General features: G+C 33.8%; 6 protein-coding genes, 1 long non-coding RNA gene and 1 pseudogene across 11 annotated transcripts in view; 7 read left to right on the top strand and 1 right to left on the bottom strand.

The window, feature by feature from the left end:
- LOC112797745 (uncharacterized) overlaps positions 1–435 on the top strand; it is a 2,849-nt gene extending 2,414 nt beyond the window's left edge. Inside the window, exon 1 of the mRNA XM_025840825.3 lies at positions 1–435. This exon is cut by the window's left edge and continues 2,414 nt beyond it. Within this exon, the coding sequence (XP_025696610.1) occupies positions 1–382 (382 nt within the window). The 3' untranslated portion in view covers positions 383–435.
- Positions 436–12,009: 11,574 nt separating this feature from the next.
- Positions 12,010–15,253, top strand: LOC112795363 (receptor-like protein 6). Of its 3 annotated transcripts, none has more exons than XM_072236174.1 (2): positions 12,046–13,185; positions 13,349–13,698. In XM_072236174.1, the coding sequence occupies exons 1-2, from the start codon at positions 12,150–12,152 to the stop codon at positions 13,387–13,389; spliced, it is 1,077 nt and encodes a 358-aa protein (XP_072092275.1). In that variant the 5' UTR covers positions 12,046–12,149; the 3' UTR covers positions 13,390–13,698. The 3 variants fall into 3 exon arrangements, with proteins under 3 accessions (XP_029153486.2, XP_072092275.1, XP_072092274.1); XM_072236173.1 differs by having other exon boundaries at positions 12,047–13,485; positions 13,563–13,721; XM_029297653.2 differs by having other exon boundaries at positions 12,010–15,253.
- Positions 15,254–27,668: 12,415 nt separating this feature from the next.
- On the top strand, positions 27,669–32,838 carry LOC112797742 (receptor-like protein 6). Of its 3 annotated transcripts, none has more exons than XM_072236172.1 (2): positions 27,669–32,188; positions 32,265–32,838. In XM_072236172.1, the coding sequence occupies exons 1-2, from the start codon at positions 29,980–29,982 to the stop codon at positions 32,360–32,362; spliced, it is 2,307 nt and encodes a 768-aa protein (XP_072092273.1). In that variant the 5' UTR covers positions 27,669–29,979; the 3' UTR covers positions 32,363–32,838. The 3 variants fall into 3 exon arrangements, with proteins under 3 accessions (XP_072092273.1, XP_025696606.1, XP_072092272.1); XM_072236171.1 differs by having other exon boundaries at positions 28,051–28,399; positions 30,212–32,838; XM_025840821.3 differs by having other exon boundaries at positions 27,680–32,838.
- An 818-nt stretch (positions 32,839–33,656) lies between these two features.
- Positions 33,657–34,413, bottom strand: LOC140184361 (uncharacterized; annotated as a pseudogene).
- A 3,740-nt stretch (positions 34,414–38,153) lies between these two features.
- LOC112797740 (receptor-like protein 6) lies at positions 38,154–41,148 on the top strand. Its single transcript, XM_072236170.1, has 2 exons — positions 38,154–38,460; positions 38,524–41,148. Exons 1-2 carry the CDS (start codon positions 38,292–38,294, stop codon positions 40,989–40,991), a joined length of 2,637 nt encoding a protein of 878 aa, XP_072092271.1. The 5' UTR covers positions 38,154–38,291; the 3' UTR covers positions 40,992–41,148.
- Positions 41,149–52,599: 11,451 nt separating this feature from the next.
- On the top strand, positions 52,600–55,580 carry LOC140184501 (receptor-like protein 40). The gene has a single exon (XM_072236169.1). It carries the CDS (start codon positions 52,697–52,699, stop codon positions 54,647–54,649), a length of 1,953 nt encoding a protein of 650 aa, XP_072092270.1. The 5' UTR covers positions 52,600–52,696; the 3' UTR covers positions 54,650–55,580.
- Positions 54,659–55,411, top strand: LOC112795360 (uncharacterized). Its single transcript, XM_029297651.2, has one exon. The coding sequence runs from the start codon at positions 54,659–54,661 to the stop codon at positions 55,409–55,411; it is 753 nt and encodes a 250-aa protein (XP_029153484.2).
- Positions 55,581–57,298: 1,718 nt separating the features above from the next.
- LOC140184360 (uncharacterized) lies at positions 57,299–58,471 on the top strand. The gene is made up of 2 exons (XR_011880818.1): positions 57,299–57,619; positions 57,928–58,471. It is a non-coding gene; the product is annotated as an uncharacterized lncRNA (long non-coding RNA).
- Positions 58,472–72,089: the final 13,618 nt, after the last annotated feature.

Below are 72,089 nucleotides of genomic sequence, written 5' to 3'. Positions count from 1 at the left end.
AGTGCTTGACCTTTCTCTCAATAGTTTGTCAGGGAATATTCCTCAACAACTCACAGGGCTAACCTTCTTGGATTTCTTCAATGTGTCTTTCAACAATCTCTCAGGTCCAATACCAGAAAATGGCCAACTTTCTACCTTTGATAACAATTCATTTGAGGGAAATAAAGATTTGTGCGGGATTCAATTGTTGAAGAAATGTGAAGATCATCCTAAGCCTCCATTGCAAAAACCTGATGGTGATCAAGATTCTGAGTCAGGATCTTTCTTTGAATTTTGTTGGATGGTAATTCTAATTGGATATGTGGGTGGCCTTGTTGCTGGGTTAGCACTGGGAAATGCTTTTTCTGTAGATGTTTATAGGTTGCTGAAAAAGATCTTTTAAGTCACAAGTCTAGATGTTGGTCTTTTCATGTGTGTAATCTTAGATTATTTTTATTTTTGTGTTTGCATTTAAAGTTATTGTGTTTCTCTTAGGTAAGAGTTAGCTATATGTAAAGCCAAATAAAAGTAGACATGATAAAAACAAAAATATAGTGTGTTATATATTTATTTTGCTTTTTCTATTTTTGGAATAACAAAAGCCATACTGCATCCAATAATCAATTTCCTTTTGCATACTCTCTCTTATGCTTATGCAGTAGTTATGCTTATGCTTATTCAAGACAGGATGTTAAAATGTAAAAAGAAGCAATTGTTTTTCTTTCAAAAAAACAAGTATTCATTGATATGAAAAAGATTACAAGTAGATCAATTGGGCCAACACTAACAGTACTAAATAAATGAGATTTTTTAACAAAACTAATATTACAACCAATATCCATATTCTAAATAAGAGAAGGGAAAAAAAACTAATATAGAAATACAAAAAACTAAAATCTTTTCATTAAAGAAGTTACTAACAAAAACAGGAATTTTCTTCTGTTTTTCTTTCTCTTCTTTTTCAATATTTAAAGTCAACAACACCATAGAAGGAAGGAGAAGCAATAATGATCAATCTCTCTCTTTTTCACAGTAAGAGCACTAATTTTTCTCATAGGAATCGAATGGAGAGTAAAAAATAAAATTACAACAGCACCTGTAAATAGGGACAATAACCTCTATCAAAGGGAACACTGCGAGCACAGAACAACCCATTAAGGGAACAAAACCATAGCCTTGAAAAAAAGAGAGCAATTACCAATGAATAAGAAAGGTTAACATATCCATCTATACAGTATTCATAAACATGTTTTTTGGGTGAAGTATGTGAAGTTTAGCATAGTATGGAAAGGAATCTGTAGAATTCTGCTTCTTTTGATTGTAAAAGAAGTTTGCATCAGATGACTTTAAGAATGCCCAATTAACTACAGTTAGATATGTTGAAGTAACTGGTATATTGATTTCCTGCAATTAATCCGTTCTATATATGTTGATGGTTCACATATGAGTACAAATAGGATCTTATTAACTGTAAATTATTGCATAGTCATATACTCTTGTCAACAATGCTTTTAAATTTCTTTTAGCAATTATGATTAACATCTGTTGTAAAATTTGAAGCTATTGAGATATGGAAACATGCATAGAACAAAATTGATATGTCCCGTCATATTTTACATTATTGTCGATACAACTACATCTCTGTTCAAAGAAATGAGTAGAGGTCGCTTTCTTGCAGTTCTGAGGCGTATTTGTTTGGATCATAGAAGAACAAAATGCTGTCACTGCCATCACAGAAGATCCCACCCAATTCATCATCACTGGCTATGTTTTGTTGTTGATCCTTTGTGACTTCCTCATCAAGTTCATCTCCACATGCATTGTTTGAGTTCTTTTCAACAGCACAGAAGCCACTAGTCTTCCTGCAATAATTATTAAAAGAAAACCGTATAATGTGTTATATTGAGAATTTAATTCATATAGGTCGCGTTTGGATACTCAAACACAAATACAAGATAGCTATATGTATATATTTTTTCCCTTTTGAATAAAATAGACTTGAAGTTAAGAGTTAGACTTTAGTCTACATTAGGAAAAACCTTAGCCTTGTTTTCAGAATGGTGCATCATATTGATTGATTCATAAATAAATGATCGTTCAACGAAATGGTAAAAATGATTGCAAAGAGAGTTTAGTTTTCACTAATTATTATCAACGATCTTTGTTCGCTTTATAGGTCATTGCAAGCTAGAAAAATGGTATTCATAATAAAAGCATCTCTTGAGTTGTATGTTTTTTTATTGGAACGTTGATATATGATTCAAAAACTGCTCAATTCTTGTGATCTTGAACAAGTATTAATGTTATTTTTATTGCTAAAATTAAAGTAATACTTTTTTAATATTACAAAAATTAATTTAAAAATTAAAGGTAAAAGGTGTCATAAAAAATATAAAGAAGTGTGATATTAAGTTATTAACTTTCTCCCTTTAGTTATTAGTAACATTTATAACTACCGCAGCTACTATAATAAGCCATCTTAGACTTCACTTAATATCTATACCATTAAATTATAAGATATACAAATATTATTTTCCTTGTTAGCAATAGTATTTAATTATTTATGCTTTGGGTTTTGGCAACAGTTACTTTTCCTCTTATGTATACTTGAAAAAGTTACTTTTATAAGAACAAAAAATTGCACCAAAAAGTAGTGACAAAAATATAGTGAGAGAACTACACTACATATATATTAAATAGAAAGCAGAGAAAAGAGAGAGTGATGCTTGTGGAGGATAACTAAAGAATGGCTATTCTTCGGCATAAGATAAAGTTTGAAATAAGGGTTAATAATCAAATTCGTCCTTAAAAGATTATTCATTTTTCAAATTGATTCTTAAAGAATTTTTTTAGTCATATTAGTCTTTAAAAAATAAAACATAAGTCAAATTAATCATTCCGTTAGTTAGATGATGACGTGTCACGTTAAGTACCGCGTGGCATGATGACATGGTAGGTTAATGCAACATGTCACAAGATAATTAGTTGACGTGTCATGTCAGTAATATCCGGCATGCCACCTGTCATTTAATATGTCATAAATTTATTTATAATCAAATTAGTCCTTAAAAATACAAATGTAAGTCATTTTCATACTTAAAATTTTAAAATTGATCAAATTCATGCTTATATAATTTTTTATAATATTAAATTTTTAATATTTCTTAATCCTACCCATTTTAATATTATTTTTTACACCTTAATAAAAAAAATTTCAAATAAAATAATAAAAATAATTAAATTGTTACAAAATTATTTTCTCATATGTATTTTTAGATTTTTTATTTTCAAATTCTATTTTTTTAGTGAAATTGTTTTATATAAATAATTTTATCAAACTATTATTAATTATATACTAAAATTTTTAATATTTTAGATCTCACTAAATAAATATAGAAGTTATTTTAAGGTTTAAGTACGATTTTGGTCCTTAAGGTAGGGGTTGAAAATTTTTTTCGTCCCCAACCTTTTTTTGCTTACAAAATCATCTTTAAGGTTTAATTTAGTTTTAAAATCATTCTTTTTACCAAAATTTTTAATTTTTATTACCAAATTACTCCTAATTAAAAAAAATAAAAAATAAAAAAAATGGGTTAAAGGGCTGGAGAATAGGGGAAGAGAACCACGCTAGGGTGTTTCAGGGAAGAAGTGTAAAATTCGCGAAATTAATAAATAATTAGCTAATAAAGTAAAAAAAATTAAAATATGAATTTCGACACTAATTTTAAAAAATTTAACTCAAAATTAAGTCAAACAGACCGAACCAAACCTATAATGAACCCAAGACCCAACCCAACATTGATTTAATGAAGGGCACATCTCCTCTTCCTCCCATACATTTAACACACATGCTGGGCAAGGGGGGAGGGGGGAAGAACACCACCGTCACTTCCAAATTTCAATTCCTTATAACTTTTGATCCGGAACTCCAATTGACAAATCATTTGCGGACACGCAATCACAGCGTCGAGCTCTACAAAGTCCAATACTCAATTAGGTAAGAGAGTCACTTTTTAGTTTTGATTTCTTCCTTCCCTAATTTCGAAAATCCTACAAATTGAGTGTTGAGATTTTGTTGATTTTGATGTTTATGATCAAACTAACTTAGTGGGTGTGCCGGGTTTTGGCTCAATTCTTCTGTTGGTAAGGTGAGGAACGTTTAATCCTTGTTAAGTTATCTAATTAGTGAACTCTATGATAATTTTAGTGTTATTTTGTGAAACTAGTTTGAATTGTGTATTTTGGAAACAAATTGGTGGGGTTGGAGACTTGGTATGGTGTGACTGTGGAAGCTTGGGTGTTGTGGAATGGTGACAAATTATGACGATCCGGGTTTTACAAGAAATCGGTCAAGGTATGATTTTAGTTTCTTGTATATAATATATAATGTCTTGTAAAAGCATAGGCTAGACAACCTAAGATAAGTTGAATTATGAGATTAAATGAATATGATAAACGAGGCATGATTGTGGTTAATTGATGATGAGTATGTCTGTGTTTTCTCTCTGGTTATAAGGATGACAGGACACCTGATGAGTTTGGAAAACTCTAATTTAATTTGATGATGAACAAACATTATTAAAATAATAAATTACAAAATTATTAATTTAATCTTACTTCATATTTGCTTAATTAATAATTTTGTTGTGCAGATTTTACTTTGGGCCAAAAAAAAAACAAAGATGTTGCTAGCCCAAAATTAAAAATCAGCATTACTATATGAGGCTGAATTATTAAATGGGCCAGAATAAACATTATTGTTGCAAGCCCAAACAAATGCTTTCTTGTGAGCTCTATGTTTGATCCGAAATCAATTGTATCAGGAAAGCAAATGTTAATCAATTGGGTCAGATTAAGCTTTATTGCAACAAGGCCCAAATTCAATTTTGATGAATGTTTCCATGCATGATCCGAATCCAAAGTCCATCAGGAAAGCAAAGGTTAACATTTGTTGCTTGCCTCCAACGGATTCCATTTCTCACTTTGGATGGAATTCAAATTTAATTTAATGCATTGGAAACATAAGCAAGTGAGAGAAGATTGATTTGACTAAAGGCATCATTGCTACATGCCAACTAAGGGAAGTAAAAGCAAGCTATTTTCAATTAATTAGTTCAATCACTTTGAAATAGCTTTACTTCAGATTCTTTCTTCTCTCTCTCATCTCTTTCTCTCTTCGGTTATTGCACAGAAAATATTGGCAGCCATGGAAGCAAAAGTGAGCTACCGAAAAGGAGAGAAAGCAAGCCTAAAGACCATCAAAATGATGGCAAGAAAACACACCAAAATAAAAATGAGCTGTGGCTGAGATATTCACCAAATGTGGTTAGATTTGGTGAGATTATCTTGGGCCTTTCATGCTCAAAAATGAAAGAAGAAGATTCGGCCAGCTAGAGGAGATTCTTGAAGCATGGCTTGTCTTTGATTCTGCTCAATCACCACAGGGAGTAGCTAGAGTGGCGAAGTGATGGTTGAAGGCAGAAGATTGAAGCAGATGAAGTCATTATCATCATGAGGCATCAAGGGCCAGAAATCCATCTTGGAGTGGAAGCCAAGGATGGAGAGCCCGGATTGATGAAGGGTGATGATCAAGAAAAGACTAGAGGTAATTGCATGTTGGTTAATGCATGGTTATCTCTTCTCTCTCTGTGTGGCCGAACCGGTTCTGTGTTTGTTGAAGGAGGAAGAAGTTGGTTCGGTTTTGGCTTCAAGTGTGGAGGATTTTCTCTTCTTTAAAAAGGGAGAACAACCACTGTTTGAAGCAAGGAGAAAATTTGAGAGTGCAAGGCACAGAGTTCTCAGAGCTACCTGAGCTAACAGATTTTTCTTCTCCTTCAATGTATTATGTTTTGTAATTTTTCTGTTTAATTTTGTCATGTCTTGAGTCTCATGGAAAAAGGCAAACAAGTGAGGTTTGTATGAAAAAGCCATAGAGCGGAAAAAGGCAGAGAGTGCAAAATTAAAAGAAAAAAGCCATAGATGTCTTAGAGTTCCTTTGTTCATCTATGTTGTGTATCATGATTCTGTGGGAATCCCCTTGTAAGTTGGGTTAGCACTTTACAAGTTGTAATCAGATTGATTATAGTGAAATTCCATCATGTTTGTGATGGAGACTGGATGTAGGTTGCACTGCACTTAGCAGCCGAACCAGGATATATCTGGGTGCAATCTTCTTCTCTTTCTACTCCATTTCTGTTTTCTACTACACAGGAGCAAAAACCAGAATTATCTCGCGCCAAGTGACGAGACAAAACAAAAAGTCTCGTGGCAAGGGACGAGACAAAACAAAGTTGCTCGTGCCCAGTGACGAGCAAAAATAGAAAAATCTTCTCTGAAGGTCAGCAAATGTTAGCACCAGAAAAAGGGGGCTAAGATTCAACCCCCTTCTCTTAGCCACTGAAACCATCAACACCTATTCCCTCTAATGGTGACAGGGCACGTACTCCCTCTAATGATATTAATGCGCAACAAAGAAACTGTGCCCGACTTAGCTATCAGACATATCGGGTTGGCTGTATAATCAACAAATGAGCTCATTAGCTATGTGGTAGACATACATCATATGCATATGCTTGTTTTGTGTGATTGTACATTATTTGGGCTTGCTTACGTGATTATTATGCTTAATTTCTAAATTTGCTACCTGCTGTATCTGTATTTTACTTGTATTTGCTTTGTCTATACTGCTTGTTTGTGTAACTTAGAGGCCCCTTGTCTAGCAGAGGAGTGACGAGGGCAGTTCCACCAGGGTTTTGGAGGGCTGGACGAAGCAGGAATTGAAGGGTTAAGTTAGAATTAAAGTTATCATTCGAGATACAAAAAGGATAAGTTAGAAGTGAGTTAGGACTTTAAGATCCTTAGACAACCTACCATACTTATGGATTAAAACTATAATTTTAAGATTTAAATTTGAGTGTTGGAGTTATAGGATTGCCTTTGGCTTTTCCAGGACCTTATATCTTATGTATGCGGCACCATTACCATGCTGAGAACCTCCGGTTCTCATTCCATACAAATATTGTGGTTTTCAGATGCAAGACGTGAGGCACCTCGCTGAGGCATTCTGGGAGCTTCTGAAAGCGAAGATCTTTTGTGTTTTGGGGCTCTATTTTAGTTTTGATGTATATATAGATACTCTTATATCTCCACTATATATATATATATATATATATATATATATATATATATATATATATATATATATATATATATATATATATATATATATCCTTCTTAGAGGTTGATTTGAAGAAACAAGTTCTGTAAACTGTCTTTTAGGCCTTTTGGGTTTATCTTGTATATATATGTGTGTGTTGCTTTGCTCTTTTGTCGTCTGGTTTACGTTTAACTATTATTATTATTATTATTATTATTATTATTATTATTATTATTATTATTATTATTATTATTATTATTATTATTATTATTATTATTATTATTATTATTATTATTATTATTATTTTAGACGTCGTAATACCTCGCTACTTTTGTTTTATAACATAAGCATAAGACTATGTGTGGTAGGGTGTTACAAGAAGAGGGGGAAGTGAAGGTGGGGAAGGGAATCCGCCACCGCGGCTCGTTGTTGTTCGGTCCCTGGATTTCGCCGATGTTCCTCGTCATTCGGTCCTCGCCACTGTTCCTTGACGTCGACGCCAGCAGATTCGCGAGGGTGGACGTCGTGCGCCGTTCGCCGTTTCTGCTTCTCTTCCTCGCTCAGTCGCCGGTCGTCACTGCTCCTCGCCGGCCACTCGCTGCTGTAGTTGTTCTTCTGCTTCTGCTTCTATTATGTTGTTGATTTCTGATTATGATTCTTTTATATTTTTTCTTCTAGTTGCTTTTGCTTCTGGTTGATTACATTGTTTCATTGTTGTTGTTGTTGTTGTTGTTGTTGTTCTGTTTCTACTTCCGGTTGATTACATCGTTTCATTGTTTCATTATACAGATTTGTTGATTCATTATCCATTTTTTTTAATGTTTATTACATTATTTGATTGTTGTTGCTTCTGATTCTGCTTCTACTTCTGGTTCTGGTTCTGGTTCTACTTGATTTTGGGAAAGAAGGAGAAGGGGTATTTTGGTTCGAAGGATGATTTTAAAATTACCTTACGAACGATTTTGTAAGTAAAAAAAGGTTGGGAACGAAAAAAAATTTTAACCCCTACCTTAGAGACCAAAATCGTAGTTAACCATTGTTTTAATCTTTTAGATCTCACTAAATAAATATAGTAGCTATTTAAAAAAATATATATTAAAATATTAAAATTCAACAAGTGATCCTACAAATCAGTTTTTCAATTATTGAGTTCTACCATATAAATTATACAATAATAAAAATTATATATTTTTAAAAATCTAAAAGATTTAAATTTTAAAATAACTAGTATATTATTTAGGGAGATTCAAAATATTAAATTTTTAAATATATAATCAACAATAATTTGATAAACTCATTTAAATAAAAAATTTTCACTATAAAAAATTACAATTTGGAAATTTAAAATTTTAAAATACAAATGACAAACTAACTTTATAATTTAATTATTTTTATTATTTTATGTAAAGAGAATTTTGTTTATTAAGGTCTACAAAATAATATTAAAATTAGCAGTATAAAAAATATTTGAAATTTAATATTATAAAAAATAAAAGAAATTTATATAAGAACTAATTTGATTAATTTTTAAATTTTAATGATGAAAATGATTTATGCGTGATCTTTCGATGACTATTTTGATTATAAATAATTTTTTTACATGTCAAGTGACACGTGGCATACTAGGTGTCACTGATTTAACATATCAACCAATCATCTTGTGACATATGGTATTAATCTACCAGCTCATCATGTCACATGACACTTTAACGTGATACTTCATCATACAGAAAGATCAATTTAACTTACGTTTTATTTTTTAAGGATTAATATGATTAAAAAAATTATTTAAGGGTTAGTTTAAAAAATAAATGATCTTTTATGAACGAATTTGATTATTAACCTTTGAAAGACTAATATGCACAACATAAAACTCTTGCACCACTATCCAATTGCAATGCATGTTCCAAAAAGTAAGAGAATGAAACTCAAAACACATCAGTTAGCAAAAAGAGCCGTACAATAAAAGGAATTTAAAAGAAAAAGAAAAATATATAAATAAACCTCAAACCAACCCATCCATCTATGTATGTCTGTTAAATTAGCAGATCAAACTGAACAACATAAGTTTTGGTGCTTGAGTTCTAATTGAAATTTCATAAACGAATTTTAATTTAATTTATTTCTAGTCACTTGCTAACTCTACCAATTAATTGTTTATAGTTGTACACTAAATATTTTAATAATATACTTTAAGTCTACACTTTAAACATTAATAATTAACTGATGATAAATAATAATAAATGTTGTTCACCTTCTAACATTCAACCATAAAAATATACAATTTTTTTTTCAATAGTATATATTAAAATATGGCTAATTTTAGCATTAACTTTTCCAGTCATATGTATTTGATACAAAAATAAAATAAAATAAAATAAAATAAAATAAAACAAGTAGTTCTAAAAAATTTTGCTATACTTAGAAGTCCTAAAGGAATAAAAAGTATCAAATGAGTTTTTAGACATATATTCAAATACGTAACAACAACAAAAAATAACTCATTTTTACATTGATTGGGTGAATGATTATTTAAAATAACGAATGTAATTAAACTATTATATAAAAATTAAACTCATTTTGTAATGGACTTGTATTAAATCCCCAAAAAATTATAACAGTGGACTTTATCTGCCTGATTAAAAACTTTTAATAGTATGAAATTGATAAATCGTGTTTAATTAGTATTGTAATTTTTCTTGGACCAATAAATTTATTATTTCAAATTCTTAAAGAATTTATTTGATATTTTTTTAAAATAACGTATAATTGTATAAATCTACTTCAAATTTTGTTAAAGACCTATTTTTTCTATTATTTAAAAAAAGTTATTTTCTTCTGATAATATTAAAATTAAAGCACCAAAAAAATCTGAACTCTCTTCTCATATAAAAAAAGTATATATCAAAATATGGCTAATTTTAGCATTAACTTTTCCAGTCACATGTATTTGATAAAAAAAAAAGTAATAAAACAAGTAGTTCTGAAAAATTTTGCTATACTCAAAAGTCCTAAAGGAATAAAAAGTATCAAATGATTTTTTAGACATATATTCAAATATGTAACGACAGCAAAAAGTAACTCATTTTTACATTGATTGCGTGAATGATCATTTAAAATAACGAATGTAATTAAGGCTTGGTAATATACAAAAGCGTGAATAGATTATTTGCTTCTTTGCAACGGTGTACTGTGGGTTATATGGAAGGAGCGCAACTGCAGAATTTTTTGCAAGAAGGAAAGATCCTTTCAGGCATGTATAAACGACATTCAATTCCTGACTAAGCAATGGTGTAACTATAGGCACAGTAATTATGGTTGAAACTACTTGTTTCTGATTTTTAGTTGGTGTAGGTTTGTTTCTCAGGGACTCGTTGTTCGTGTTGTTTTTTTTTGTTCTGTTGGCGGTCCTAGACTTCTTAGTGCCTTCAAGGTTTTTGACATTCATGTAATAGTCTAGATGATTAGCTTATGTCTTTGTTGTTTTATATTTGGTTCTTATTTTGTTTAGTTTAAGCTTCGTTTTTTCTTGTTGTCTGAAGTTTGCTCTCACTTTTCTCTTTGGGATTTGAGTGAGTTCTAAAACTATCAAAAAAAGAAAAATTTAACTATTACATAAAAATTAAACTCATTTTGTAATGAACACGTATCAAATCCCCAAAAAATTATAACAGTAAACTTTATCTGCCGGATTGAAAACTTTTAATAGTATGAAATTGATAAATCGTGTTTAGCATTGTAATTTTTCTTGGACCTATAAATTTATTATTTCAATTCTTAAAGAATTTATTTGGTATTTTTTTTTAAAATAACGTATAACTGTACAAGTCTACTTCAAAATTTGTTAAATACCTATTTTTTCTATTATTTAAAAAAACTTATCTTCTTATGATAATATTGAAATTAAAGCACCAAAAAAAATCTGAACTCTCTTCTTATATAAGCCAAAGTAAGTTTACTTGATGGAGTCAATGATATGAAACAAATTAAAGAGAGAAGACTAAGTATAACTATAGAATGCAAGTTAGCAAACTAAAATATTAGAGACAAAGATGTCAAAACCTTGAGTGTGACAGAGAGAGTTAAGTAATTAAGTTTGTGGAGGATAACCAAGCACAGAGGTTTGTAGATGCAGCAGTTACATTCAATAGCACCATTTTAGAAGCTAAGTATGGAAAAATTACATGAATATCTCAGACTTCCTACATGTGCTTTGAACTTTGAAAGGGTCTGCAGAAGCCGCCACAATCAATAGTTTTCTTGTCTTCCCCTAAATGAACGGCAATTCAATATCACACTCTCATGAGTAAGATTTATCATCACTATTAGAATTAGGAATAATACATACATGTTACTTATGCAACTGCTTTACTTAGAAAACTAAAAACAAGGAAGTTTGTGGTGGTAATGAAAGATAAAAGATAACGAGAAAATTAAGCATGAAAGACATCAATGCAAGTTGTTAGTAATGACAAAAATATACTATCAAGGAAATTCACTGTGAAGTAGTAACAAGAGACAAAATAGTTCAGTTTGTGGAATTTATGTAATGAAGCAGAGAGGCTACTCTGCATAACAAAGTGCACAGAAATCAATATATGCTCGGTTGAAGTTGCAATTTGCAAATACTTATTTTGCGTAGTCAGTGTTCTCGAGTTTTAGACTATAGAAACAGCTGGTGCTAGAAGAACCATGCCCCTATGGGGAATTGCCTCTAATAAAAGGATACTCAAAGTATGAAAAAATGTTAGGATAGTTAAAACGACATGATTGGCCATATTATAAAAATTATTCAAAACCAGTATGTGGTTCGAAAAGTCCGCAGAACCAGCCATAATAAGGATCACTATCTTTCTTTTTTCTTCCGTGAAATGAGAGGCAATATCACACTCGGAATAATACAAATGCATGTAACGTTACTTGCTGCATGTCCATTAGATAGTATCACCATCGCTGCTTCACTATAAAAGCCGATTGAAGTGTTCCAAATATTTCATCCATTGAACCTACTGTGATGCAAATCAGAATAATGGGGTTGTTGTGTTCTCATGCTTTGTCCATACAGTTTCTTCTCCTTTTCGCATCCTCCCTGTTCACAAACTGTTTAACCATGAATCATTCAACTGCTACTCATCATCATGAGTGCCATCAACATGAAAGCAATGCCTTGCTCAGCTTTAAAAAAACCTTCATCATAAGTAAGTCTGCTTCTTACAATCCTTTGAGTTATCCTAAAACTCTTTCTTGGGTTCCTGCCACAGATTGCTGCTCCTGGGATGGCATTGAATGCAATGAGCTCACAGGTCATGTGATCGGCATTGATCTTGGAAGCAGCCAACTTTATGGTTCCATGGATGCCAATAGCACCCTTTTCTCACTTGTGCATCTTCAAAGCCTTGATCTTTCTGACAATCACTTCAATCACTCACAAATTCCAGTCAGGATAGGAGAGCTTTCACAGCTAAGACATCTGAATCTTTCTCATGGCAATGAAAACACATTCTCTGGTGAAGTTCCACCTCAAGTTTCACAATTGTCCAACTTGTTGTCCCTTGATCTTCGCAGCTATACTCTTGACCCGCTTCCATATGATCTAATCAACAATTTGCAACTCAAGGCATCCACTCTCACAAGCTTAACCCAAAATACAACTAGACTTGAACACGTTCTTCTTAACTTTGTGACCATTTCATCATCTTTACCTCATACTCTCACAAACCTTACATCTTTGCAAATGCTTTCTCTTTTTAGTTGTGACCTGCATGGTGAATTTCCAGTTGGTATATTCCATCTTCCAAACTTAACAGTCTTGGATTTGGGAAAAAATCAAAATCTTAGGGGTATGTTGCCCAATTTTTTCTCAAGCTCATTTGTCATCATAAACCTCCCAGGCACAAGCTTTTATGGTACACTTCCAACATCTATTGAAAACCTCACTTCTTTGCATTGGTTTTCGATTTCAAGTTGCAGTTTTTATGGGGTCATTCCTTCTTCGCTTGGCAACCTCACCCAACTTGCCCTCTTAAATCTTATCAATAATGGCTTTGAAGGTGAAATCCCTCACTCTCTTTTTAGACTCGAGAATCTTGAACACTTGTTTCTGTCGATTAATTTCTTTGAAGGGCATCTAGCACTTGACATGTTTTTGAAGCTAGCAAGGCTTAAGAATCTTGAGTTATCTCACAACAAATTGTCTTTGTTCTCACAAAATAGGGCTGTCAATGAGACAATCCTTCCTCCAATTCAGTGGTTAGGATTGAGTGGGTGCAATTTAAATGGAGAAATTCCAACTTGGATAATGAATCTAACCACTTTAAATCACTTGGATCTTCTTAACAATAATCTTCAAGGTGAAATTCCATATTTCCTCTTCATGTTAGAGAATCTTACACTTCTTGATCTAGCTGGTAATGTGTTGGAAGGACAGATCGAGCTTGAAATGCTTTCAAAGCTCAAAAAGCTTACTGTACTTGGTTTAGGCGGAGGCAACAAATTGTCTTTTCTTGAAGGGAAGAACACTTCCATTGTAACATTTCCTTCTCAAATTCAATTTTTGGATTTAAGTTCACTTAGTTCATTTTCCCAATTTCATACAACACTTGCAAGAGTTGACTGATCTTTTCATATCACACAATAGGATAAAGACAATACCGAGTTGGATGTGGAATAAAACAACTCTTCAGAGTTTGGTTATTTCCAACAACCTATTGATAGGAAAAATACCCGCCTTGATATGTAATCTACAATCACTTGGGTCTCTTGATTTATCTTCCAACAATTTAGTTGGCATGATTCCATCATGTTTAGGAAGCTTTAGCCGATCTCTTCACATTTTGAGGCTTGCAGGAAACAAATTGATAGGTAATATTCCTCAAAATTATGCGAAAGAAAATGCACTTCAGTGGATTGATTTTAGCTCAAACAAGTTGTGTGGTCAATTACCAAGATCATTTGTCAATTGCAGAATGCTAGAGGTTCTTGACGTAAGTCATAACCATTTCAATGATTCATTTCCTTTCTGGTTAGGATCTCTCCCTAATTTAAAGCTTATTTTTTTACGTGATAATAAATTTCACGGAGCTATAAAGTGTCCATTAAAATGCACATTTCCTCAGCTTCGTATCATTGATGTTTCTCAAAATGATTTTTCTGGAGAATTGTCATCAGAAATAATCAAGACTTTCAAATCGATGACACTTTCCAACACAAGCCACGAAGTACATTTCAAGGACGATTTTTATCAATGGCAACAATCTTTGGTTGATCTTAGTATGTTTGTATTTCCAATGACTAACAAAGGGAGGGTCATGGATTATCTTGAGAGCCAATACTTTCATTTCTTGGTAGCCATTGATCTTTCATGTAACAAAATTTATGGTAAGATTCCCGATATTATGGGAAGTCTGAATAGGCTTGTCTTGCTTAATTTGTCCAATAACATGTTTACTGGCAGCATCCCATCTTCCTTGGGAAAGCTTTCAAATCTTGAAGCGTTGGACCTTTCTGCCAATAGCCTGTCAGGGGAAATCCCCCAACAACTCACAGAGTTAACATTTTTGGAATTCTTCAATGAGTCTTTCAACAATCTCTCAGGTCCAATACCAGAAAATGGGCAACTTTCCACTTTTCAAGATAATTCATTTGAGGGAAACAAAGGTTTATGCGGGTTTCAATTGCTGAACAAATGTGAAGATCGTTCTAAGCTTCCACTACCACCAACACTTGATGGTGATAAAGACTCTGAGTCAGGATCTTTCTTTGAATTTAATTGGATGGTAATTCTAATTGGATATGCGGGTGGCCTTGTTGCGGGGTTAGCACTGGGAAATGCTCTTGCTGGAGATGTTTATAGGTTGCTGAAGAGGATCTTTTAAGTCACAAGTCTAGATGTTGGTTTTTTAATGTGTGTAATCTTAGACTATTTTCATTTTTGTGTTTGCATTTGAAGTTATTGTGTTCCTTATATGTAAGAGTCTGCTATGTGTATACCCAAATAAAAGTAGGCAAGTGAAAAAGACAAATGTAGTCTGTTATATATCTATTTTGTTTTGCTATTTTTTATATAAGAAAAGTTGTACATTGTGTTCTTTTCTTAAATAATCCATTTCCCTTTGCATACTCTCTCTCATGCTTATGCCAAAACAGGAAAACTTGTAAAAGGTAAAGAGAAGCAATTTTTTTTTCTAAAAAAAAACAAGTATTCGCTGATATGAATAAAAGCTTAAGTAGGATCAATTTAAATGCTAAATGTGAGAGAAGAAAAAAGTATATTATTACAGAAATACAGATGGATGGAGAATAGTTGGATGGAGAAGTGTTTGAGAGTTTAGTAGTACTTGAGTCTCAAGTTTAGGGTGTTGGGAGTATTGGTGTGAAGGCTTCAACCATGTAATGTAATTACTTAAATCAAAGTTGGTGACAGCATGAATTCCTCTGTACTCAATTGCTGCTATGCCATAGGCTCGTGCTGCTTCCTCTTGTGTGCCTACATTAGTTAACAACATGTTACTTCCATTTTTCCTCTTGTGTTTCATCCATATTATTTCCATCTTAATTATTCAAGATGTACTCTCTTTTAGTTCTCTATTTCAACGTTTAATTCCTCTCAAACAAGTTTTCAAATTGTCTAATTAGAATAATCAGCTAATTATTACTTGCTTAGTTCATTAATTCTCGTGGGAACAATATCCACTCACCGTAATATTACTTGATATGATCCAGTACACTTGCCCGGTTTCCATGAGCTTTGGTTTTCGCTTATCAGCTCCAAGGTAAGGATATTTGTTTCCAAGAACTCTTCCATTCTGATGATGCCTGCAGAACATTGACAAAGCATTAGTGATTCATATCCAACCCCAAAATGCACATTTGTGCTGTGTTCATAAAGACTACCACTACTCTTTGTGCAATAAAACTTTATTGAAAGAAAATCATATAATGTGTTCTTTGCTTTTGTGCATTCCTGCTATTTATGTTTTGTATTGAGAATTATTTCATATAGGTTGCTTTTGGATACTCAATCCGAAATACAAGATAGCTATATATAATTAATTTCCACTATTAATAAATACAAAACGTATGAGTTTTTTCTTTTTTTGGAAAATAAAAATTATGTGTATTAATAGGACTAGAAGTGAGTCAAGCCAGCTCATGAGCCAGCTCGAACTCGACTTATTAATAGCTCGATAAGCTGAACTCGTGAGTGAATAAACTCAGCTCATTAGCTAGTGAGCTGACTCGATTATATATATAATATATATAATAGTAATATATAATTTTACATATTTATTAATGTTCTTAATTTTTAAAATTTTATAGTCATTTTTTATATATGATTTTAATGTAGGACAAAAATAAAAAATTTATAATTGATAGATAGACAATATATTAAATTTAATTTTTTTAATATTTTTTAATATATATAAATTATAATTTATTGATATAAAATTATAGATTATGTTCCTATTATTTGAGCTAACTCGTGAACTTTCGTTGAGCCAAGCTTGAGCTACGAAATAAGTTCGATTGTTAATTAACCGAGTTATGAGCCAAGCTTAATCTTCGTGAGCAGCTTGGCTCACTTCCAGCCCTATGTGTATATCTCTATATTCACAACAAAAGGAATTTAATTTCTATATTTCTGTATTTGTCTTAAAGATAATATTCAGGTGCAACAATAGTGTTCCTTTTCTCACTTTCGAGCAAAATAGAGTTGAAGTTAAGTATTAGACTTTAGTCTACAGAAAAAGTAAAAAAAAAAAAAAAAGGTTGCTAAGGGAGTTTCTTTTCAAAATGATACAGTATGTTGGTTGATTCTTTTCTGCTTTGTTCTTTCATTCGGTGTTTGGTGCAAGCTACAAAAAATGGTGGTCATAGTAGAAGCATCCCTTGAGTTGTATGCTTCAATAATTTCTGCTTTTCACTTTCCCTCTCTCTTATATATTCTTGGATTTCTTCGATGTGTCTTTCAATAATTTCTTATGTCCAATACCTGAAAATAGACAATTTTCCACATTTGAAAATAATCCATTTGAGAGAAACAAAGATTTGTGCGGGATTTAACCGGTGAAGAAATGTGAAGATTGTTCAAAGCTTCCGCTACCAACACCTGATGATAATCAAGACTTTGAATTTAACTGCAGAGTAATTCTAATTGCAGGGATAGCCTCGGGAAATACTTTTACTCCAGATGTTGTTAGGTTGCTAAAACAGATCATTCAAGTCACAACTCAAGATTTTGGTCTTTTCATATGTATAATCTTAGATTATTTTTTCTTTATGTGTGTGCTTTTGAAATTATTATATTTGCCTTTTGTAAGTATGTTGTATGTAAAATTAAAGATAAACTAGAATGAGATCCGCGCGGACGGGAAATTAATTATAGTATATAATAAATATTGAAAATGACTATGTTTTGTAGAATTAAATTAAATATGTATAAATTAAAGTTAAATTTGAAAGGTGTTTTATTTAAAATAATTTGTAGTACAAAAGATTTGGATGTTCGAGTTGTACAAAGTGACATTTTTATTTGGTAGTTTGATTTTTGCATTTGTTTTAGTTGATGGATTTAGTCTTCTTATGTGGCGCTCGTCCTCCTTTTTCTTTATTGGTTATTGTTAGAATTGTTACTTTCTTCTTTCTGTTGAGGTTCTTGCGAAGACATGTTCTTTATGAATTGTTGAGTTGTATGTACTTTCTATTATGTTGTTTGTTCTATCTTTGCATGTATGTTTTTCTTCCAAAGATGTATCTTGAATTTGTATGGTTTTCTTTTTTTTTAATCTCTTGATGTAGTTTTTCAATGGCATCTATAATAAAAATATGTATATTTTTTTTGAATAAGTTATTTTTAATAAGAATAATTGAAATAGTATAAAATAAAATTACATGTTAGTATTTTTTTGACCCACTCTGTCAGACAATGTCTCAAGTGATGCAAATTCAAAATAGTCTTGAAAAATGTTTAAAATTGGATCTTTAATTTCTTTTGATGGTTTCAGTGGCTAAGAGAAGGGGGGTTGAATCTTAGCCCCATTTTTTTCTTGATTACACTTTCTGGTCTTTGAGGAGACATTTCTATTTTTGTCTCGTCCCTAGCCATGAGACTTTTTATTTTTGTCTTGTCACTTGTCACGAGATATTTTTTACTTTAGCTCCTGTGCAGCAGAAACAGAAATAGAGTAGTAGAGAGAGAAGATTACACCCAGATATATCCTGGTTCAGCTGCTAAGTGCAATGCAGCCTACATCCAGTCTCCATCACAACAATGATGGAATTTCACTATAATCATCCAGATTACAAACTGTAAAGTGCTAACCTAACTTACAAGGGGATTCCCACAGAATCATGAAACACAACCTAGATGAACAAAGGAACTCTAAGACATCTATGCCTTTTTCTTTTAATTTTGCACTCTCTGTCTTTTTTCGCTCTATGGCTTTTTCATACAAACATCACTGTTTGTCTTTTTCCATGAGACTCAAGACATGACAAAATTAAACAGAAAAATTACAAAACAAAATACATTGAAGAAGAAGAAAATCTGTAAGCTTAGGTAGCTATGAGACTTCTGTGCCTTGCACTCTCAAACTTTCTCCTTGAATCAAACCGTGACTGTTCACCCCTTTTATAGAGAAGAGAAGCCTTCACAGTTGAAACAAAAACCAAGCTTAACTTCTTTTCCTTCACACATAACCGGTTCGGCCAGAGAGAGAGAGAGAGAGAGAGAGAGAGAGAGAGAGAGAGAGAGAGAGAGAGAGAGAGAGAGAGAGAGAGAGAGAGAGAGAGAGAGAGAGAGAGAAGAGGCAGCTCATGCAAATACCTCTAGTTCTTCCTTGGTCATCACCCTTCATCAATCTGAGTGCTCCATCCTTGGCTTGCTCTCCAAGATGGATTTCTGACCCTTGATGCTTCATGATGATGATGACTTCATCTACTCCAATCTCTGCCTCTTCCATCACTTCGCCACTCTAGCTACTTCCTGTGGTGGTTGAGCAGAATCAAAGACAAGCCATGCTCCAGGGATCTCCTCCTTACTGGCTGAATCTCCTTCTTTCTTTTTGAGTATGAAGAGCTCGAGATTACCTCACTAAATCTTACCATTTTTGGTAAAAATCTCAGCCACAGCATACATTTATTTTGTTATGTTTTCTTGCCATCATCATGATGGTCTTGAGACGTGTTCTTCCTTCACTTCGGTAGCTCACTTTTGCTTCCATGGTTTCCTGGACAATGACCGAAAGAGAAGAAAGAGATGAGAGAGAAGAAGCAAATGGAAGAGTAGCAATTAAGTGAAGTTAAACAAATTAAGTGGAGAAAGTTGCTTTTACTTCCCTTGCTTGAGTATCGTGCAGCACAAAGCAAATCAATCATGTCACTGATACTCTCCCTCTCACACACTTATGTTTCCAATGCATGTATTAATTCTTCTAAATAAAATTTTGAGTTCCATCACATGCTTAGAGAAGAGATCCGTTGAAGACATCAGGCAAATGATAACATTTGCTTTCCTGATGGATTTTGGATCAAGCGTTGGATCTTAGCATAGATCTTGGGCTTGTAACAATAACAAAATCAATATGGCCCATTATTACAACTAGGTTCAGACACAAATTAATTTGGACATTCAAGTTTGAGCAAATAGTGAAACACTTGGACTCATTAATTTTGTTTCGGCCCAAAATCAATTCAGCCATGCTCATCAATGTATTCTTGCATTAAATCAAGGCTGAGTATAATTGGGCTTGTACCAGAATTTTATTTTCAACCCAATTAGAATTTGCATCACAAAATTATTAATTAACATATGTTAAATAAAATTAAATTAATAATTTTGTAATTAAATATTTTAATAATGTTTGTTCATCATTAAAATTAAATTACAGTTTTCTAAACTCATCATCTTTCACAACAATTGTGAGTAAAAAGTTTGCTTTCATTATACCTTTAATTGGCCTATACAAATCATTTGTATCTTCTATTTTTAAATTTTTTATAGTATAGACTTTTTTTTTCCTGCAGTGTTAGTAAATCATAGTTCATAATTAGTTAAAAAAGAATAATGAATAGCATATTAAAAGAAGTATAATTTTAACGATATTAAAATATAATTATATATAAAGTACTATAAAATAATATAAAAAGTATAAAAAACAAAAATAATTAAAGTATTTTTTTGTAAATTCAATTTAAAAATATAATAAATGTTTGTTTTGCACCTTTTCATCTAATATAATCATTTCTAAGTAAAGAGACTAATTGTCTTTTTGAACCACGCGAACTTTGATAAACTAATTATCTTTTTGTTTGGTGATATTGTCCAAAGAATGATGCTCCATTGAGTAAGTTTGAGATGTTGTATAGTTCGAAAATAATTTTTTTGTGCTAAATTTGATGTCATTTGAAGGAATAGTGATAAGAGACTTATATAAGTAGTTCAAATAGTATGAAATTTGAATATTTATAACGTAAAATTTATTATGATTAATAATATTATTATTACATCTGTAATATGAATGTTTATTATATTTAATGAGTTATTTATAGAAATTAATAAATTAATTATTGGAGTTATAAATTTATTGTATTGTTTATAACGAAGAGATATAATAAATATATGGATATGGATTCAATGTCTTTGTAGGTTACAAATTTGATTACAAATTTTTGTATATATATATATATATATATATATATATATATATATATATATATTGCTGATTTGAAAATAATAGTTGATTTGGCAAAAATTGAGTGGTTAATTCTAATATTTTGCCAAGTAAGCGATGTTGCTGACATGGTATTAGTAGAAAGAAAAAGATGTTTTAAAAGTAATATGAGTAAACTTATGTATCTACTTTTATATATTAAGAATAGATATAGTATGTTGCTTTCTCTATTATTGAAATAAGAAAATAATATAATGTGTTCTCTGTATTATTATTGTATACTTGTTTCTCTTTAAATTTTGTTTTATTATATGCATTAGTAGATTAGGTTCTGAATAGATAACTACCTTTTAGCATAGTTCTACTTTTAATGGTGGGTAGTCTTTTTATTTTCTTGGAAAAGTTGTTGAGATCTCCTTTTTAGATAAGTGTGAAATATCTTAGAACTTAGTTACTTATTTTTTCTTTTGGTGACTGAAATAAATTAAACAAAGAAAAATAAAACAAACAAAATAAGAAACTGCTTAAATAGATGGACAGTCCCGTTTAAGACTATTCTTAAACTTCTTCCAAGGTGAAAGAAGCTCCACATGCAAAAGTTGTAACTTCATCGCCATCTTTGCTATAGTATCTGCCACCGTGTTTGCATCTCTCATAATCAAACGAAAGTCAGCACACCAATTCCAATGCATGATATCTCTTATTTTGAGCACTAATGGATCAATAAACCCAAAACCATCTTGAGTAACAAGATTAAATGCTTCCACACAATCCGTCTCACAAATAACATCTCGTTGACCCACATCCCAAGCTAAGAGATATCCTCTCCAAATAGCAAATAATTCTCCTTGAAGAATACTATTACTCTTAATCATTCCCAAACACCCCATTTGTCAGCTCTCATTACAATCTCTAATAACACAAGCAAAACCAACACTATCACCTGAATCAAAATAACTAGCATCACAGTTAATCTTAAAAGTACCAATGGATGGGGATGCCAAAAACCATTTAGAGTATAGGGAAGGGACATACGTTGTAATTCAAAAATATTCCTAAGCTCCTTTTTCTGAAGTTAATGCTAGACAAATCACTTTTTCTGGAAGCCAAGTTTCATGGGAATTAAAGATGTCATTATTCCTTGCTCGCTATATCCACCAAAGTTACGAAAAGAACTTGAATGGATGCTCTCTGCTATGATACAAGAACCAGTTCTTCAAATTCAAAGGATGACAAGAAATATCCAACCTATGCCAGACAAGCTGAGCTTTTGGACAATCCCGAATACAATGTAAAACCGATTCCTGGCTAGAAAGACATCTTGGACACCTATTCGATGATGACATCCCTCTTCTAAAGCGAAAACTTGCAGTAGGAAGAGTCTTCTTAAGACACAACCAAGCCAAAAACTTATGCTTTTCTGGAATCGCTGACGCCACAGCCAAAGCCAATTTTTCCGCTCTTCCCAACCAAACAACTGCTTACACAACCACAAGTAACCATTGGGTGAGTCATAGACTTTGGCAGCAGACCCACTCCAATACCAACCAACTTCTGGACCTGCTTGTTCATCTAGATTGTAAGAGAGAATATTACCTTTCAGATTTTGAGATAAAGGAAAATAAAGAGTATCCAAATGCCACCTACCAACCGACCAAATATCCTGTATCCGAAGATTCGAATCACAAATGTGAACATAATCCATCTCATTAGATAACCGTCCTTCTCTCCTCCAGCTAGAAAACTAAAAATTCTGGTTCAAATCTCCAATACACCAAGCAAACCCATCCTTCAACACTTCCCAAGCCTTTCAAAGACACTTCCAAATGGGAGAGTCCTTGTTCTTAGGATAACTAAAACAGTCATATAGAGATGATCGGTATTTGGCATCCAACAATTGGACCCATAGCTTGTTTGGCTGCTGGAAAAAAGTCCAAACTAGCTTCCCAAGAAGAGCAATATTTACACAATAAGGATCTCTAATCCCCAAACCTCCATATTTTTTTGGAGTAACCAATACTTTCCAATTAACAAGATTCAATCCTCTTCCATCAACTTGTCCTTTCCAAAGAAAATTCCTCATCATAGACTCCAATTTACTAATGATTCCTTTGGGAAAAATAGAGACCTGCATCTGGTACGTGAGAATAGCGGCGGCAACAGAATTAACCAAGCAGAGTCTACCAGCCCGATTGAGTAAACTCCCTTTTCAGCTTGCTAGCCTACTCCGAATCTTATCCAGGACACCATTAAAAGCTGAACGAGTCACCCTAGAATTGCTAAGGGTAACTCCAAGATACTTGCCCAAGTCCTGGACAAATCTGATAGAGGATACCCCAGTGAAAACCTCTTTCCTTGTTGCAGAGACATTCTTGGAGCAAAGCGCTTTACACTTCTCCATATTAATCTTCATCCCAGATGCTTTGTAAAAAGTCTCTAAAACCAACATCACATTTTGCACTTGTCTCTTTGTAGCTTTACAGAATAGAAGCAAGTCATCCGCAAACATTAAGTGGGATATTCTTGGTCCCCCTCTAGAAATAGCAACCAGCTCCCACAAGCCCAAATCAACCTGATGACTGATAAAGCATGCCAATCGCTCCATACACAACACAAAAAGATAGGGTGACATAGGGTCTCCTTGTCTAAGACATCAGCTAGGAGTAAAGCCATTCAGACGATTCTCATTCCAAAGAATAGATAAGGAAGAAGTAGTGACACAACTCATAATCAAATTAAGTGTAGGAATAGGAAAACCAAAGCTCTTAAGGGTATGAGCTAAAAACCTCCAGTCAACTCTGTCATAAGCTTTCTCCAGATCAATCTTAAAGGCCAGTGTGCCTTTCTTTGATTTAGTCTTCTTCATAAAGTGGAGGACTTCTTGAGCAATAATGATGTTGTCAGGAGTTCCTCGTCCCGGAATAAATCCTCCTTGAAGCGGGCCAACAATCTCCACAAGATGAGGACGAAGCCTATTAACAAGGACCTTCGTGATGATCTTGTAAACTACATTGCAGAGACTAATCAGCCTGAAATCTTTCATAGATACCGGTGATTCAACCTTTGGAATGAGAACCAGTAAAGTCTCCAACACTCTCGGATCAAGAGTAACACCGGAGAATGCATACTTAACCATCTTCCAAACATCAAGACCAATGATCTTCCAATATTCTTTGAAGAAGAAAGCTTGAAACCCATCAGGACCCAGAGCTTTGAAAGAGTTCATGTGAAAAATAGCTATTCTGACTTCTTCCACAGTAACTGGTGCTGTAAGATTATTGGAAGCTTCCTCATTCAGAGAAGGAAGAGGCACATCACCAAGGCAACCCAAATCAACATCATCCAAATGACAGAATAAACTTTTATAGAAAGACTCTGCTTCTTGACTCAGAACCTCTAGATCAGTTTCCCACACTCTATCCTTGAGAAAAAGGTCATGAATCTTATTATGCTTCCTTCGCGCAAGAGTTTGAATATGAAAGAATCTTATATTCCTATCCCTGAACCTTACCCACTGCTCTCTGGACTTTTGGAACCATAGGAGCTCTTCTTGCACTAGAGTATTATTATAATCATCAAGCAACTGTTGCTCTTTCTGACGCAAATAAATACTATCCACCACTTCCAAACGCTTTTGTAAATAATTAATCTGTTGCTCTAATTCACATTTCTTAACAAAAATGTTACCAAATACCTTCGAGTTAAACTCTAGTGAACTCTTCTGTACTTCCGAAAGCTTTCCATGGAACCCTCTATTACCAGACCACCATGGCTGGTTCACAATATCCCTATACCCAGGATGAGTAGCCTAAACAGCAACAAATCAAAAAGGTCAATTCCCTTTAGGCTGAGGACGACCTTTACAACGCACCAGAATAGGGCAATAATCAGACTGAAGCCTATTTAAAACTTCTGCATAAGCTTCTGGAAAGATAGATAACCAACTACTATTTATACAGACTCGATCAAACTTTTTGCTACATCAACATAATTTTCACCCTCCTGTACCAAGAAAATCGCCTCCCAATAGTCTTCAGATCAAACAAACCACTATCCCCCAATGAAGTAGGAAACATGTCTGCTCTTTGATGAGAAAATTGACAGCCCTTAGATTCATGAGAAAATTTGACTTCATTAAAATCACCAAGAACAATCCAAGGTCCTTGAAAAACCATGGATTGTGCAACAAGATAATCCCAAAGGAGAACCCTTTTATTAAATTGAGGACTGCCATAAATACCACTACACCTCCAAATTAAATTATTAAAGTGAACCTCAACAGTAACACCTTGATCAAAAGCATCAATGAACTTACAACAAACACTCTTCATAGAAGATAGAAACCAAATACCTCCCTTATGCTCCTCTGCTTCTACTATACCAACATAGTGATATCCCAACTTTTCCTAAAATAATTTTAAATGCTGAAAAGGGGAGTGAGTTTCAACCACAATAAAGAAAACAGGTCTAAATTTCCTAACAAGTTCCTTACAATGCACTCGGGCTAATTTATTAGAAGCACCCCTAATATCCAAACAATCATATTTAAAGTATCCATAAATAATAGGGACAGAATAAATAAGAACATAAACTCTAAACAGAATCACCAACCTCAATAGGTGGTTTGTCCTGCGGTATTGGATCCTCAATAATTGCCACCTTCGGACCCCTGACACTGCACCTGCCATGCTTCCATCTACTAAGGTTTCCTCCGTTGTGCCACCATTTTTATCAACTGGCGAGTTCTGCAGGGAGGAAGGCCGAGGACGCTTCCGTAGAGAAATTTCACGACGTGCAGGAGTTCTGCGCGATGGAGATGGCGCAATTTCATGTTTTTTTCGCTTCCCCATCCTAATACCAATTGATTTGCCTCCATTACCATGCAAATTGGGCCTTGGAACCCTTCTCGAACCATACTTGTGTTGCTTTCCATCTTGGTCCTTCAAACCTGATGCCTGGCTCATTGTGAATTTTTCCTTACGCAGCACTTGTTGCCAGCCCTCTCCATCATCCATGCATGCCTCATTAATATGACCATCAGGCACGTGAGGAGCCAATGATTCCGTAACCACATCCTTCCCTTTAACAACTCCTAATTTCTCACCCAAATTACGAGGATTCTCACCCAAATCACGAGCTTCTGATTCAGCCTCTTTTTGAATCTCATGATTGTTGTGTGGCACTAGTGTCGGGATTTCATTATTTTTTCTATCACCAAAGGAATTTTCGTTTTCTTCCAAGGACTCCTTCTCCATGCACAACGATTTATCATGCCCATACCGTGCACAAGTAGTACAAATCAACTTCATAAGTCACACCCTCCACTATAATATGTTTGATTACAGGCAACTCAAGATTAATTTGAACACAAGCTCGGGCATATTTTCCTCTTTCTGCAAGCTTAGTGGCCAAATCTACTTTCACCGGAACCCAAGCAATTCGCAGCATTGTTTGTTCCTGGTAGCACCAAATTGGAAGTCCCGAGACTCGAATCCATACCAGCGTTGATCCAAAGGATTTTTCGCATGGCCTAAAATCCACATCCCATGGCTTTACTGCAACATAGTGACCGTCTATCAATCACGGGCCACCAATAATGACTTTCTCACGATCCGCAGCAATATCAAATTTAACCAAAAAATATCCAAACCCCACATCCAACAAATCAAACCCTCCTTTGATGCACCATACTATCCGAAGCTTATGCATGAGAGCCGTGTAGCCATAATGCTTATCCAGCACCTTGATCACGATGGCTCCCTTATAAGGTTCAGCTAGACAGCTCTTTGCCTCCTTGGTAAAACTGACACTTGGTGGACGAGAATCACCCTGCTTACCTGTCACCATCGCGATACCATCCCCAGATAAAGACCCTACTAATGCAAAGGTCTTAGATTTTTCTACACCAATGACTTTATCTCTAAAAGAGACCTTGGATGACTTTTCTAACCCCTCTCGAGAAGAACCACCCTCCTTTAACACCGGATACACACCCACCCACGCTCTCCCCCTTATCTCTTCGGATGACATGGCCATCTTTCTCACTGTGTTTCACCCTCAATCGCTCGCCCCCGCTCTCTCCTTCTCTCATTCTCCTTGAGTACGGAGTACATATTCTTTCTCTGCTAGGTTTTTTTTTAAGTTATTCGGCTTAAAATTACTTAGTTACTTATTTAAATAAATAGAGCTGAATTACCGTTATCAAAGTCGAATAAGTTGAATCTTTTGAGTGGACTTCTATTTTAGATCTGGCTGTATTTTTGGGCCATAATATGATCAGTTAGTATACAGGTGATGATATTTGACTGCTCTACGTTAATTGTTGTGACTTGAGAGTTTTGCTCATTCACCGGTTTATTTAGAAAAAAATAAAATAAAAAATGAAAAACGAAAAAAGGTTTGGCAATATGTTTCAGTTTGTATGGTATTGCTCATGTAGTCGCTCTTAAGTGCAAGCAAGGTCGACAAAATGGTGTTCATAAACGAAGCATCCCTTGAGCTGTGTTAGGGATATCAGCCAAGTTAGAGAAAGTTAGTTACACTAGTTAACGGTTTATCGTTGTAAATTAAGTGTACAGAAAAATATATAAAGTTTTTGCAATAATATATATCATAACATGTTGATTTTAGAAGTAACTTTCCACTCATGTTGATAAAAACTGATAAAACAAATAGTTATTTCCTTTTGAAAATATTGAAATTAAAGCAACAAAAACATGTAAACTCTCTCCCTATATTATAAGCCAAAGTAATTTTACTTTATGGAGTCAATGATACTAAACAAATTAAAGAGAGAAGATTAAGTATAACGATAGAATGCAAGTTAGCAAACTCAAATATCAGAGACAAAGATCCAAAACCTCGACTATGAGAAAGAGAGTTAAGTTTGTGGAGGATAACCAATGCAAGCACAGAGGTTTGATGCAGCAATTACATTGAAATAACACCATTTTAGAAGGAATCCAACGTAAGCTAAGTATGGGAAAATGACATGAATGTCTCAGGCTCTCAGCCTTCATGCATGTACTTTGAACTTTGAAAGAGTCTGCAGATTCCGTGTCCCCAAAATGAACGGCAACCAACATCACAATCTCGTGAGGTGAGTATGATTTATCATCACTTAGAACACCGAAAACAAGCTAAGGAAGTTTGTGGAGAAAATTAAAGGAAGTGAAAGATAATTAAGGTTTGAAAGGTACCTGCGGGTGATGACTATATATGAGTAGAGAAGTCATGAAGCTTCATGTAACAAAGTCAAATAGTAGTGACAAAAATATACTATCAAGGAACTTCACTATGAAGTTGTAACAAGGGACAAGTTAGTTCAGTTTGTCCAAGGTATTTAATGAAGCAGGGGGCTACTCTGCATAGTATCACCATAACTGCTTCACTATAAAAACCGATTAGAGTGTCCAAACATTTCATCCATTGAAACCCTATTTCGATAAAAACCTTACCCTATTTCTTCTCCTCTTCTCATCCTCCCTGTTTACAAACTGTTTAACTTTGAATGATTCAACTAGTACTCATCATCATGAATGCCATCAACATGAAAGCAATGCCTTGCTGAGCTTTAAACAAAGCTTCATCATAAGTAAGTCTGCTTCTTACAATACTTTCAGTTATCCTAAAACTGTTTCCTGGATTCCAACCACAGATTACAATACTTTCAGTTATCCTAAAACAAAATTGCAGATGTGTTTCTTCAGTACTTCTCAGAATTTTAAAATTTTAGTTTCAGACCTGAAATTATTTGGGAAGTAATTTTATTTTGTAGTCAACTAGCATTGTTTAGTGGGCCATTAGCATGACAAATGGCATTGACTAATAATGTGACATGCTCCATTATATGCACAAAATTTTTTAGTGGAACCAAAAGTGAGCAGCACTTCAATTAGTTTAGAGAAATTGATCAATAATCCAACTAGAAATGGACATATAAGGAGGGATGAGTATGATTGATCATTACTATTGGCAATTGGAATTTAGCATCACTAATTTAGAAAAATCTTAGAGTCGTAAAGTGAAATGAATGATCACATTATTCCAATTAATCAAAACCAGAAAGCACTATCAGTATTTTTCTTCTCTTGCCCAAAATGCACGCAAAAATTATCAAAACACCATCCTAGTTGGTGCTTAAGTTCTAATTTAAATTTCATAAGCAAATTTCATTTAATTTAATTTCAATTAAGCTAAGTATTATATTGCTAGAGATACACTTTCAAATAAAATAGAGTTGAAGTTAAGCATTAGACTATAGCCTACAGAAAAACATTAAAGTAAAAAACATTTGCTAAGAGAGTTTCTTTTCAAAATGATGCAGTATATTGGTTGATTCTTTTCTGCTTTGTTCCTTCATTTGGTCTTTGGTGCATGCTAGAAAAAATGGTATTCATAGTAAAAGTATCTCGAGTTGTATGCTTCAAGCACACCTCCCTTTCCCTCTCTCTTTACACTGATTTATTGTGCTGTTTTCATGGTCATGTACTGTGTTCTTAAGATACATGATTATTGGTCTTTGCTAAGCTTTATTCAGTTCTTTACGACTCAATAACTGCTTAATTCATTTTTATTTTCTATATTTTACATAATAATTTTGAAAATGACATGAAGGGCCACATTTTTTCTTGCTCAAAATGCACGCCAATATTTCTAGCTGCTTTTCATAATCCAGAACTGTTGCTAGTAGCGTAAGAAGCACTACACAAGTATCAAATAATTTTTGAGAAAATTGTGTAATGGACTTGTATCAAAACCCTACAGAATGGTAATGGTGGAGTTTATATGTCCCTCACAAAATGATAAATCATGTTAAAGACCAACGTTTTCTATTATTCTAAAAAAAAAAAAAAGTAATTTTATCTCCCTTTGATAATATTAAAATTAAAGCACCAAAGATATCTGAACTCTCTTCCTATATAAGCCACAGTAAGTTTACTTAGAGTCAATGATATGAAACAAATTAAAGAGAAAAAATTAAGTCTAACGACAGAATTCCTCTGTTATGCTTTGAAATTTGAAAGGGTCTGCCGAAACGCACTTATGAGTATGACTTATCATCACTATTGTCTATTGGAATTTAGCATCACCATCACTGCTTCACTATAAAAACCGATTAAGAGTGTCCCAAACATTCCATCCATTGAAACCTACTTCTATACGATCACAATAATGGGGTTCTTATGTTCTCTTACTTTCTCCATACAGTTTCTTCTTTTCTTCTCATCTTCCCTCTTCACAAACTGTTCAACTTTGAATGATTCAACTACTACTCATCATCATGAGTGCCATCAACATGAAAACAATGCCTTGCTCAGCTTTAAACAAACCTTCATCATAAGTAAGTCTGCTTCTTACAATCCTTTGAGTTATCCTAAAACTCTTTCTTGGGTTCCTGCCACAGATTGCTGCTCCTGGGATGGCATTGAATGCAATGAGCTCACAGGTCATGTGATCGGCATTGATCTTGGAAGCAGCCAACTCTATGGTTTCATGGATCCCAATAGCACCCTTTTCTCACTTGTGCACCTTCAAAGCCTTGATCTTTCAGACAATGACTTCAATCACTCTCAAATTCCTGCCAAGATAGGTGAGCTTTCACAACTAAGATATCTGAATCTTTCTCATGGCAATGAAAACACATTCTCTGGTGAAGTTCCACCTCAAGTTTCACAATTGTCCAACTTGTTGTCCCTTGATCTTCGCGGCTATACTCTTCAGCAGCTTCCATATAATCTAATCAACCATTTGCAACTCAAGGCATCCACTCTTACAAGCTTAACCCAAAACTCGACTAGACTTGAACACCTTCGTCTGAATTTTGTGACTATTTCATCATCTTTACCTCATACTCTCACAAACCTTACGTCTTTGCAAATGCTTTCTTTTCGCCAATGTGAACTATATGGTGAGTTTCCAGTCGGAATATTCCATCTCCCAAACATAACAGTCTTAAATTTTGGGGAAAACCAAAATCTGCAGGGTACATTACCTGCATCCATTGGAAACCTGACCAATTTAGCTTTATTGGCTCTTGGAGATAATAGCTTTCATGGTGAAATCCCTCGGTCTCTTTTTCGACTCAAGAATCTTGAATTTTTGTCGCTGTCTAATAATTTTTTTGAAGGCGAACTAGCACATGACATGATTTTGAAGTTAAAGATGCTTAATGTTCTTGACTTATCTCTCAACAAATTGTCTTTGTTCTCACAAAATAGGGATGTCAACGTGACAACCCTTCCTCCAATTCAATGGTTAGGATTGACTGGGTGCAATTTGATTGGGGAAGTTCCAACTTGGATGATGAATCTAACCTCTTTATATCACTTGGATCTTTCTCAAAATAAACTTCAAGGTGAAATTCCATATTTTCTCTTCACGTTCGAGAATCTTAGAGTTCTCGATCTAGGTGGTAATATGTTGGAAGGACAGATCGAGCTTGAAATGCTTTCAAAGCTCAAAAAGCTTACTATACTTGGTTTAGGCGGAGGCAACAAATTGTCTTTTCTTGAAGGAAAGAACACTTCCAACGTAACATTTCCTTCTCAAATTCAAACGTTGGATTTAAGTTCATGTAACTTAGTTCGTTTTCCCAATTTTATACATCACTTGCAAGAGTTGACTGATCTTTTCATATCAGACAACAGCATAGAGACAAAACCGAGTTGGTTATGGAACAAAACAACTCTTCAGAGTTTGGATATTTCCAACAACCTATTGATGGAAGAAATATCCCCCTCCATATGCAACCTGCAGTCACTTGTGGAACTTGATTTATCTTCCAACAACTTAGTTGGCATGATTCCATCATGTTTGGGACGGTTTAGCCGATTCCTTCAACGTTTGACTGTCTCAGGAAACAAATTGATAGGCAATATTCCTCAAATTTATGTGAAAAGAAATGTCCTTCGGTTTATCGATTTTAGTTCTAACAAGTTGTACGGTCAATTACCAAGAGCACTTGTCAATTGCAGAATGCTAGAGTTTCTTGATGTGAGACATAACCATTTCAATGACTCATTTCCTTTCTGGTTAGGATCTCTTCCCAAGTTGAAGGTTGTTTCTTTACGTGATAATGAATTTCACGGAGCTATAATGTGTCCATTGAAATACACATTTCCCCACCTTCGAATCATGGATCTTTCTCAAAATGGTTTCTCAATGAAATTAACATCAGAAATAATCATGTGCTTCAAATCCATGATCATATCCAACAAAAGACAACTGGATTTCAAGGACGTGATTCATAGTGACAATGCGGAAATAGATATTGATTTGTATTCATTTTCAATGTCCAACAAAGGAGTTGTCATGGATTATCGTGGGGGTCAATACCTTCATCAAATGGTAGCCGTTGATCTTTCATGTAACAAAATTTATGGTGAGATTCCAGATACCATGGGAAGTTTGAATGGTCTTGTTGTGCTCAACTTGTCTAATAACATGTTTACTGGCAGCATCCCATCTTCCTTCGGAAAGCTTTCAAATCTTGAAGTGCTGGACCTTTCTCTCAATAGCTTGTCAGGGAATATTCCTCAACAACTCACAGGGCTAACCTTCTTGAATTTCTTCAATGTGTCTTTCAACAATCTCTCAGGTCCAATCCCAGAAAATGGACAACTTTCAACATTTGATGATAATTCATTTAAGGGAAACAAAGATTTGTGCGGGATTCGGTTGTTGAAGAAATGTGAAGACCATCCTAAGCTTCCATTGCAAAAACCTGATGACGATCAAGATTCTGAGTCGGGATCTTTCTTTGAATTGTATTGGATGGTAATTGTAATTGGATATGGGGGTGGCCTTGTTGCTGGGTTAGCACTGGGAAATGCTTTCGCCATAGATGTTTTTAGGTTGCTGAAAAAGATCTTTTAAGTCACAATTCTAGATGTTGGTCTTTTCATGTTTGTAATCTTATATTATTTTTATTTTTGTGTTTGTTTTTAAAGTTATTGTGTTTCTCTTATGTGAGAGTCAGCTATATTTTAACCCAAATAAAAATAGGCAAGATATTAGATAAGAAAAGATAAATATAGTATGTTATATATCAATTTTGTTTTTTTTTTTTTGAAATAAGAAAAGCCATACTTTGTGTTATTTGATATGAAAAAACAATTTTTTTTCCAAAAACAAGTATTCATTGATATGAAAAAGATTATACGTAGATCAATTGGACCAACAGTAATACTGCAATAACAAAAGTGAGATTTCCGTACAAAACTAAAATTACAACCATCCAAAGTCTAAATCTTTTCATTTGAAAAAGTTACTAACAACACCATAGAAGGAAGGAGAAGCAATGATGATCAATCTCTCTCTTTTTCATCGTAAGAGCACTAATTTTTCTCATAGGAATTGAAGGAGAATAAGAAATAAAATTACAATAACACCCCATAGAGAAAATAACATCTATCAAAGGGAGCACAGAACGACCCATTAAGGGAACAAAACCATAGCCTTGAAAAAAAGAGAGCAATTACCAATGAGTATGAAAGGTTAACATATCCATCTATACAGTATTCATAAACATGTTTTTTGGGTGAAGTATGTGAAGTTTAGCAACATGGAAAGGAATCTGTAGAATTCTGGTTCTTTTGATTGTAAAAGAAGTTTGCATCAGATGACTTTAAGAATGCCCAATTAACTACAGTTAGATATGTTGAAGTAACTGGTATATTGATTTCCTTCAATTAATCCGTTCTATATATGTTGATGGCTCACATATATAACAACAAATAGGATCTTGTTAACTCTGAATTTTATTGCATATTCATATACTCTTGTCAACACTGCTTTTTAATTTCTTTTAGCAGTAATCATTAACATCTGTTGTAAAATTTAAAGCTATTGAGATCTAGAAACATGCATAGAACAAAATTATATGCCCCATCATATTTTACATTATTGTCAATATAACTACACATCTCTGTTCAAAGAATTGAGTAGAGGTCGCTTTCTTGCAGTTCTAAGCCGTTTGTGTTTGGATCATAGAAAAATGAAATGCTGTCACTGCCATCACAGAAGATCCCACCCAGTTCATCCTCACTGGATATGTTTTGTTGTAGATCCTTTCTGACATACTCATCAGGTTCATCTCCAGATGCATTGTTTGAGTTCTTTTCAACAAATTCCCTAAACAGTGAAGAGCGAAAGAGAAGGCCAAGAGCCATGGGAGAAGACGACTTGCTGCTCGAAAATCGATACATTTTGTTATCAAAGACTTCTTGATTTTTCAGGATAATTCAGGTGATCAAGACTGATGTAAGAGGTATTGTCAAAAGGCAATGGTTTTGAATGTTGTATTGGATTTGGAGCATAGTTGGATGGAGAAGTGAGTGTTTGAGAGTTTAGTACTACTTCTGTTTCAGGTTTAGGGTCTTGGGAGTTTTGGTGTGAAGGCTTCAACCATGTTATGTAATGACTTAAATCAAAGTTGGTGACAGCATGAATTCCTCTGTACTCAATTGCTGCTTTGTCATAGGCTCGTGCTGCTTCCTCTTGTGTGCCTGCATTAGTTAACAATAACAAAATGTCATTCATAGGAATTGAAGGAGTAGAAACAAAAAACATAACTAAATCTTTTCTTTCTTTCTTTCTTTCTTTCAATATTTGTGCATGTGTTAGTCCATTTCTTCTAGAGGAATGGTTTAACATGGTCTTCAAATTGCAAATGTGCTTCTTTTGTAGCTCTTAGAATTTCAATGTTAATTGTTTAGACTTGAAATTTCATTTGGTAAGTAATTTTATTTTGTTGTTGATTAGTGTTAGTCAATTTGCACTATCTGTTGATGTGCAATTTATTTTAGGTGACACATGGTGTTAACAAATAATGTGAAATTTTTGGCACTTAATAAATTGTTGTTGTGAATGTTGGGCGAATAAAAAATTAAAATGACTTAAGAAACATAGCTTAACAAATTAAGTAGTAAATTTTAAAATTTAGGAGAGTGAAGCATGGTTGTAATTTTGATTGACAAAATTGAACATTTATTGACAGGTTCCAAGGTAAAGATATTTGTTTCCAAGAACTCTTCTTATCCTTGCTTCCCATCTTCCATTATGGTGATGCCTGCAGAACATTCACCAAGCATTAGTGATCCATCTTCATCACAAAAGCAGATACATTTTTGTGTTATGTTCAAAACGACTACAAGGAGTATTTCACCTTGCAACACCCCTATACTCTGATACACCTCTTCTGAAGCCACTACTCTTCCTGTAATACATATAACCGAAAACCGTATTATGTGTTATTTGTTTTTCTGCATTCCTCTCATTTATGTTTTATATTGAGAATTTAATTCATATAGGTCGCGTTTGGATAAATACAAGAAAGCTATATGTTTATATTTTTTCACCTTTTAATAAAATAGAGTTGAAGTTAAGAGTTAGACTTTAGTGTACATTAAGAAAAACATCAGAGTAAAAAAATTTGCTAAGAGAGTTTAGTTTTCAGAATGATGCATCATATTGATTGATTCTTAAATAAATGATCGGTCATGTAGTAATTGTTATCAATGATCATTTATCGCTTTATAGGTCATTGCAAGCTAGAAAAAATGGTATTCATAGTAAAAGCATTTCGAGTTTGTATGTTTTTTTTTTATTTGAACATTGATATATGACTCAATAACTGCTCAATTCTTTTTATTTCTACATTTTACACTGTGATTTTGAACAAGTATTAATGTTATTTTTTGTTGCTAAAATTAAATTATTTTTTTAATATTCAAAAATACTTTTTAATTTGAAAATTTAAAATAAAAAGATATTGAAAAAACATAAAAAAGTGTGATATTAACTTTAGCAACAAGTTTTAAGTGTTGTCAAAGTTTATAACTATTGTAACTACTATAATAATAGTCACTGTAGACTTCACCTAATATTTATACCATTAAATAATAAGATATACAAATATTATTTCCCTTGTTAGCAATGATATTTATGCTTTCGGTTATGGCAGCAATAAGTATGCCAATTATTCTTTTCTTACCCAAAATGCACGCCAATATTTCTAGGTCTTCTCATAATCTCAGAACAGTTGCAAGTAGTGTAAGAAGCACCACATAGAACTGTTGGCACCATATCCAACTTCAATGCATGTTCCAAAAAGTAAAAGGATGAAAATCAAAACACATCTGTTAGAAAGCAGAACCATATAGATGAAATGATTTTTTTTAAAAAAAAAGAGAAAAAATAAATAAATAAGTAGACCTGAAACCAATCCGTCCCATCTATGTTTATCTGTTAGATTAATAAATCAAACAGAATAAGATTTTGTTGCTAACTTCTAGTTAAAATTTCATAAACAAATTTTAATCTAATTTAATTTCCTTCTAATCACCTGCTAACCCCACTAATTACTGGTTTATGGTTGTAGCTGGAGTGTAAAAAAAGTTGTATAACTGTTTTTGGCGGTGATATCATAATATTACTTTTGGAAGTTACTTTTGTATGTGTTCTTCAAGAAAAGGGTAATAAGACAAGTAAGTTATGAAAAATTTTGCCATATGATATAAGTCCTTAGGAATAAAAAGTATTAAATAAGTTCTTAACAAAATTTTGCGATGAACTCGTACCAAGTCACCGAAGAATTACAACAGCGAACTCAGAGAAAGATTAAGGGTTCTAACATTGTAAATTTTTTACCTATTGTTTTACAGATTTGCTACAAATCTAAGTAGTTCGATATCTAATGATCTGAGCGAAACATACTCCTCTTATGAGTATCAGTGTCTGAAAGCGCATCAAAAGTTCTTTCAATTGAACAAAATAACAAAAGAAAATCCGAAAGAAAAGCAAATAAATTTAAGAGTAAACTGATTGAAATTGAAAGAAATAACATTGAACTTAAATAAAGCGTCGACAAAATCGAAGGGCTTTAAAGTCAAATACAAAATGCCGAATCTTAAAGGAAAACGGAAAATATTACAAGAAATTTAAATGAAAAATAAAGACATGGAAGGAATTATTGGGATGTGAGTGTACGAGAGATTCCAACCCTTTTTTCTTCGAACCTTCGTCCATTTACAAGAGTCTTCGACCAATCAAATTCAAATATAACTCTCACGTGCATTAATATTTGAGTAACCGTTTCCGCTCTTTTGCACAATGTGGGTAATTGTCATCAATTAGCTTCACTTATTAACTTCTTCATTTCTTCGATTACTTCATTCTTCCTCGATGAGTCCTTATCAATCGAAATTCACTCCCTCCATGAAGCAAGTTTCTACTCAGCAGCTCAGAATTTATTTATTTTCGACTAACACCTATAAATCTAATATTCCAATTGAAAAACATATTTGGTAATTTTTTTAAGAACTTATAAGTCTTTTACAAAATTTTTTAAAGACCTATTTTTCTATTATTCTAAAATAGTTATTTTGCTTTGATAATATCGAAATTAGACCACCAAAAAAATCTGAAGTCTCTACCTATATAAGCCAAAGTACGTTTACTTTACAGAGTCAATCTAAATAGAAAATATTAAGAATAAGGACAGAATGAACTTGAGTGACAGAGAGAGAGAGAGAGTTAAGTTTGTGGAGGATAATAACCAAGCTGAGAGGTTTTACGTGCAGCAGTTAAATTCAAGTATTTGGCAGCCAAGTGTGGAAAAATGGCATGCATGTGCTTTGAACTTTGAAAGGGTCTGCAGAAGCCGCCACAATTAATAGCTTTCTTAGAACACTCTCATGAGTATGATTTATCATCACTATTGGAATTAGGAATAATACATCCATGTCACTTATGCAACTGTTATTACTTAGAACACCTAAAACAAGGAAGTTTCTGTTGGTAATGAAAGATAAAAGATAACGAGAAAATTAAGCATGAAAGACGTCAATGCAAGTTGCTAACAAAGTCAAATAGTAATGACAAAAATATAATATCAAAGAACTTCACTATGAAGTAGTAACAAGAGACCAAGATAGTTCAGTTTGTGGAAGGTATGTAATGAAGCAGAGAGGCTACTCTGCATAACTAAGTCACAAACAAAACTAAGTACCCGAAATCAGTATATATACACGGTTGAAGTTAATAATACTTATTTTCCTTAACCAGTGTTATATACAAAAAGCTGGTGCTAGAAGAACCATGCCCCTATGTATGGGATCTCAAATGGCCGAATAAAATTGTCTCTAATAAAGGGATACTCAAAGCAAGTATGAAAAAATCTTGGGATAATTAAAATGACATGATTGGCCATATTATGCAAATTATTCTAAACCAAGAAGCACCGATGTGTAGGCCAGTATGTGGTTTGAAAAGTCTTTTGAAGCAGCCATAATAAAGGATCACTATCTTTCTTTTTTCTTCCGCGAAATGAGAGGCAATATCATACTCGGAATAATACAAATGCATGTAACGTTCCATGGTGCATGTCTGTTACATAGTATCACCATCACTGCTTCACTATAAAAACCGATTAGAGTGTCCCAAACATTTCATCCACTGAAACCTACTGCTATACGATCACAATAATGGGGTTCTTCTGTTCTCTTACTTTCTCCATACAGTTTCTTCTTCTCTTCTCATCCTCCCTGTTCACAAACTGTTTAACTTTGAATGATTCAACTAGTACTCATCATCATGAATGCCATCAACATGAAAGCAATGCCTTGCTCAGCTTTAAACAAAGCTTCTTCATAAGTAAGTCTGCTTCCTATAATCCTTTCAGTTATCCTAAAACTCTCACCTGGATTCCAACCACAGATTGCTGCTCCTGGGATGGCATCGAATGCGATGAACTCACAGGTCATGTCATTTCCATTGATCTGAGTAGCAGCCTGCTCTATGGTTCCATGGATCCCAATAGCACCCTTTTCTCGCTTGTGCATCTTCAAAGCCTTGATCTTTCAGACAATGACTTCAATCACTCGCAAAGTCCAGCCAGGATAGGTGACTTGTCACAACTGAGGCATTTGAATCTTTCTCAATTTGGTGAAACCACATTGTCAGGTGAAGTCCCGACTCAAATTTCCCGTTTGTCCAACTTGTTGTCCCTTGATCTTCGCAGCTATATTGAACGTCTTGATTTTCCATTTATCAACCGTTTACATCTCAAGGAATCCACTCTGCGAAGCTTAATTCAAAACTCAACAAGACTTGAGCAACTTCGCCTTAATTTTGTCACCATTTCATCATCATTATCTCACACGCTCACAAACCTTACATCTCTGCAAATACTCTCTTTTCGTCAATGTGAACTGCATGGTGAGTTTCCTATCGGAATATTCTCTCTTGCAAACTTAACATCTTTGAATTTTGCGGGAAACCAAAATCTGCAGGGCACATTACCTGCATCCATTGGAAACCTGACCAATTTAGCTCACTTGGATCTTGAAGATAATAGCTTTGATGGTGAAATCCCTCGCTCTCTTTTTGGACTAGAGAATCTTGCATATCTAGTTCTAAGTCATAATTGTTTTGAAGGCCGCCTAGCACTTGACATGTTTTTGAAGCTAAAGATGCTTAATGTTCTTGACTTGTCTAACAATAAATTGTCCTTGTTCTCACAAAACAGGGATGTCAATGTGACAAACCTTCCTCCAATTCAGTGGTTAGGATTGAGTAGGTGCAATTTAAATGGAGAAATTCCAACTTGGATAATGAATCTAACCGCTTTAAGTCACTTGGACCTTTCCCATAATGATCTTCAAGGTGAAATTCCATATTTCCTCTTCAAGTTAGAGAATCTTACAGGTCTTAAACTATATAGTAATATGTTGGAAGGACAGATTGAGCTTGACATGCTTTCAAAGCTCCAAAAGCTTACTATTCTTGGTTTAGGCGGAGGCAACAAATTGTCTTTTCTTGAAGGGAAGAACACTTCCAACGTAACATTTCCTTCTCAAATTCAAACTTTGATTTTTGGTTCATGCAACTTAGTTCATTTTCCCAATTTTATACAACACTTGCAAGAGTTGACTGATCTTTTCATATCAGACAACAGCATAAAGACAATACCGAGTTGGTTATGGAACAAAACGACTCTTGAGAGTTTGGAAGTTTCCAACAACCTATTGATGGGAGAAATATCCCCCTCCATATGCAACCTGCAGTCACTTGTGGATCTTGATTTATCTTCCAACAATTTAGTTGGCATGATTCCATCATGTTTGGGAAGCTTTAGCCAATCCCTTCAACTTTTGAATGTCTCAGGAAACAAATTGACAGGCAATATTCCTCAAATTTATGTGAAAGGAGATGTCCTTCAGTTGATCGATTTTAGTTCTAACAAGTTGTACGGTCAATTACCAAGAGCACTTGTCAATTGCAGAATGCTAGAGTTTCTTGATGTGAGACATAACCATTTCAATGACTCATTTCCTTTCTGGTTGGGATCTCTTCCTAAGTTAAAGGTTCTTTCTTTACGTGATAATGAATTTCACGGAGCTATAATGTGTCCATTGAAATACACATTTCCCCACCTTCGAATCATTGATCTTTCTCAAAATGGTTTCTCAAGGAAATTAACATCAGAAATAATCATGTGCTTCAAATCGATGATCATATCCAACAAAAGGCAACTGGATTTCAAGGACGTGATTCATAGTGACAATGCGGAAATAGATATTGATTGGCATCCATTTTCAATGTCCAACAAAGGAGTTGTCATGGATTATCCTGGGAGTCAATACCTTCATCACATGGTAGCCATTGATCTTTCATGTAACAAAATTTCGGGAGAGATTCCAGATATCATGGGAAGTTTGAATGGTCTTGTTGTGCTCAATTTGTCCAATAACATGTTTACTGGCAGCATTCCATCTTCCTTCGGAAAGCTTTCAAATCTTGAAGTGCTCGACCTTTCTCTCAATAACTTGTCAGGGAATATTCCTCAACAACTCACAGGGCTAACCTTCTTGGATTTCTTCAATGTATCTTTCAACAATCTCTCAGGTCCAGTACCAGAAAATGGCCAACTTTCTACCTTTGATAATAATTCATTTGAGGGAAATAAAGATTTGTGCGGTATTCAATTGTTGAAGAAATGTGAAGATCATCCTAAGCCTCCATTGCAAAAACCTGATGGTGATCAAGATTCTGAGTCAGGATCTTTCTTTGAGTTTTGTTGGATGGTAATTCTAATTGGATATGTGGGTGGCCTTGTTGCTGGGTTAGCACTGGGAAATGCTTTTTCTGTAGATGTTTATAGGTTGCTGAAAAAGATCTTTTAAGTTACAAGTCTAGGTGTTGCTCTTTTCATGTGGGTAATCTTAGATTATTTTTATTTTTGGAATAACAAAAATATAGTGTGTTATATATTTATTTTGCTTTTTCTATTTTTGGAATAACAAAAGCCATACTGCATACAATAATCAATTTCCTTTTGCATACTCTCTCTTATGCTTATGCAGTAGTTATGCTTATGCTTATTCAAGACAGGATGTTAAAATGTAAAAAGAAGCAATTGTTTTTTTTTTTTTCAAAAAAACAAGTTTTCATTGATATGAAAAAGATTATAAGTAGATCAATTGGGCCAACACTAACAGTACTAAATAAATGAGATTTTTGAACAAAACTAAAATTACAACCAATATCCATATTCTAAGTAAGAGAAGGGAAAAAAACTAATATAGAAATACAAAAAACTAAAATCTTTTCATTAAAGAAGTTACTAACAAAAACAGGAATTTTATTTCTGCTTTTCTTTCTCTTCTTTTTCAATATTTAAATTCAACAACACCATAGAAGGAAGGAGAAGCAATGATGATCAATCTCTCTCTTTTTCACAGTAAGAGCACTAATTTTTCTCATAGGAATGGAATGGAGAATAAAAAATAAAATTACAACAGCACCTGTAAATAGGGACAGTAACCTCTATCAAAGGGAGCACTGCGAGCACAGAACAACCCATTAAGGGAACAAAACCATAGCCTTGAAAAAAAGAGAGCAATTACCAATGAGAATGAAAAGTTAACATATCCAATTATCCATCTATACAATATTCATAAACATGTTTTTTGGGTGAAGTATGTGAAGTTTAGCATAGTATGGAAAGGAATCTGTAGAATTCTGGTTCTTTTGATTGTAAAAGAAGTTTGCATCAGATGATTTTAAGAATGCACAATTAACTACAGTTAGATATGTTGAAGTAATTGGTATATTGATTTCCTGCAGTTAATCCGTTCTATATATGTTGATGGTTCACATATGACTACAAATAGGGTCTTATTAACTGTAAATTATTGCATAGTCATATACTCTTGTCAACAATGCTTTTAAATTTCTTTTAGCAATTATGATTAACATCTGTTGTAAAATTTGAAGCTATTGAGATATGGAAACATGCATAGAACAAAATTGATATGTCCCATCATATTTTACATTATTGTCAATATAACTACACATCTCTGTTCAAAGAAATGAGTAGAGGTCGCTTTCTTGCAGTTCTGAGGCGTATTTGTTTGGATCATAGAAGAACAAAATGCTGTCACTGCCATCACAGAAGATCCCACCCAGTTCATCATCACTGGCTATGTTTTGTTGTTGATCCTTTGTGACTTTCTCATCAAGTTCATCTCCACATGCATTGTTTGAGTTCTTTTCAACCAATTCCCTAAACAGCACAGAAGCCACTAGTCTTCCTGCAATAATTATTAAAAGAAAACCGTATAATGTGTTCTTCGTTTTTCTGCATTCCTCTCAATTATGTTTTATATTGAGAATTTAATGCATATAGGTCGCGTTTGGATACTCAAACATAAATACAAGTAGCTATATGTATATATTTTTTCCCTTTTGAATAAAATAGAGTTGAAGTTAAGAATTAGACTTTAGTCTACATTAAGAAAAACCTTAGCCTTGTTTTCAGAATGGTGCATCATATTGATTGATTCATAAATAAACGATCGTTCAACAAAATGGTAAAAATGATTGCTAAGAGAGTTTAGTTTTCAGTAATTATTATCAATGATTTTTTTTGCTTTATAGGTCATTGCAAGCTAGAAAAAGTGGTATTCACAGTAAAAGCATCTCTTGAGTTGTATGTTTTTTATTGGAACATTGATATATGACTCAAAAACTGCTCAATTCTTGTGATCTTGAACAAGTATTAATGTTATTTTTATTGCTAAAATTAAAGTAATACTTTTTTAATATTAAAAAAATTAATTTAAAAATTAAAGGTAAAAGGTGTCACAAAAAATATAAAGAAGTGTGATATTAAGTTATTAACTTTAGCAACAGGTTTTAGTTACTGGTAAAATTTATAACTACCGCAGCTACTATAATAAGTCACCTTAGACTTCACTTAATATCTATACCATTAAATAATAAGATATACAAATATTATTTTCCTTGTTAGCAATAGTATTTATGCTTTGGGTTCTGGCAGCAGTTACTTTTCCTCTTATGTATACTTGAAAAAGTTACTTTTATAAGAACAAAAAATTGCACCAAAAAGTAGTGACAAAAATATAGTGAAAGAACTACACTACATATATATGAAATAGAAAGCAGAGAAAAGAGAGAGTGATGCTTGTGGAGGATAACTATAGAATGGCTATTCTTCTGCATAAGATAAAGTTTGAAATAAGGGTTAATAGTCAAATTCGTTCTTAAAAGATTATTCATTTTTTAAATTGATTCTCAAAGAATTTTTTTAGTCATATTAGTCTCTAAAAATAAAACATAAGTCAAATTGATCCTTCCATTAGTTAGATGATGACGTGTCACGTTAAGTACCATGTGGCATGATGACATGGTAGGTTAATGTCACATGTCACAAGATAATTGGTTGACGTGTCAGGTCAGTAACATCCGACATGCCACGTGTCATTTAATATGTCATAAATTTATTTATAATCAAATTAGTTCTTGAAAGTACAAATGTAAGTCATTTTCATACTTAAAATTTTTAAAATTGATCAAATTAATGCTTATATAATTTTTTTATAATATTAAATTTTTAATATTTATTTATCCTACCCATTTTAATCTTATTTTTTACACCTTAATAAAAAAATTTCAAATAAAATAATAAAAATAATTAAATTATTACAAAATTATTTTCTCATATGTATTTTTAGATTTTTATTTTCAAATTCTAGTTTTTTTTAGTGAAATTGTTTTATATAAATAATTTTATCAAACTATTATTAATTATATAGTAAAATTTTCAATATTTTAGATCTCACTAAATAAATATAAAAGTTATTTTAAGGGTTAAGTACGATTTTTGTCCCAAAGGTAGGTGCTGAAAATTTTTTTCGTCCCTAACCTTTTTTTGCTTACAAAATCATCCTTAAGGTTTCATTTAGTTTTAAAATCGTTCTTTTTACCAAAATTTTAATTTTTATTACCAAATTACTTCTATTAAAAAAAATATAAAATAAAAAAAATGGGTTAAAGGGCTGGGGAACAGGGGAAGGAAACCACGTTGGGGTGTTTCAGGGAAGAAGTATAAAATCCGCGAAACTAATAAATAATTAGCTAATAAATTAATTATTATTTAAAGAAATTAAAAACTTAAATTTTATAGTTTAATAAAGTAGAAAAATTAAAATATGAATTTCGACACTAATTTTAAAAAATTTGGCTAAAAAATAAGTCAAACAGACCGAACCGAACCCATAATGAACCCAAGACTCAATCCAACATTGATTTAATGAAGGGCACAGCTCCTCTTCCTCCCATTTAACACACACACGGTTGTCCAATCCACCTGACAAAAAAAAACACACACACACGCTGGGCAAGGGGGAACAAAGGGGGGAAGAACACCACCCTCACTCCCAAATTTCAATTTCTTATAACTTTTGATCTGGAACTCCGATTGACGGATCATTTGTGGCCACACAATCACAACGCCGAGCTCTACAAAGCTCAATATTCAATTAGGTAAGAGAGTCACTTTTCAGTTTCGATTTCTTCCTTCCTTAATTTCGAAAATCCTATAAATTGGGTGTTGAGATTTTGTTGATTTTGATGTTTAGGATCAAACTAACTTAGTGTGTGTGCCGGGTTTTGGCTTAATTCTTCTTTTGGTAAGGTGAAGAATGTTTAATCCTTGTTAAGTTATCTAATTAGTGAACCCTATGGTAATTTTAGTGTTATTTTGTGAAATTAGTTTAGATTATGTATTTTGGAAACAAATTGGTGGGGTTGGAGACTTGATATTAGACTTTGGGGAGCTGGAGACCCGTTTGGTGTGACTGTGGAAGCTTGGGTGTTGTGAAACGGTGACAAATTATGACGTTCCGGATTTTATGAAATATCGGTTAAGGTATGATTTTGGTTTCTTGTATATAATATATAATGTCTTATAAAAACATAGGCTAGACAACCTAAGATAAGTTGAATTATGAGATTGAATGAATATGATAAACGAGGCATGATTGTGGTTAATTGATGATGAGTATGTCTGTGTTTTCTCTCTGGTTATAAGGATGACAGGACACCTATTCCCTCTAATGGTGATAGGGCACAGATTTTCTCTAATGGTGACAGGGCACGTACTCCCTCTAATGATATTAATGCGCAACAGAGACACTGTGCCCGGATTAGCTATCGGACATATCGAGTTGGCTGTATAACCGACAAATGAGCTCATTAGCCATATGGCAGACATACATCATATGCATATACTTGTTTTGTGTGATTGTGCATTATTTGGATTTGCTTACGTGATTATTATTCTTAATTGCTAAATTTGCTACCTGTTGTATCTGTATTCTACTTGTATTTGTTTTGTCTATACTGCTTGTTTGTGCAACTGAGAGGCCCCTTGTCTGGCAGAGGAGTGACGAGGACAGTTTCACCAGGGTTTCGGAGGGCTGGAGGAAGCAGGAATTGAAGGGTTAAGTTAGAATTAGAGTTATCATTCGAGATACAAAAAGGATAAGTTAAGAGTGAGTTAGGACTTTAAGATCCTTAGACAACCTATCATACTTATGGATTAAAACTATAATTTTAAGATTTAAATCTGAGTGTCGGAGTTATAGGATTGTCTTTGACTTTTCCAGGACCTTATATCTTATGTATGCGGCACCATTATCATGCTGAGAATCTCCGGTTCTCATTCCATACAAATATTGTGATTTTCAGATGTAGGACGTGAGGCACCTCGCTGGGGCATTTTGGGAGCTTCTGAAAGCGAAGATCTTTTGTGTTTTGGAACTCTATTTTAGTTTTGATGTATATATAGATACTCTTACATCTTCACTATATATATATATATATATATATATATATTTTTTTTTTTTCTTCTTAGAGGTTGATTTGAAAAAACAGGTTCTGTAAACTATCTTTTGTGCCTTTTGGGTATATCTTGTATATGTGTATGTGTGTGCGTGCGCGTGTGTGCGTGCGTGTGTGTGTGTGCGTGTGTGTGCCCACACGTGCTTTGCTCTTACCTCGTCTGGTTTGCATGCGTGCGTGCATGCGTGCGTGTGTGTGCCCGCGCGTGCTTTGCTCTTACCTCGTCTGGTTTATGTTTAACGCTTTCGAGAGTGATGCACTTTTCTGTTTAACGCTTTTGTTTAATCTTTCCTTCAAAGGCTCCTCAATATAAATTTTTTTCAACTATTATTATATATATATATATATATATATATTTATTTTTAGAGGTTGTAATACATTGCTACTTTTATTTTATGACTTAAGCATAAGACTATGTGTGGTAGGGTGTTACAAGAAGAGGGGGAAGTGAAGGTAGGGAAGGGAATCCGCCGCCGCTCGTTGTTATTCGGTCCCTGGAATTTGCTGATGTTCCTTGTCATTCGGTCCTCACCACTGCTCCTTGACGTCAACGCCAGCAGATTCGCGAGGGTGGACGTCGCGCGCCGCTCGCCGTTTCTGTTTCTCCTCCTCGCTCAGTCGCCTGTCGTTGCTACTCCTCGCCTGTCACTCGCTGCTGTAGTTGTTCTTCTGCTTCTGCTTCTGCTTCTATTATGTTGTTAGTTTCTGATTATGATTCTTTTATATTTTTTTCTTCTGGTTACTCTTGCTTCTAGTTGATTACATTGTATTACTGTTGTTGTTGTTCTGCTTCTGCTTCTGGTTGATTACATCGTTTAACTATTTCATTATACAGATTTGTTGATCCATTATCCATTTTTTTAATGTTTATTACATTGTTTCATTGTTGTTGCTTCTTGTTCTGCTTCTGCTTGATTTTGGGGAAGAAGGAGAAGGGGGTATTTTGGTCCGAATGACGATTTTTAAATTACCTTAGGAATGATTTTGTAAGCAAAAAAAGGTTGGGAATGAAAAAAATTTTCAGCCCCTACCTTAGAGACCAAAATCATACTTAACCCTTGTTTCAATCTTTTAAATCTCACTAAATAAATATAGTAGCTATTTAAAAAAATATATTAAAATATTAAAATTCAACAAGTAATCCTACAAATAAGTTTTTCAATTATTGAGTTCTACCATATAAATTATACAATAATAAAAATTATATTTTTTAAAAATCTAAAAGATTTAAATTTTAAAATAACTACAATATTATTTAGTGAGATTCAAAATATTAAATTTTTAAATATATAATCAACAATAATTTGATAAACTCATTTAAATAAAAAAAAATTATTATAAAAAATTACAATTTGATAAAATTTTAAAATACAAATGACAAAATAATTTTATAATTTAATTATTTTTATTATTTTATGTAAAGAGAATTTTGTTTCTTAAGGTCTACAAAATAATATTAAAATTAGTAGTATAAAAAAATATTTTAAATTTAATATTATAAAAAATAAAAGAAATTTATATAACGACTAATTTGATTAATTTTTAAATTTTAAGGATGAAAATGACTTATACCTGACCTTTCAAGGATTATTTTGATTATAAATAATTTTTTTACATGTCAAATGACACGTGACATATTAGGTGTCACTGACTTGACACGTCAACTAATCATCTTGTGATACGCATCATACAAAAAGACCAATTTAACTTACGTTTTATTTTTTAAAGACTAATATGACTAAAAAAATTATTTAAAGACTAATTTAAAAAATAAATGATCTTTTATGATCGAATTTGACTATTAATCCTTTCAAATACTAATATGCACAACATAAAACTCGAGCACCACTATCCAATTGCAATGCATGTTCCAAAAAGTAAGAGAATGAAACTCAAAACACATCCATTAGCAAAAAGAACCGTACAATAAAAGGAATTTAAAAGAAAAAGAAAAAGAAAAATATATAAATAAACCTCAAACCAACCCATCCATCTATGTATGTCTGTTAAATTAGCAGATCAAACTGAACAACATAAGTTTTGGTGCTTGAGTTCTAATTGAAATTTCATAAACGAATTTTAATTTAATTTATTTCTAGTCACTTGATAACTCCACTAATTAATTGTTTATAGTTGTACACTAAATATTTTAAGGAAAAAATTTGGTAACAACAAATTTTCAGCTATAATTAGTCAAAAGTTTCTATAATTTACTTTATTTATATCACTTAATAACAGTTTTATTTTTTATCTCACACTCTTATCATTCCACTTATCATATTCTTATCAACTCTACTTATTAATGATATTAATTATAATATCATATTTCTTATTAGAGAAATTCTCCATATACAAGCATTTTTTTATACAAGTCTTTACAAGTTATTATATTAGCGCGCTTGAACGTTACTGCACGTTCTTCTTCCTCTTCCTCTTCTTCTTCTTTTCTTTCGTTTCTTACTTTCTCTTTCTCCTTCTTCAACCGTTACTGCACAATTTCACTGCACCGTCTTCTTCTTCTTGCTGCACATTCTTCTTCCTCTTCCTCCTCTTCTTCTTCTTCTTTTCTTTCGTTTTTTGCCTTCTCTTTCTCCTTCTTCATTTACGTGCTTTTCTCTTTGTATTCTTTTTTCGTTATTCTTGATTTCCATTATTTTTTGATATCAAGCTCTGAAATCATTTTTGAAGAAGAAGCAGCAGAATATGAGGAGGAGAAAGAGAAAGAGTTCTGAATTATGCATAAAGTGTCCTTTGGGTGTATTTTCTATAATCGTTTGGGTGTATTTTCTATAATCGTTTTGGTGTATTTCTGAAGTTTCATTATTTTCAAAGCTTGATTTCAGAAACCATGAAAATCGAAAAAAAAGAAGTAAGAATACCAGTAATAAACGAGTAAAACAACTAATGAAAAGGCAAAGAGAATAACGAAGAAATATCGTTTGGGTGTATTTTCTATAATCGTTTGGGTGTATTTTTGAAGTTCCATTATCTTCAAAACGATTTCAAAGCTTGATTTCAGAAACCATGAAAATCGAAAAAAAATGAAGCAAGAATACCAGTAATAAACGCAAATAAAACAACTAATGAAAAGGCAAAGAGAATAACGAAGAAATACATGGAGGAGGAGGAAGAAGAAGAAGAAGGAGAAGAAGAGGAAGAGGAAGATGAGTTGTTCATAATCCACGATGAGTGAAGAAGAAGAAGAAGAAGAAGAGGAAGAGGAAGAGGAGGAAGAGGAAGAGGAAGAGGAAGATGAGTTGTTCATAATCCACGGTGAGTGAAGAAGAAGAGGAAGAGGAAGAGGAAGAGGAAGAGGAAGAGGAAGAGGAAGATGAGTTTTTCATAATTCACGGTGAGTGAAGAAGAAGAAGAAGAAGAAAGAAGAAGAAGAGGAAGAGGAAGAGGAAGAGGAAGAGGAAGAGGAGTCGTTCATAATTCACGGTGAGTGTAGCGCTTTGGAAACTAAATAACGCATTAAAAGACTCTAATGTGTAGCAACTTGTAAAACTTGTAAGTCAAAAAGACTTGTATGTGTAGCAAGCCTCTTCTTATTATTAGGCATTCTTGTAATCAATACTTAATATTCCTTTTATAATTTAATTTTATATTTAAGAATACATTAAATATTAATAATAATAATAAGAATGAACGGTAATGATAATATACATTAATTGAGTTAATTACACTTGATTCTTTGTTTCCCTTAAGCATTTAATGTCAATCAATGGAAATACGAAAAAATCATTAATTCTTTGTTTCCGTTAAGACATTTACTTGCACTTGATTCTTTGTAATATATACCTTCCATTAATTTAATTATGATCATTCAAAAATCATGACTATAATACCATTGCAAGCAGAATAGTGTATAAGTCAAGAAATTTTACAAGAAGTCATGTTTATCGTTGCAAATAGTATGACATTTGAATTCGACCTTAATACGGTACCTATGGTAGAAGGTGCTAATGAAGAATTTGAACAACAGACGGATTCACCCGACGAGGTTGTTGTCAGTCAACCAATTCTCGAGAATATGAAAAACTACACTTACTTTGATGAAGTATGGTAATAAACTGATTTAATTTTTTTTTGTGCTTTTATGTGCATTTATAATTATATTGTATACTAACTAAGTTCATATACATAACATTCATACATACATATACATAACATCCATAATTACATACAACTAACATCTAAAAATTAAATTCATGTTTATTAGATATTACATCCATACACATATAATTTTTTAGTTATTGTATATGTAAATATAAAGTTAACATAGATGTTTTTTAAATTTTATCATAATGGAATTTAAAAAAATATCAAATTCTTAAATTAATTTATTCAATTGATAAATTTATACATAACATCTATAAATTCATACACATAACATCCATAATTTCATGTTAATAACATCCATAATTTGTATTCATAATATTTATAATTTCATACTTATAATATTTATAATTAATATTATCAAATTTTAAACTATACGTCTTATTGTATTTTTTAAATTATCTCATATGTGCACTTAGGCCATGATTTTAATTATTTTAATATTTTTATTTAATATTCATATGTATGCTTATTTATTGATTTTAATATGACGAGTTAATAATTATTTTTAAAAAATTATTTTTTAATTTTTGTTATATTTTACTGTTTATTTTTTATTTTTTAATAGTTTATATGTAAAATATAAGTTATATAGTAGAAGTTGTTAAAACTTTTTAATTTAATTTCTATATTTTTTGCAGAGAATTATTGTATTTTAATGGATAATAATGTGATTGAGAGATGTTAGGGATTTAATTTGGAAGAAACTGAAATTAATTTTGGAAAGAACATTAATGATTTCAAACATGCAGCAAAATAATAAGTGATAAGGAAGATAAATAATAAGGAGGTATATGTCACTTGCTTATCAAGAGAATAAGAATTTTTATGTAATATTTCTATATTATAATTATTTTTTGACTATCTAGTATCATTCATATTTTAATAATATACTTTAAGTCCACACTTTTAAACATTAATGACTAACTAATGATAAATAATTATAAATGTTGCTCACCCTCTGACATTCAACCATAAAAATACACGATTCTTTTTTTTTCAATAGTATATATCAAAATATGGCTAATTTTAGCATTAACTTTTTCAGTCACATGTATTTGATAAAAAAAAAAATAAATAAAACAAGTAGTTCTGAAAAATTTTGCTATACTTAGAAGTCCTAAAGGAATAAAAAGTATCAAATGATTTTTTAGACATATATTAAAATACGTAACAACAGCAAAAAATAACTCATTTTTACATTAATTGTGTGAATGATCATTTAAAATAACGAATGTAATTAAACTATTACATAAAAATTAAACTCATTTTGTAATGGACTTGTATCAAATCCCCAAAAAATTGTAACAATGGACTTTATCTGCCTGATTGAAAACTTTTAATAGTATGGAATTGATAAATCGTGTTTAGCATTGTAATTTTTCTTGGACCTATGAATTTATTATTTCAATTCTTAAAGAATTTATTTGGTATTTTTTTTTAAATAACGTATAACTGTATAAGTTTACTTCAAAATTTGTTAAAGACCTATTTTTTATTATTTAAAAAAAAAAGTTATTTTCTTCTGATAATATTGAAATTAAAGTACCAAAAAAATCTGAACTCTCTTCTTATATAAGCCAAAGTAAGTTTACTTGATGGAGTCAATGATATGAAACATATTAAAGAGAGAAGATTAAGTATAACTCTAGAATGCAAGTTAGCAAACTCAAATATTAGAGACAAAGATGTCACAACCTTGAGACTGTTAAGTTTGTGGAGGATAACCAAGCACAGAGATGTGTAGATGCAGCAGTTACATTCAATAGCACCATTTTAGAAGCTAAGTGTGGAAAAATGGCATGAATATCTCAGCCTTCCTGCATGTGCTTTGAACTTTGAAAGGGTCTGCAGAAGCCGCCACAATCAATAGTTTTCTTGTCTTCCCCTAAATGAACTGCAATTCAATATCACACTCTCATGAGTATGATTTATCATCAATAATACATACATGTCGCTTATGCAAGTGCCTTACTTAGAACACCTCAAACAAGGAAGTTTGTGGTGGAAATGAAAGATAGAAGATAACGAGAAAATTAAGCATGAAGGACGTCAATGAAAGTTGTTAACAAAGTCAAATAGTAGTGACAAAAATATACTATCAAGGAACTTCACTATGAAGCAGAGAATCTACTCTGCATATAACAAAGTACACAGAAATCAGTATTGCTCGGTTGAAGTTGCAAATACTTATTTTGCTTGACCAGTATTGTCGACTTTTACACAATACAAAATGAGAGTGCTAGAAGAACCATGTTACTCAAAGTAAGCATAAAAAAATCTTAGGATATTTAAAACGACATGATTGGCCATATTATGCAAATTATTTCAAACCAGTTTGTGGTTTCAAAAGTCCGATAGAACCAGCCATAATAAGGATCACTATCATTCTTTTCTTCCGTGAAACGAGAGGCAATATCGCACTTGGAATAATACAAATGCAGGTAATGTTACTTGGTGCATGTCTCTTAGATAGCATCACCATCACTGCTTCACTATAAAAACCCATTAGAGTGTCCTAAACATTCCATCCGTTGAAACCTACTGCTATACGATCACAATAATGGGGTTCTTATGTTCTCTTACTTTCTCCATACAGTTTCTTCTTTTCTTCTCATCTTCCCTCTTCACAAACTGTTTTACTTTGAATGATTCAACTACAACTCATCATCATGAGTGCCATCAACATGAAAGCAATGCCTTGCTCAGCTTTAAAAAAACCTTCATCATAAGTAAGTCTGCTTCTTACAATCCTTTCAGTTATCCTAAAACTCTTTCTTGGGTTCCTGCCACAGATTGCTGCTCCTGGGATGGCATTGAATGCGATGAGCTCACAGGTCATGTGATCGGCATTGATCTTGGTAGCAGCCAACTCTTTGGTTCCATGGATCCCAATGGCACACTTTTCTCACTTGTGCACCTTCAAATCCTTGATCTTTCAGACAATGACTTCAATCAATCTCAAATTCCTGCCAAGATAGGTGAGCTTTCACAGCTAAGATATCTGAATCTTTCTCATGGCAATGAAAACACATTCTCTGGTGAAGTTCCACCTCAAGTTTCACAATTGTCCAACTTGTTGTCCCTTGATCTTCGCAGCTATACTCTTGAGTCACCTGCATACGATCTAATCAACAATTTGCAACTCAAGGCATCCACTCTCACAAGCTTAACTCAAAACTCAACTAGACTTGAACACCTTCGTCTTAGTTTTGTGACCATTTCATCATCTATACCTCATACTCTCACAAACCTTACATCCTTGCAAAAACTCAGTCTTCGCCAATGTGAACTATATGGTGAGTTTCCAGTCGGAATATTCCATCTCCCAAACATAACAGTCTTGAATTTTGGGAAAAACCAAAATCTGCAGGGTACATTACCTTCCTCCATTGGAAACCTAACCAATTTAGCTTTCTTATATCTTGAAGATAATAGCTTTCATGGTGAAATCCCTCGGTCTCTTTTTCGACTTAAGAATCTTGAATCTTTGTCGCTGTCCGATAATGTTTTCGAAGGCTACCTAGCAGTTGACATGTTTTTGAAGCTAAAGATGCTTAATGTTCTTGATTTGTCTTTCAACAGATTGTCCTTGTTCTCACAAAATAGGGATGTCAATGTGACAACCCTTCCTCCAATTCACTGGTTAGGATTGAGTGGTTGCAATTTGATTGGGGAAGTTCCAACTTGGATGATGAATCTAACCTCTCCATATTACTTGGATCTTTCTCAAAATAATCTTCAAGGTGAAATTCCATATTTCCTCTTCACGTTAGAGAATCTTACAGGCCTTGATCTAGCTGGTAATATGTTCGAAGGACAGATTGAGCTTGACATGCTTTCAAAGCTCCAAAAGCTTACTGTTCTTGGTTTAGGTGGAGGCAACAAATTCTCTTTTCTTGAAGGAAAGAATACTTCCAACGTAACATTTCCTTCTCAAATTCAAACTTTGGTTCTAAGTTCATGCAACTTAGTTCGTTTTCCCAATTTTATACAACACTTGCAAGAGTTGACTCGTCTTTCCATATCAAACAACAACATAAAGACAATACCGAGTTGGTTATGGAACAAAACGACTCTTGAGAGTTTGGAAGTTTCCAACAACCTATTGATGGGAGATATATCCCCCTCCATATGCAACCTGCAGTCACTTGTGGAACTTGATTTATCTTCCAACAATTTAGTTGGCATGATTCCATCATGTTTGGGAAGCTTTAGCCAATACCTTAAACTTTTGGATGTCTCAGGAAACAAATTGACAGGCAATATTCCTCAAATTTATGTGAAAGGAAATGTCCTTCAGTTGATCGATTTTAGTTCTAACAAGTTGTACGGTCAATTACCAAGAGCACTTGTCAATTGCAGAAGGCTAGAGTTTCTTGATGTGAGACATAACCATTTCAATGACTCATTTCCTTTTTGGTTGGGATCTCTTCCTAAGTTAAAGGTTATTTCTTTACGTGATAATAAATTTCACGGAGCTATAATGTGTCCATTGAAATACACATTTCCCTAGCTTCAAATCATGGATCTTTCTCAAAATGGTTTCTCAATGAAATTAACATCAGAAATAGTCATGTGCTTCAAATCGATGATGATATCCAACAAAAGACAACTGGATTTCAAGGACGTGATTCATAGTGACAATGCGGTAATAGATTTTGATTCGCATCCATTTTCAATGTCCAACAAAGGAGTTGTCATGCATTATGTTGTTGCCGTTGTTGGGAGTCAATACCTTCATCACATGGTAGCTATTGATCTTTCATGTAACAAGATTTCGGGAGAGATTCCAGATATCTTGGGAAGTTTGAATGGTCTTGTTGTGCTCAATTTGTCCAATAACATGTTTACTGGCAGCATCCCATCTTCCTTCGGAAAGCTTTCAAATCTTGAAGTGCTCGACCTTTCTCTCAATGACTTGTCAGGGAATATTCCTCAACAACTCACAGGGCTAACCTTCTTGGATTTCTTCAATGTGTCTTTCAACAATCTCTCAGGTCCAATCCCAGAAAATGGACAATTTTTAACATTTGATGATAATTCATTTAAGGGAAACAAAGATTTGTGCGGGATTCGGTTGTTGAAGAAATGTGAAGACCATCCTAAGCTTCCATTGCAAAAACCTGATGACGATCAAGATTTTGAGTCGGGATCTTTCTTTGAATTGTATTGGATGGTAATTCTAATTGGATATGGGGGTGGCCTTATTGCTGGGTTAGCACTGGGAAATGCTTTCTCTGTAGATGTTTATAGGTTGCTGAAAAAGATCTCTTAAGTCACAAGTCTAGATGTTGGTCTTTTCATGTGTGTAATCTTAGATTATTTTTATTTTTCTGTTTGCTTTTAAAGTTATTGTGTTTCTCTTATGTAAGAGTCAGCTATATGTAAACCCAAATAAAAATAGGCAAGATAAGAAAATATAAATATAGTATGTTATATATCAATTTTGTTTGTTTTTTTTTTTGAGAAAGTACGAGGAACCAATTGAATATTTGTACAATGTGTACAATAGAGATTTAGGGAGTAGAGAAAGTCTAGGGGACCAACACTTTTGTTGAAATCTGGCCAGCATTTAACCATCAAAGGAAAAATGATTAATTCTACACCATTAGATTTCATCTCACACCATTAAAAATATTGATGATGGCTAATTGATGGCTAAACATCACAAATTCTGCTGTCCCCCTAGCACTTCTCGAGGGAGTATTAGAAATATAACCATTAGCAGTGACGGATCCAGAAAATTTTGCTGGTGAGGGCAAATCATACACAATAAAAACAATAATTTTTAGGGTAAAGCGTATTTTTTGTTCTTAATATTTGCAATTTTTTTAAATACACCTAACGTTTAGTTGCATTCAATTTTATCCCTAATATTTTTAATTTATGTCAAAATTATCCCTAAATGTCAACTTATATAAAATGTTAGGAATAAATTGAAAGCTTATAGGGATAGTTTTGATACAAATTAAAAACGTGTAAGAACAAAATTGAATGAATAAAAAATGTTAAAAAAATTAAATAAATTAAACATTAGAAATATTTAAAAAAACCTAAGTATTAGGGAAAAAACAATTTACTCTAATTTTTATAATTTCACAAAAAATTAAAATTATAATATGAATATAAAAACTCAGCAAACCAATCACAGAAAAATATACTAATAAAATTTTATTATACAATAACCATTAATCAAAAAATAAAAATATTACACGAGTTATAAAATAAATGTAATATAATTTAATAAAAGAAAAATTACAAAAAGATAAAAATAAACTTTTAATTAAATCAAAAGAAATTAAAAAATAAAATAGAGAAAATAGAAAAATAGAAAACTGGAAGAAACTAAAAAAATATAATAGCAAAAAAGTTGATTTTGAGAATAATTAAGGTTAGGATTATTTATTTTGGCTTCTCATTTTTTTATTATTTATTTAATTACTCTTTTATTAAATAGTTAAAATTAAATTTTATATATTTATAAAATTAAATTTAATTAAATATCTTTCAATAACATTAAATTGTGAAGAGTGGGGTCAAAATTATTTATATAGTGGGGGGGCAAATGAAATTTAATACTACATACTACTTAAGAATTTTATAAAACTCAATGGGGGCACTTGTCCCACAAGCTATCATGTAAATCCGTCCTGACCATTAGTATTATTTTTTTTCATCAGCTGAAATTTTTGGGATGAGTGGTATCATGACATGGTATTAGAGCGCTAGACTAGTACTCGGATGGTTATTCTAGATAGTATGGAGAATGTTCATTTTGTAACTCAATAGCCCATTGTACAAATAGTCCATTGTCTCCCTAGTAAGACTTTTTTTTTTAAATAAAAAAAGCCATACTTTGTGTTATTTGATATGAAAAAACATTTTTTTCCAAAAGCAAGTATTCATTGATATAAAAAATATTATAAGTAGATCAAATTGACCAACAGTAATACTGCAATAACAAAAATGAGATTTCCGAACAAAACTAAAATTACAACCATGTCCATCCATAGTCTAAATCTTTTCATTTGAAAAAGTTACTCACAAAAACAGGAAATTTCTTCTGCTTTTCTTTCTCTTCTATTTCAAGATGAAAAGTCAGCAACACTATAGAAGGAAGGAGAAGCAATGATGATCAATCTCTCTCTTTTTCATCGTAAGAGCACTAATTGTTCTCATAGGAATTGGAGGAGAATAAGAAATAAAATTACAACAACACCCGATAGGGACAATAACCTCCTCTATCAAAGGGAGCACAGAACAACCCATTAAGGGAACAAAACCATAGTCTTGAAAAAGAGAGCAATTACCAATGAGTATGAAAGGTTAATATATCCATCTATACAGTATTCATAAAAAAATTTTTCGGTGAAGTATGTGAAGTTTAGCAACATGGAAAGGAATCTGTAGAATTCTGGTGCTTTGATTGTAAAAGAAGTTTGAATCAGATGATTTTAAGAATGCCCAATTAACCACAGTTAAGGTGTGTTGAAGTAATTAGTATTTTGATTTCCTGCAGTTTAACCGTTCTATATATGTTGATGGCTCACATATATAACAACAAATAGGATCTTGTTAACTCTGAATTATTGCATATTCATATACTCTTGTCAATAATGCTTTTTAATTTCTTTTAGCAATTATCATTAACATCTGTTGTAAAATTTAAAGCTATTGAGATATGGAAACATGCGTAGAACAAAATTGATATGCCCCATCATATTTTACATTATTTTCAATATAACTACACATCTCTGTTCAAAGAATTGAGTAGAGGTTGCTTTCTTGCAGTTCTAAGCCGCTTGTGTTTGGATCATAGAAAAGTGAAATGCTGTCACTGCCATCACAGAAGACCCCACCCAGTTCATCATCACTGGCTAGTGGCTACATTTTGTTGTTGATCTTTTGTCACTTCCTCATCAAGTTCATCTCCACATGCATTGTTTGAGTTCTTTTCAACCAATTCTCTAAACAGCGAAGAGCGAAAGAGAAGGCCAAGAGCCGTGGGAGAAGACGACTTGCTGCTCGAAAATCGATACATTTTGTTATCAAAGACTTCTTGATTTTCAGTATAATTCAGGTGATCAAGACTGATGAAAGAGGTATTGTCAAAGGGGAATGGTTTTGAATGTTGTATTGGATTTGGAGCATAGTTGGATGGAGAAGTGAGTGTTTGAGAGTTTAGTACTACTTCTGTTTCAGGTTTTGGGTCTTGGGAGTTTTGGTGTGAAGGCTTTAACCATGTGATGTAATTACTTAAATCAAAGTTGGTGACAGCATTAATTCCTCTATACTCAATTGCTGCTATGTCATAGGCTCGTGCTGCTTCCTCTTGTGTGCCTGCTGTTGAGTCTATATCAGAATTTTGACTTCTAATAAATAGAAAATAATATGAAATTGAACATTACTCACAATAATACATTCGTTATATAATTATTAAAGAAAAAAAAAGAAAGAAAATGAATAATTGTTATGGATGTGAATTCCTTTAATTTTTAATTGAATTGAATACATTTTAATTTCACTCATTTATATAATTTTCTAACTTCTATAAATAACAAGAGAGCATACTATAAAATAGTTTCTTATAAAAGCTCCTTAACTATCCACCATTTTCTCTCTTCCATCCTTTGTCTGCCTTAACCACAATTTGAAATCTACTCAAATTTTAGACGATCAAAGTGTGGTACTCAAATTGTGAGAATAAAAGAAAGGCAGACAAAGGATGGAAGAGAAAAAATGGTGAATAGTTAAGGAGTTTTTATAGGAAACTATTTTATAGTATGCTCTCTTGTTATTTATAGAAGTTAGGAAACTATATAAATGAGTGAAACCAAAATGTATTCAATTCAATTAAAAATTAAAGGAATTCACATCCATAGCAATTATTCAATTTTTTTTTATTCTCACAATTCTCCATCTTGTTCACAATTTGAAATCTACTCAAATTTTGGACGATCAAAATGTGGTATTCATATCCGGTTGCATCATTTTTACAATGACTCCCTACATACCCTTGTTCAGGATCAAACCAATCGTAGTTCCTCTATTTCTCCATGTAATGCCTAACATGAAGCAATATTGAGCAATTCCAAACAGTGTTGGAACTTGTTTCTTGACACTACTTTAGTCAACATATCAGCAAAGTTTTCATCTGTGTGTACTTTTATAAGAGAAATGTTATCTTTCTCTATAACATCGCGCACGAAGTGATATCTTACATCAATATGCTTGGTACGAGCATGATGAACCTGATTTTTAGCCAAATGAATTGCACTTTGACTATCACAACTTAGATTCACACAATCTTGCTTCAACCCCAAATCATCTAGAAGACCCTTAACCACATTGCTTATTTCACCCCTTCTACTACTGCCATGTACTCAACCTCTGTAGTAGATAGTGCCACTATATCTTGTAACATCGATCGCTAACTAACTGGAGCACCTTGTATTTTATATACATAACCAGTCGTAGAATGTCTTCTATCTAGATCACCAGCATAATCAGAATCAACAAAGCCGCTGATTTGACATGATTTTCCACTAAAGCATAAACCTTTGTTAATGGTACCTTTCAAGTATTTTAATAGCCACTTGACTGTTTCCTAGTGTGCCTTACCCGGGTTTGCCATGAACCTGCTAACAACACTAACTGCCTGTAAAATATTTGGGCGTGTACACACCATAGCATACATTAGGCTACCGACTGCACTAGCATAAGGTACATTTTTCATGTAAGCCTTATCCTCTGCTATTGTGGGAGATTGTTTACCAGAGAGCCTAAAATGTGGAGCCAACGGCGTTACCACCAATTTAGCATTTTATATTTCAAACCTTTCTGATGAGTTTGGAAAACTCTAAATTAATATTTGTGATGACTAAACATTATTAAAAATAATTAATTACAAAATTATTAATCTGATTTTCATTTAACATATTTTGATTAATAATTTTGTTGCAGGTTTTTTTAATTGGGCCGAACAAAAATAAAAGAAATGTTGCAAAGCCCAAGTGTAAATTTTGTTCAGCTTTGATTTCAAAGATTATAATCAACAAAGTGAAGCTGAATTATTATTGGGCCAAGAATAAGTTTTTGGTTCTCATGCATGATCCAAAACAAGTGGAAGAAAGAAAGCAAAATTGCTTTCAACGGATCCAAAATTCAAACTTGTGTTGGATTTCAAATTACATTCAACTATCATTTATTACATGGGAACTATGAGAGAGAAATTGACAAAGTGATGTGATTGCAAGCACCAAGGCTACACGTTTGTCAGTAAAAAGAGAAAGGGAAATTAATTCACTTTTATCTTTTGGTTCATTAACTACTATTTCTCTTTCCTCTCTCTCATTCATCTCTTTCTTGTTTCTCTTCTTTGGTTATTACACAGAAAATATTGGTAGCCATGGAAGCAAATGTAAGCTACCGAAAGGAAGGGAGAACAAGCTACAAGACCATCATGATGATGGCACGAAAAAGAAAAAGAAAAGTATGCTGTGGCTAAGATTTGCATCACTTATGGTAAGATTTTGTGATGAGATCTTGGCTTCTCCATATCAAAAATGGAAGAAGAAGATTCGGCCAGCTGGAGGAGATTCTTGAAGCATGGCTTGTCTTTGATTCTGCTCAACCACCACGGGGAGTAGCTAGAGTGGCGAAGTGATGGTTGAAGGCAGAGATTGAAGCAGATGAAGTCATTATCATCATGAGGCATCAAGGGCCAGAAATCCATCTTGGAGAGGAAGCCAAGGATGGAGAGCCCGGATTGATGAAGGGTGATGATCAAGAAAGGACTAGAGGTAATTGCATGTTGGTTAATGCATGGTTATCTCTTCTCTCTCTAAGTGGCCGAACCGGTTCTGTGATTGTTGAAGGAGGAAGAAGTTGGTTCGGTTTTGGCTTCAAGTGTGGAGGCTTTCCTCTTCTTTAAAAAGGGGGAACAACCACTGTTTGAAGCAAGGAGAAAATTTGAGAGTGCAAGGCACAGAGTTCTCAGAGCTACCTGAGCTAACAGTTTTTCTCTTCTCCTTCAATGTATTCTGTTTTGTAATTTTTCTGTTTAATTTTGTCATGTCTTGAGTCTCATGGAAAAAGGCAAACAGTGAGGTTTGTAATGAAAAAGCCATAGAGCGGAAAAAAGTAGAGAGTGCAAAATTAAAGGAAAAGCCATAGATGTCTTAGAGTTCCTTTGTTCATCTATGTTGTGTATCATGATTCTGTGGGAATCCCCTTGTAAGTTGGGTTAGCACTTTACAAGTTGTAATCAGATTGATTATAGTGAAATTCCATCATGTTTGTGATGGAGACTTGATGTAGGCTGCACTGCACTTAGCAGCCGAACCAGGATATATCTGGGTGCAATCTTCTTCTCTTTCTACTCCATTTCTGTTTTCTACTACACAGGAGCAAAATCCAGAATTATCTCGTGCCAAGTGACGAGACAAAACAAAAAGTCTCGTGGCAAGGGACGAGACAAAACAAAGTTGCTCGTGTCCAGTGACGAGCAAAAACATAAAAGTCTTCTCTGAAGGTCAGCAAGTGTTAGCATCAGAAAAAGGGGGCTAAGATTCAACCCCCCTTCTCTTAGCCACTGAAACCATCAATTAGTATCAGAGCTTGGTCTCAAAGAGATCAAGCTTTGCAGCTTGGAGTAAAGATCCTCATGGCAGAAAACAGTGGTGCAAGTGTGTTATCATACAATCTGGCTGAAGGTCAATCAAGCAACAGACCTCCTCTCTTCAATGGGAAAAATTATACCTATTGGAAGGAGAGGATGAAGATATTTGTACAAGCCGTGGATTACAGACTTTGGAAGATCATCTTGGAAGGTCCTAAATTTCCAACTACCACAAATGCTCAAGGAGTAGTATCTCTTAAACCAGAAGCAAGCTGGACCGAGGAAGATAGGAAGACGGTGGAGTTAAATGCCAAGGCAACCAATATGCTCAACTGTGCCATCAGCTTTGAGGAGTACCGACGAGTATCACGATGCACAACGGCAAAGGAAAACTGGGACAAGTTGCAAATCACTCATGAAGGAACTACCATTGTAAAGAAAACTCGGACAGACATGTTAAACAGGGAATATGAGATGTTTGCAATGAAGGAAGGAGAGTCCATTGATGAACTGTTCGAACGGTTCAATATCATCACTGTTGGCTTAGATGCTCTTGGAATCACACATTCAGAATCTGTGCTAGTGAGAAGAGTGTTGAGATGTCTCACAAAAGAGTGGGAAACAAAAGCTTTAATTATTTCTGAGAGTAGTAACTTAGATTCCATGACACTTGATGATTTGAGAGGAAATCTTCTTGCTTTTGAAAACTCCTATTTGAAAAAAGATTCAAAAAAGAAAGGAATTGCTTTTTCTTCTGTGACTAACCCTCTGGATGATGAATCCAGTGATAACTCTTCTGAAAATGAGTTTGTGTTGTTTGCAAAAAAATTCAGGAAAATGGCAAAACTCAAAGGCAAAGGCAGCAGCTCAAGAAGGATGAAGAAAGACCTTAGCAAAGTAACTTGTTACAATTGCAAGGAAATGAGTCATTTCAAATCTGATTGTCCCAAGTTGAAAAAGGAAGAGAAGCCGAAAAGAGTGAAGAAGAAGGGACTGATGGCCACATGGGAAGATTTGGAAAATGACTCAGATGATGATGATGAAGAGTCTGAGACTAAATCACAGCCCTGTCTCATGGCAAATGAGATAGATCAGGTATCATTTCAAAACTCTGACACTGAAGACCTTCATCTTATGATAGACCATCTTTCTGGAAAAATAAGATGTTTTCTAACTGAGAATCAAGATCTTGAACAACAAAATTTCATTCTTAAAGCTAAAAATAACTTTCTCAAAGAAAAACTAAGAGAGGCCGAAACTGCTTGTGATCTTGTGGAAGAGAATAAGCAGTTAAAAGCCCAAGTTAGAAGCTGTGAAAGTAACCATTCTGTCCTTGCATATGTGAATTGTTTTAAGCAAAATGAATAGTTGCTTAAAGAGGTTAAAAGACTTAAGGAAGACTTAGCCAAGTTCACCCAAAGTTCTGAAAATTTGAATCAAATCTTGGCTAGTCAAAAACCTCTTTATGATAAAGCTGGGTTGGGTTTTTATAAATCTGAAAAATCACATTTTGAAAACATTGCTTCATCTTCGAATGATGTTAAGTATCAAGACCCAACTTCCTTTAACAAAACAGCAACTCCAAGATTTTGTAGAGTATGTAACCGAAGTGGTCATTTTCCAGTTCAATGTTTCTTTGGAGAAAGAATGATAGGTGATAAAGTTTACAAGGTTGTTTTTGATTATAATGATCTGGGACACAAGAGATGGTTTAACGTGAAAGGATCCAAGAAAATTTGGATACCTAAGGTCACTTGAGTTTATTTTGTAGGTCTGCCTAGCATCCAAGAAAAAGGAAAATATGTGGTACATGGATAGCGGATGCTCTAGGCATATGACCGGAAAGACAACCTTCTTCATAAAGCTTGATGAATATGATGGAGGACTTGTTACCTTTGGTGATGATGCAAAAGGAAAAATAGTGGCTGTTGGGAAAGTTGGTAAAAACTTTTCTTCTTGTATAAATGATGTGCTTCTTGTAAATGGTTTGAAACATAACTTACTTAGTGTTAGTCAATTGTGTGATTTAGGTTTTGATGTTATCTTTAAGAAGTTTGTTTGTTTGGTTGTTTGTGAGAAAACTGGGGATATTTTATTTGAAGCCAAGAGATGCAGCAATGTGTATGGATTAACTCTTGAGGATTTAAAGGAACAAAATGTAACATGCTTTACATCTTTTGAATCTGAAAAATGGCTTTGGCATAGAAAGTTGGGACATGCTAGTATGTACCAAATTTCTAAGCTAGTCAAAAAGAATTTGGTTAGAGGAATTCCAAACATCAAGTTTGATAAGGATCTTACTTGTGATGCTTGCCAATTGGGCAAACAAGTAAAATCCTCTTTTAAATTAAAAGATGGAATCTCAACCAAAAGGCCATTGGAAATGTTACATATTGATCTTTTTGGTCCTACTAGAACTCAAAGTTTGGGAGGTAAATATTATGGTCTTGTTGTGGTTGATGATTACTCTAGATTCGGTTGGGTACTTTTCCTTGCTCATAAGAATGATGCTTTTTATGCTTTTTCCACCCTTTGCAAGAAAATTCAAAATGAAAAGGATTTGAAAATTGCCCATTTGAGAAGTGATCATGGAAGAGAATTTGAAAATCAAGATTTTGAAAAATTCTGTGATGACTTAGGAATTTCTCATAATTTCTCATGCCCTAGAACACCCCAACAAAATGGGGTGGTTGAAAGAAGGAATCGAAGCCTTCAAGAAATGACTAGGGCCATGCTATGTGAGAATGAAATTCCTAAATTTTTATGGGCTGAAGCTGTGAACACAGCATGTTATATTTTGAATAGAACAATCATTAGAAAAGGGTTAAAGAAAACTCCTTATGAGCTATGGAAAGGAACCCCTCCAAATCTTAAGTACTTTCATGTTTTTGGATGCAAATGCTTTGTACTTAACAATAAAGAAAATCTTGGAAAATTTGATCCAAAATCTTATGAAGGAATGTTTGTTGGATATTCCACCACAAGCAAGGCTTATAGAGTTTATCTCAAAGAGCATAGGACAATAGAGGAATCCATACATGTTACTTTCTGTGATTCTAACTTAATTCCCAGTACTGTGATAGATAATGATTCAGATGAAGAAGGAGCTAGAACAAGCAAAGAAAATCCTAAATCTGTCCAGAATGAAGAATCTGCCAGTCCAGTTTTGTCTCGTCAGATTGAAGGAGAAACTTCCGATTTGTCTCCTGAGCAGGGACGAGAAACTGAAACAGTGAGACCACCAGAAGTTCATCAAAGCTCAACACCTGTCCGAAAGCCTAGAGAATGGAAGTCCATGAGGGGCTATCCTCATGACTTCATCATTGGTGATCCCTCTCAAGGTGTAACCACAAGATCCTCCACCAAAAGGCAAACCAAACCTAGTAATCTTGCTCTCTTGTCACAAATAGAGCCCAACAATGTCAAACAAGCTCTTGAGGATCCATCATGGGTCAAAGCAATGCAAGAGGAGCTTGCTCAATTTGATAAGAATAAGGTTTGGACAAAGCTACCATAGATTGTTCATCAAAGGTAACATCCCTGCTAATTACAAACTTAGAATCATTTATACTTCAAAGGCAATAACCTTGAACCCCTCTTGGATGCCCCAAAAAGATTGCCTTCTTAACTCTATCATCAAGCTTATTATCTTTGACATGATAATAGGTTGTGCATCCAAAGACTCTGAGTTTCTCGTAGTCTGCATGTTCCCCTGACCACACCTTATAAGGTGTGTCTCCATCTAGAGAAGAATGTGGGGATCGATTCACTATGTAGCAAGCTGTAGCAACCGATTCTGCCCACGATTCTCTGCCTAACCCAGAATTAGAGCGCATACACCTTGCCTTCTCAAGTAGCGTACGATTCAGTCGTTCGACGACACCATTCTGTTGTGGTATTTCTCTAACTGTCCAGTGTCTTGCAATGCCTTCTCGGTCACATAACTCCTTGAAAGCCCCATCCGTGTACTCTGTGTCATTATCAGATCGTAGAGTTTTCAGCTTCCTACCTATTCGATTTTCAACCATTGCTCTCCACCGCTTAAAAGTATCGAATACCTCATTCTTATGTTTGAGGAAGTAAATCCAAACATAACTGGAATAATCATCAACAAAAGTAACAAAATACCTAGAACCACCATTGGAAGTAACTTAGCCGAGCCCCAAACATCAGTATGCACATAGTCTAACAACCCTCTGCTTTTATGCTTGCTTGTAGAAAACTTCACCCTATGTGCCTTTCCATACACACAATGCTCACAAAATTCCATTTGTGGTTTCTTCATATTCTTCAGCAAACCTTGTCCACAAAGCAATGATAGACCTTTCTCTGACATATGTCCAAGCTGCATGTGTCATATTCTTGTGCAATTTGTTTGATCTCTACTTCCACCGATTCTAACTGCTAACTCACCTGTGACTGTTGTCTCCAAAAGAGAATAAAGATTACCGTGACGAACTCCCTTCATCACTACCAAAGAACCACGAACAACTTTTAGTACCCCATTTTTCACAACTATTTTGCAGCTATTTTTCTCCAACAAACCTATGAAGATAAGATTTTTCTGCAAGTCTGGAATATGCCTCACATCCTTTAAAGTTCTTACTCCTCCATCATGCATCTTGATTCTTATAGTACCTAACCCCACAGTTTTGCAAGCATGATCATTGCCCATTAAAACTGTGCCACCATTTATGCTTTCATAGGTAGTAAACCACTTCCTATTTGGACACATGGTGAGAGGCTCCTGAATCAAGAATTCACTTACCAGAGATTTCATAAGATTGTTCTGTTACAGAGTAACGATCCTCCTCATCATTTGAGACGTAGCTTGCTTTTTGCTTTTCTTTTGGGTTGTTGTTGTTCTGTTTCTTGAAAGTTATCTTCTTATTTGGACGATTTGCTTTGAAATGTCCAGCCTCACCACATTTAAAGCATGTTCTCTCTGCGTGAGGTCTAGATTTTGGCCTAGACTTTCCACGCTTATTACCTTTTCCTCTTTCATTAATCCTTCCTCTAGCCGCGAATAATCGTTGTGCTTGATCATTATACTCTCTTCCATTTGAAGATGACATTACACTTGTAGCAACCTTAGGTAGACCATCTGCTAAAAGTGATGCCCTCGTCTCATCCATAGTCAGAGTGTCACCCACCAGCATCAATGTCTGCACTAGATTTTCATAGGACTTCGGTAATGAAAGTAACAATATGAGTGGCTGGTCTTCATCATCAACCTTCACATCTATATCCTTTAAGTTTGATATGATCCTATCAAACTTATTGATATATTTTCGGATTGAGGTGCCTTCCTCCATCTTGCATGTATACAATTTGGATTTTAAGTAGATTCTGTTAGTTAGAGTCTTCGTCATGAAGTTACTCTCTAACTTTGTCCAGACACTTGCTGCAGTTGTTTCTTCATTCACCAAGAAAGCAACATCCCTCTCAAGGCATAAGATTATTACAGCCCGTGCCTCAAGATCAAATTCCTCCCAATCCTCATCTTTCATTCCTTCTGGCTTTTTCTCTTTTCCCGCTAATACCTTGTGTAACTTTTGTGATATAAGCAGATTTTTCATCTGCATCCTCTAATAGAAAAAATTATTTTTTCCATTGAACTTCTCGATTTCATATTTGCCTACTTTGACATTACTACTAGTAGAAGCCATTATATTCAAAATTGAATTTTACCACTCAAATAATGAATAATATAACGTTGGCTCTTGATACCAATTGTTGAGTCTGCCGCGAAATTTTGACTTCTAATAGATAGAAAGTAATATGAAATTGAATATTACTCACAATAATACACTTGACATATAATTATTAAAGAGAAAAGAGAAAAAAATGAATAATTGCTATGGATGTGAATTCCTTTAATTTTTAATTGAATTGAATACATTTTGATTTCACTCATTTATAGTTTCCTAACTTTTATAAATAACAAGAGAGCATACTATAAAATAGTTTCCTATAAAAGCTCCTTAACTATCCACCATTTTCTCTTTTCCATCCTTTGTCTACCTCCCTTTATTTTCTCTCTACCTTTCTTTTATTCTCACACCTGCATTAGTTAACAATAACAAAATGTCATTCATAAGAATTGAATTGAAGAGGAAAAAACGAAAAACATAACTATATCTTTCTTTCTTTCTTTCTTTCTTTCGATATTTGTGCATGTGGTAGTCCATTTCCTCTGGAGGAATGGTTTAATATGGTCTTCAAATTGCAAATGGGCTTCTTTTGTAGTTCTTAGAATTTCAATGTTAATTTTATAGACTTGAAATTTCATTCGATAAGTAATTTTATTTTGTTGTTGATTAAGTGTTAGTCAATTTGGAGGAATGGTTTAACATGGTCTTCAGATTGCAAATGGGCTTTTTTTGTAGTTCTTAGAATTTCAATGTTAATTTTATAGACTTGAAATTTCATTCGATAAGTAATTTTATTTTGTTGTTGATTAAGTGTTAGTCAATTTGCACTATTTGTTGATGTCCAATTAATTTTAGGTGACACATGGCGTTAACTAATAATGTGAAATTGTCACAGCCTAAAATAAGCGATGACTGACGCTCAAACAAATAATCCCCCAACAAGCCTAACAGATTTGAATATAAGATAAATAAGGTTACATATGTTTTTGATAAATAAATATGGATGAATCCTGCCTATGACATATGGAGCAGATGACGTCTAAGAACTCAACAAAGAGTAAATACCCATTGCAGATCATTACTCTTGAATAGAAAGACTCACATAATCAAATATTTATTCCTGAAAAATATTTAAAAAAACACAGTGAGTTTTGCAATCCAATAAATAGGCAGTACATCTATGATTAATAAGTAAAAAAAATATTATTAATAAGGGAGTTCTCATACAAAAATCAAATCAAATAGTCCACACTTGGGCGGCTCCACCTCTAAGGGTAGCCCTTTCCTCTCGTGTGTCCGTACGGAATAACAGATCCAACGTGTGGCCTACACGTTAGGCCAGCAACGTCCCTGCTAGCTGAGGTCTGAGCCAGATGCATCTAGGTTAACGTCATAACCGCCGTTAACTACGGTTTTCTAATATGAGCCTCTCAAACCAATTCAAAACATATAATTTCAAATACAACAAATCTTTGATCTTTCAAATATATAAGGTATCGAATCAAATCAAATCAAATTAAATCAGATAATACTTTCTCATCCAAATCATATTCAATCATATTTTCTCAATCTTAAGGCATTTCAAACATATTTCACAATTCCAAAAGAAGTGAGTATCAACCAAATTTTAATGCTTCAAAAATACATATTCGAGTAAAATCAAATGCTTTAAAATAATATAAAACTTCTTCAAACATACATATAGAGCCCATTTGGGAAACTTTAGAAGTAACTTTTTTTAACTTTTGACTTATGAAAAGTAGTAGTATTAATGTCTGGTGCAATTTCAAAACCAAATTGCAACTTTCTAAGAAGCTATTTAGGAGCTTATAGAGAAGTTAAAAAAAATAACTTCTCTCATAATACTTCTACTTTTCATCACATTTCTATAAAATAAGTACTTCTAGAGTTAAAAATCCAAACACAAAATAACTTATTTATAAGTTACTTTTAACAGAGTCATTTATTGTTTAAGTTATTTTATCAAAAGGAGCTTAATTAAGTTGGTTACCCAAACTGGGCCATAGTCTCATAAAAATATATAGTGTCATATGCATATTAAAATGAGCTTAACAAGGATAAATATTTACTTATAATAAATCAATTATTCAAACCAATTTAAAATCCTTTGATAGTAATCTTTGTAAGTATAACTACAAGTTCAAAGCACCGTATATCAAACTAATTATAGACGTAAAGTCAAATAATTATAAATGTAAAGCCTACTCACAAATTGGTCCCAAGATACCGAAGACCAAACCCGAGTGCCAAGATAAAAGATGAGGAAGATTGAAGTAGAATGGAATGAAAGAGCATGAAATTTGGACCGAGATAGTAGCAACAACTTCAATTCTCACTGCAGCAACATCATCAACATCCCTAGTATCAACGACATAGAGCAACCACAGTAATGATGGCCGTGAATCCAATAGCCTACGGTAGTTTGAAACTGAGAAAAGACAGAAAAGGATATCAAGAAGGATAGGATAGAATCAATAATAGAGCTTTATGGCAAGACAAGGCAGAACAAGATTAGTCTTACAAATGAAATAAGGGGATGGAGCATCAGCAGCTCTGGAGATCCTCACCGTCAAGGACAGAACCGGCAGAAGCAAAGCGGAGCTAGGGCAAACTTGCAGAGTTTTCAGTGGTGGCTTCCGGCGACATTAGCACGGTTCCCGGTGACCAGAAGCGCGGTGGCGTAGCCTGTAGCAACGATGGAGGTGTACCAGCTCCCCCCTCATTGCGAGACTCTCCCCTCTCTGGCCATTGCATTTCTCTCTCCTTAGCGAGATCATCTCTCTTTCTCTTCGAAGCCCCAAACCCGCAGCCGTGACGGAAATGACGAAGCTCCCCTTCCAGCGGTGGCGACAAGGCGCGACTGTGACAAGATGTCATTCCCTCCCTCTGTTCTGTGTCGCGTCTTTCTCTTTCACATGCGGTGGCTTCTTGTGGCGGCGATGGAGTCCTCGACGACGGCAGAAGCTCCAGCTGAGATAGGGACGGTCTCCAAGGGCGACGGCGAGGACGGCGGGACAGCATCACCTCTCTCGTGCTTCTTCCTTTCTCCTTCTCCCATTTCCTATTTCGAGCTCCTTCTCCCTTTCTCCTCCTGATCCACAACAACGACGACGATGGCGGCTCCCAGCCACGCCGGTGCCATCCCTTCCTCCCCTCTCTTCTTCTTCCCGATCTTCACTCTCTCTGCTTCTCCTGTGTGTGTATGTGTGTAGCGTGTGAGATGAGAGTTGAGAGTGTGAGTTAATTTTGAAATTAGGGTTAGATTTGGGAAAAAGAATAATAAAGGTATTGTAGGGATTTTACATTCTACCCTCCTTATAAAAATTTTCACCCTCGAAAACTGATATAATCTACAAAACTTTACATGGTTTTAGCACTTTACCAAACATGAGAAAAAAAAAGAAGTATAATGTGGTGCAAAGGTTACAAGGTAAGTTCATTTGTGTTAAAAAGATGTGGTTAACATTTACACACTCTTGTTTTCTTGATAAGTCAGACACACATGGTGCTTTTCACTTTGTCCATCACTCCCAAAGTACACCCGAAAGTCAAACATCAAGACTAACTTTTCAACTTGTATCAAAATCTCCTTAACTTCCTTCTCGGAATACTCTTACTTCATAATCTTCTTGACGTCGCCATGTCCTAAAACTAACGTATTGCTCGCTATATCTAGGATTTACACGTTAACCAATAGAATCTCGAGGTTACTCAAAGGAATACAAAACTTAGGAAGAGAAGAACAAGCATCTCAGATGATGTTCACAAGAATTTGGAAGGATGCGTAAGATCACAGTAAAATATGGATCAGAAACAACGAAGTGTGCTAGAAAGAGAGTCAAATCGCGTCTTAACAATGAAATCCAAATCAAGGAATTTCGATAGAAACAATAAAAGAAAGATAGAGTATTAGGTCGAAACAAATTCAAGCTGAATAGAAGGAGTGCATAGCTCACAAGATGTAAAATCTCTATAATACCCTTACTCATATTTTTCCCAAACCAAACTTTAACCCTAACTTCCTAAATTACCAACACACACCCACCCCCCAAATCAGACAAGAGAAGCAAAGAGAGTGAGGATCGGGAAGAAGAAGAGAGGGGAGGAAGGGACGGCGCCAGTGTTAGCGGGCTGGGAGCCACCGTCGCCGTTGTTGTCGTGGATCAGGAAGAGAAAGGGAGAAGGAGATCGAAACAGGGAATGGGAGAAGGAGAAAGGAGGTGCTGTCCCTCCGTCCTCGCTGTTGCCCCTGGAGACCGTCCCTGCCGCAGCCGGAGCTTCCACTGCCTTCGTCGAGGACTCCATCGCCGCCACGAGAAGCCACCACATGTGGAAGAGAAAGACGTGACACACAGAACAGAGGAAGGGGACGACATCTCGTTGCCGCCACACCTTGTCACCGCCGTTGAAAAGGGAGCTCCGTCGTTGCCATCACGGCTATGGGTATGGGGCTTCGAAGAAGGAGAGAGGAGCTTACAGAGGAGAGAGAAACGCAATGGCCAGAGAGAGGAAAATCTTGCGAGGAAGCGGGAGCTGGTATGCCTCTGCTGTTGCTATAGGCTGCGCTATCGCGCCTCTGGTCACCGGGAACTGAGCTGACATCATCGAAAGCCACTGCTAGAAACTCTACAAGTTTGCCCTAGCTTTGCTTTATTTCT

Source organism: Arachis hypogaea, chromosome 4 (genome assembly GCF_003086295.3).
Source record: "Arachis hypogaea cultivar Tifrunner chromosome 4, arahy.Tifrunner.gnm2.J5K5, whole genome shotgun sequence".
Taxonomy (NCBI): Eukaryota; Viridiplantae; Streptophyta; class Magnoliopsida; order Fabales; family Fabaceae; genus Arachis; species Arachis hypogaea.
The sequence above is the reverse complement of the archived record's forward strand: the minus strand, read 5'-3'. Positions and strand labels throughout refer to the sequence as shown.

Bases quoted from the DNA above. Each gene is read 5' to 3' on its own strand.
- LOC112795363 (XM_029297653.2), top strand. From the start codon at position 12,150: ATGCAAATCAGAATAATGGGGTTGTTGTGTTCTCATGCTTTGTCCATA.
- LOC112797742 (XM_025840821.3), top strand. From the start codon at position 29,980: ATGGGGTTCTTATGTTCTCTTACTTTCTCCATACAGTTTCTTCTTTTC.
- LOC112797740 (XM_072236170.1), top strand. From the start codon at position 38,292: ATGGGGTTCTTCTGTTCTCTTACTTTCTCCATACAGTTTCTTCTTCTC. The intron at 38,461-38,523 runs GTAAGTCTGCTT...TTCCAACCACAG, and splicing joins TAAACAAAGCTTCTTCATAA to ATTGCTGCTCCTGGGATGGC.
- LOC140184501 (XM_072236169.1), top strand. From the start codon at position 52,697: ATGGGGTTCTTATGTTCTCTTACTTTCTCCATACAGTTTCTTCTTTTC.
- LOC112795360 (XM_029297651.2), top strand. From the start codon at position 54,659: ATGGATCTTTCTCAAAATGGTTTCTCAATGAAATTAACATCAGAAATA.